Below are 72,089 nucleotides of genomic sequence, written 5' to 3' on the forward strand. Positions count from 1 at the left end.
GTTTAACAAATTAAAAATATAGTTAATCAAATGTTGCAGAAGAGTTTATTTTTAATACAACAAAACTCAAGTATAACAACTTTTTACAGAAAATAAAAACGAAGAATTATTTACACAAGAAAATGATTAAGTTTTCTCCAAGCATATGAAGGCCATAACGTTCTCGCTTCCGTGATGTAATTAACAAACGCTTCTTTAATTTTGCTATCGTTTTTGTGATATTTTGTTTGCATATTTTGAAGAACGCACCGCAACTCTTGCCAAGGAGTTTTCTCGTCCAACCGGTTCATATTTTCTCGGTCTAAAAATTCCACCTCGCAAGTTTTCCACTCGGCATTAGTCACGCTTGAACTTCTAACTGTGGGTCTTTTCCTGATAAGTGCAATCGTCAAAAACGTTGTTCTCTGGTACTTATTTGATCTTGAGGTGTGTACCACTCACCAAATAGGGATGTTGAAATCTAATAAAAAGAAGTAAATTTATGTTTTAAAAGCTGAATATATATGGCATATTTATTATGTATTTGCTCATAATTCTAAATCTCAATGATAGCTCTCATTAATTTTTCTTTTTCTTCTTATGACACTCTGGGTTATAATATTTATTTTTTGTCTGGTGAAAAAACTTCTGAAGATGCTTCTATTAAAAGTAATATGTAATATAGTTATCAAGCTTTAGTTTTATACATTGTTCACAGATGATTTCAAACAAGTGTGTTATTAACAAGTTTGTTTCAAACAAATCGTCAACATGTGTGTTATTCTGTTTTATTCATTTCTAATTAATGGACCTGAGTTAAAAGCCTTATCAAACACATTTGCTGAGGAAACTTTTTTCGTGTTTAATATCTCTGAACCTAATTAGTATCAGCAGAAATTTTTAAAAATGTGACTATTGTTAACATTAATAGGACAAAACATTTGTAAAAATAAATACTAAAATTTTTGATATGTACGAAATACTTTTAAATTCTATATAAAAAACTGTGAAAACAAAAGTGCCTTACCCGTAATCTCTACCCTTATCTTTGCGGCAGAAGCTACTGCTTTAGAAGATGGTTAAACGTTAAAATCTACTTCTAAATGTAACAAAACAATAAATAAAGAAGAAAATATTCTAAGATATATAATATTTTAAAAGACAGAAAAAATGACATACCATCGTCGGACAACGTTTCAGAATCAACATCTTGGTTGCTAGGAAACTGATTTGATTCTTTATAACAGAATTGCTCATGAAAAACGTCCTTAATTTTCATAGCATTTTCGTCCAAGTCTTTACCTTTGTAACTGATGGAGTAGTTGTTGAGTTCAACAATGAAAATTGCGTTCCCACTACTAAGCTAATTGCAGTTGCGACTCTATGTGCCTAATGGGCAATAAAGAATTTATTTGTGGTGGAAGGCTTGTTCTTCATGAATGTTTTTAATGGAGTATCAACATCAAATATTACAGAACCATAGCACAAAAATATCTCAACAAAACAAACAGAATACATACTTACACTTACAAACTCTTTCAACTTTTCTTCTCTAATACTACGCATTTCAGTGCCAATCGATGTTCGAATTCGAGTGGGACACACTCTTGAGAATGTACTTTTGCACTAATGCACTCAAACTTAAATACATCAGCAGTTTATGAGTAGTTGTAAAGAGATACTGAGCGCTACAATCAGTTCCACAGGAGGTAGCACAGACAAGTAAGTTTTCATAAATCGAGTAATGGGTTAGATCATTATATTTCAACCAATTTCAAAAAAACTTTGTGGGGAACCATCTCTGATTTTCCTGATTTTTTCATATCATTATCTACATTATGTAAATAGGTTGAATTTGCAATTTCAGAGTTCCAAGTGCAGCGGTTTAGAAATTATAGCCTTATAAACACTCTTGAGTGGCCCCCCTCGGTTTCTCGAATGGTAAAAATAGACAACTTTAAAGGCTTTTAACTTTTTTCTAACTTTCAACAAGTAACTTATTTTTTCAAGAACTTTTTTTCTGGATATTTCTGTCTTAAAAATAGTGATTTTTGTTAACTTGTATCATATTAGAAAAAAACTATAACCTCCTCAACTTTGGAAAAATTCTGAAAAATGCTAAAAAATGAAGTTAACCGTAGCATTTTTCTACTCATCAACAAGTCCTTACATGTTAGTTTTCTGATTAGCTTTTATTGTCTGCAACAAATGGGTAAAATATAAGCAGCTTGTTACATTTTATATATAATATAGTTAGGCCTATTGGTCTTAATTGCTGTTAACATTAGATCAATTCAAAGTGTTAGAAAAATTTACTAGCTATCCCCAAATGGCTGAAAATTGGACTTTTTAGTCAAGTGGACTTTATATTTTTAGATATATTTGATTTCTAAAATTTCTGCGGTTAACTAATTTTAAAGTACATTAAATACTTAGGTAATGTAAAATTTACTGGAATTCTTCTCCGAAAAACTTTTTCAACTCGAAAACAGCAATTTGCGTCATTACCCAAATAATTGCTTTTTTAGGGCCTGTTTATATGGACAAGGGCTAGCCCGTTTGCCGAGCTAGCCCGGAAAACTTTTAAAATTGCATTTATATGAATTTTTGCCAAAAAAAAAAAATGACATCAAGGTCAGCCTGGCTTTTTTTAGCAGGGCTGGCCTCTTTATCGGTAAAATAATAGCTTTAAAGATGGCGGCTAGCGACAAAAAAAAAATTGCATTTTAAGAATATGTTTAACTGGTATTATAGCACAAATAATGCTTCTTAAAAGCCTAATTGTGTTATATAAGCCTTATAAATTTAAATTTGATAGTTTTTTAAACATTATTCTTTAACAAAAACGATCACAATTAATTCAAAAGATGAAACAAGCAAGAGATGAAAATCGATCACAATCAATTCAAAAGATGAAACAAGCAAAAGATGAAACCTTAAAAGAAAAAATCGTAGTTGCTGGTTTAAAACTGGCGGAACTGAGGCGCTTATTGCGCAATCCAACAGTAATTAATTTTTGTTTAAACTGAAAGCGTTTTGAAAAAGATTTTTAAAAAATGGCGAATATTAGGGTTTTTAGTGGGATTTTTTACACCTTTGACTTCAAATTAGAGCACTTTCCGATTATTTTCAGGTCCATGTTTTTATATTTCTCTGAATCAGCATAAAATTCTCTATCAGAATCAATCATAAAATTAGGGGGGTTGGGGGGATTGGGGGGAGAAAGACGAGTAGCGCCCAGAACTGATTTATGGTGGCATAATATAATAACTGGTGTAGCTCCCATTGATGTATGGAAAACAAATTTTAGGCTTTTACGGTTTCTTTTCATGAATTTGGTTTCAGAGTTAAGCCCTTATTTATCTCCTTACCCTTTTTCGCCTAACTCTAGAGCCCTATCAGCAGATAAAAAAGTAGCTATTACTTTATATTACTTAAAAGATACTGGATCTTTGGTAAATGATAAAAGCAAAACAACTAAAATTTTAAGGTGGCTCATATAGAAAAAAAACTCATTTTTTTAGAAAAATTTGATTTTTTTTTTAATGTAAAAATATATCATTCAATGCAAAATTTATCATTCTTCTAGAAAATATATACATTTTACATAAAATACTTACTACTATTAGTTTAATATAACATTTTTCATAGGTAAGTTTAATTTTTTATGATTAAAATCTCTTTTTAGCGGAAAATTTTTAAATTAATATTATTTATTTTTTTTTTTAAAATTATGTATTTTTATTTTAAAATATGAAATAAATATCTAAATAAATTCTGTATATTGTACAATATATGCAACTAAATAAAACGGCTTTTGATTTGTCATGTATTGTAAAATATGAAATAAATATCTAAATAAATTCTGTATATTGTACAATATATGCAACTAAATAAAACGGCTTTTGATTTGTCATGTATTGTAGAGTGTGCTGTACAGCTTGATTCAAGTTTTAGTAGCTATTGATATCTCAAAACATTTTACTTGTATTTTTTATCAGATTATTGATAATGTCCAGTAAACAGAATTTTGGAAGAAAGAAAAAATCTAAGTTTAAAGGAAATCGGTATACCAAGTCAAGCAAGGTGACAGAAACTTTAAAATCTTCTTCACTTCGTTATCAAAAAATATCAAAAACTTCGAATGAGACTTCTAAAAAAGATGATGATAATTATTCTTTGTTCGTAAATTTTAAAATTCTTAAAGATCTTATAAGTAGCTTAACATGCTCTGATAATGCAAACAGCAAAAATGTTGCTGAAGCTTATGTTTCTGGTGGTTTTTAAGTTGATTTAATTGTTTCAAGTATTTTTTTGTTTGTTTCTGTCTTTGTTTTTCGTTTTCACAAGCTTTTCGTTTTTCCTTTTTTTTGCAACTTTAAAACTGGATATCTCATGATTGAGAAATGCTTTTTGGCTGAAGTTTTCAGTACATGTTCCTTGATCATAAAGATTTCAGATGTACTAAAATAATTAACTAAAAATAATTTTATAACTTTTAGAACCCCAAACACCTGTTTTTTTAATGCATAGTTTTTTGTTTTTTTTATTATTGTGTCCAGCTTGAGATTTTTTAAATATTTTTCTTTTGCTTTAGTAGAAATGAATGATAATAAAATAAAGAAGCTATAAACAAAAAATTATTGAGTTTCGAAAAAAATTGATCAAGAAACAGTGTTTTGAATTTTTTCAGATTTTCCCCCTTTTAACACTGATTTTGATAAAATTTGTCTTAAATATAATTTACTTAAATTTTTTTTTCAAATTTTTAGTTTTCTATATTATCAAAAGCAAACTTAAATATATATGAACCACTGGAATTGCTTTTTTTCAAAAAAATTTTTTTTCTATATGAGCCACCTTAAGTACACGGAAGTTGTCAGTTTTATTATTAAATTTATTATTTTACGAGGAAGCTTTCAATTTAAAAAATGTAAGAGTTTACACGCATGCGTACAAATTTATATAAGAAATTAACCAGCCCGTTTGCCGAGATCTCGGCAAAAAACAGTGAGATCTCGTTATCCGGACTAGCTCGTTTATTCATATAAACGCAAAATAAAATGAAGTTAAAATATTGATGACGTCGATATCTCGGCAAATGGGCTGGCTCGGCAAACGAGTCAGCCCGTTTGCCGAGATATCGTCGTCATCAATATTTTAACTTCATTTTATTTTGCGTTTACATAAATAAACAAGCTGGCCCGGATAGCGATCCGGGCTAGTTCGTTTATTCATGTAAACGCAAAATAAAGTTAAGTTGCAATAAGGACGACGTCGAGATCTCGGCAAACGGGCTGGCTCAGCAAACGAGCCAGCCCGTTTTCCATATAAGCAGGCCCTAATACCAAATTCTAAGGGCCTGTTTATATGGAAAGCGGGCTGGCTCGGCAAACGAGCCAGCCCGTTTACCGAGATATCGACGTCATCAATATTTTAACTTCATTTTATTTTGCGTATATATGAATAAACGAGCTAGCCCGGATAGCGAGATCTCACTGTTTTTTGCCGAGATCTAGGCAAACGGGCTGGTTAATTTCTTATATAAATTTGTACGCATGCGTATAAACTCTTACATTTTTTAAATTGAAAGCTTCCGCGTAAAATAATAAATTTCATTTCGCATTTCAGTTTGATTTCTTGGAAGAAATAGATACTTTGGCCCAAGATACTTTGATATTGCCTTACAAACTGAAATTATAACGGCAGAAGCAGTGCATACTGCAACTCCAAAAGTATTTGCAGTCATTCCCAAAGATCCAGTATCTTTTAAGTAATAAAAAGTAATAGCAACTTTTTTATCTGCTGATAGAGCTTCAGAGTTAGGCGAAAAAGGGTCAGGAGATAAATAAGGGCTTAACTCTGAAACCAAATTCATGAAAAGAAACCGTGAAAGCCTAAAACTTTTTTTCCATAAATCAATGGGAGCTACACCAGTTATTATATTATGCCACCATAAATCAGTTCTGCCAGTTTTAAACCAGCAACTACAATTTTTTCTTTAAGGCGCCTCTCTCTTGCTTGTTTCATCTTTTGAAGTGATTGTGATCGTTTTCGTAAAAGAATAATATTTAAAAAACTATCAAATTTAAATTTGTGAAGCTTATATTATACAATTGGGCTTTTAAGAAGCATTGTTTGTGTTATAATACTAGTTAAACATATTGTTAAAATGCATTGTGTTTTTTTGTCTCTAGCCGCCATCTTTAAAGTTATTATTTTACCGGTACAGAGGCCAGCCCTGCTAAAAAAAGCCAGGCTGACCTTGATATCTTTTTTTTTTTTTGGCAAAAATTCATATAAATGCAATTTTAAAACTGGCTCGTTTTCCGGGCTAGCTCGGCAAACGGGCTAGCCCTTGCCCATATAAACAGGCCCTAAGGAGTCTGTCGGATTCTTTGAAAATCTTTTGGTCTAGTCTAACCAGTCACATTAATTTCCTTTTAGTTATTAAAGATAACAACAATAGAATCAAGTTTTAAGTTTATCTTATATAGCTAGACATTTTTTATATTTTAAGAAATAACGCAGATGGATGATATAGAAATTGAGATCATCAACTTAACTACTTTAGTACATGTATAGCTAGAGATATAATAAATAATACAAAATATCAACTAGTTTTGTAACTACCTAAAGCACAATGGTTTCATGTCCACGGAACTACTCCATCTACGATGTTACTCTAAACTTCCACTTTATGAATATTATAGAATTTTCCATTTTTATGTTTAACAACAGAAATATATACAGTTAAGGATAAATAACTTATACATAAAATGACTATAAATACAATAAAGAAAAAAATTTGTCACAGTTATGAAGAATTTAGCAAAGCCAATTTATGGCAAAGAATAACTAAGTATTTGATGTTAAGATAACATGATTTACCAGCTATATATAAAGTAAATTTTATTTGACAAAAAAAAAAGGGTTATTATGTGCTTTTTATGACAAATGAAATAATAATAGAGATGTAAAAAACAAAAACATGAAATATCTGGCCGCATTTTGAAAGATAATTTCAAATTTAAAAAACTTTTTAAAAGGTTTTGCTTTATCAAATGAATTGTAAAAAAGCCCATGAGAAAATGCACCAACTAAAAAAATAATGCATAAGAGAATATATATTATGGAGCTTATAGAGTAGTCGAGGCAAAAAATAGTGACTTATCGGAAAAAATACTAAAAAAATACACAAAGTGAAACCTGGTGACCAAGGAGTTGAATGAAACCAGATCTTGACAAAAAATTTTATTTAAGCTTTTTTATATTTCGCTTTTTTATATTTTTTTTTTATATACACTTTTTTAGTCATTTTAAAATTAACCTTACAGGTCTATTTTATCCTTAACGGGCTTTAAGAAAAACGAAAAAAGTTTAAAAAATTTACAAATGTTCGTCTTGAAAAAATGATAAATCCTGAACAGTCTTTTTAAACAAATGCTATAAAAGTTTAAACTAACACCACGTGATCAGAGTTTCTGTTTTAAAACTGTGGGCAGCGATTTTAGTAGTTTTTGATGTTGACGGGTGAAAATTTAGTTTATCGGAAACTCGCATGGCTAACTGATTTCTGCAGCCTCTTTGATGTAAAACAATCAGTTGCACGTTCATCTCTTATACGTCCATGGTATTAGACAGTGAAATGAGAGACGGCAAAACCTGCATCAATCTTCTGCTAATCTCATTATTAAAATTATACTTTAGCTGTTTAAACGCCGGAGTTATAGCTGGAGTTTTCTCACCGATTGCTGTAGTTTTTTTTTGAACCACATTAATTATCTCATTACCACAGTTTAATAAAGAGTTTATCAAAAGTTATTAAAGTTCAAGTTGCAATTCAGGTACTGGGACTAATTCTTCTTTAACAGTACTTGGAAACAACTTTTTTTAAATTTCTTCTTATGGTTCAATGAAAGTTAGGTATATTAACTGTATGTTTTTGTTTTTAAAAAAAATTTGTTTCTACAGATAAAATTATTAAAAAGAAGTTGAAAAGGAATGGACAAAAAAAAAAGTTAAAATAATGATCAATGATTAATTATATTTTCAATCCCCATGAACTGTTTTATGTTATTGTTATAAATATAAAAAAAGTCATAGAATGGCATTTAGTACAACTAAGTTTCCTTCTACAAAACTGTTAGGTGTTAAAACGAATGATCGGATCATATAACAACGAATAATGGAGAAGTGTGTGTCTGCCCAAAGCCTATTGGTTTTAATATACAGAGACTTTGACCATTTTTTCGGAGACTTTTATGTAAGTATATGCCTAAATACTTGTATCAACACATTTTTAAATACATGTTAACATGCTAGCATACATGCATGCAGGTCATGACTAGAGATCAACATCTAAAATTTTAATTTAAAATGCTCATAGAAAAAGTTTGAAATTTTCTCAATTTAGTGTAAAAGTACCTGATTTAAAAATTTCATTAGATTTTTTCTAAATAGCACAAATAGAACCATAATTAGTATTTTAAAGCATCACGGTAGATAAAATGTTCAAGCCATGTATAAATTTGCACTTCCTAATGTATACTTTTGGATCAACGGCTTATTTTATGTCAAAAATCTGGCCAATCAAACCACTCGCTTGGTTCATCGAGAAGATTCATCAGCACAACAGGGTTCTCGTTACCTTTTTTGAAGCATCTCTCTATGTTCTTGGTGCTTTCTGACTGACAATAGAGATGTTACGTTTATTAAGTACAAGATCACAGGTAATTATGGGAATAATAAAGGAGCATAGTCTAGCTTTTTGTTTTAATTAAGATGCAAAAAGAAGTTGTCTTAAAATATATCTATGTGCAATAGCACAAGATTTTATACTTCTTGTTAGTTTCTACCTTCTATTCTATCTACATCCGATTCTAAACACAAGGGTTATGCAGCAAGCAACATAACATAATTTGCATGCCTTTTTTTTTTTTTTTTTAAATGTATTAATTATCCTAATGGTGAATTTTTAGGAAATTTTGTGTGTTGTGTAATTGCTTGTTTTTAGAGCTAAGTTTTGTTCTTTAAAAACTATTAGTATTTTTTAATTTTTTCAAGAGAGTTTTCAAGGAGCTTCAAAATGTCAAAATACTGGCAAGAGGAGCCTCTCAAAAGGTTTGTAGAGTATTTAAATTTTGAATTTTAATTTATAAACATTCTTTTTTTACTTTGGAGTTCCAAAACGTTTAAGTATATTTAAACAAAGTTGATTTGAAATCTTAAAAAAACACTAGAATAGTTTATAATATTAATAGCTATTAGAAAATAGTAAATGGCTTTTTTTATATTTATTTATAAGGTTCCTATCAGTAAGTTTGATGCAGATATCTACTTGCCTTATGAGAAGCTTAACAACAACCTTAAAATAGTGAAGGACAGGTTGGTTTTTACTTTATTTGGTCTATTTTCATTAAAGATGTAAGAAATGCAAGTTATAGAGCTTGTGCTTTGTCAACTCTGGAGCTAATTTTGATCACATAAATTTACTGAAGTGTTATTTAAATTTACAGTAAATTTAAAATAAAAAAAATATTACAGTAAAATTATAATTTGCTTAAAAGATTTTAAAAATTCTTTTATTCCAAATAAATAAATAAATAAATAAAAATAGAAAAAGACAAAGTGTTTCTATGATACATGGAAAAGAAACATTGGTGGTATCCATTACATTTGAGAGTTTACATTCAATGCTTTCTAGAAACTTCTAAACTGATGTGATTTAACCATGATTAAAAAGTTTATAATTTACACATAGAAATATAACACCAATATTATTGACAAAACTTGCTTTTGTGATCAAATCTTTATATCAAACATTGTTTTATAAAAACTGTTAGCTATGTCTCAAGCTTTTGATAATTTTACTAACTTTTTTCTGAAGTTGAATTACTTTCTTTTGAAATTTCTCTTCGTTTGTATTTTTTAAAAAATGGCAACTCTATCTTTTGATATGCTAAGATGGTTTAGGCTTATGATTTTAGTTTCAATATAAGTGAGAAAATACTTACCCCCTAATCTTCTTTTAATATCAACCTAATTTTTAAGTTTTTGTTTTATGGCAGCTTTCACTGGATTATCTTTCAAAATGCGGCCAGATATTTCATGTTTTCCTTTTTTATATCTCTATTATTATTTCATTTGTCATAAAAAGCACATAATAACCCTTTTTTTTTGTCAAATAAAATTCTATGGTTTGCTTTAGTTTGAGTATAAAAATGAAAATATTAAAATCTTTATTTTTTTTATCTTAGAATATTTATTTATGTTGAAAACTAAAAAACAAACCCTTTTACTCAAAATATTTTAGTATATGCCAGTGATCTTTTCAAATAACCAGAAGGATGTTTTGTGTTCCAAAGTTGTGTACTTTAAGATAATTTAATTGTGTACTGTAAGATAATTGAATTTCATTTTTAACCAATTTCAAATTTAATTTTTCTAAGTATTTTATCTGACTTTAACAATTAAAAAATCTAAATGCAGTTTCTAAGTTTATGATTAATTAAGTTTATGATTAATCTCTTATTAAAAACATAAATATATTAAGTTCTGATTAATTAATAAAGAAATAAAGTGATGCTAAAACTTCTTTAAATATACAGAAATTCACCCAATAAGTCAGCTTAAAATTCATGTCATGAAACATTTCAAGTAGTTTATTCTAAAGAAACGATAAAATCTGGTTTGAAGCTATTTTTATGAATTTTAATTTAACAAAAATGAATAGGTTTAATATATTTTACTATTATTTTTTAAAAAAAAAAGTTTATAATTACTGTTCTATTGGCTTACTTATACAACTATACTGTTTTATACTGTCTTCCACTAAACTATAAGGGGTGCCAAATCTAACTATATTCTCCATAAATTTTGTGGTAGAGATATATTTTCACCTATGTAGTCTGCATGGTGAGTTTTTGTTTTACATATTTGTCCATTTTCTGTTCATTCATTATTGTTTTTTAAAATTTTATATAAAAATTTTTTGGACATATAAGGATTTTAGATTTTGAAAAAGGGGCACATATTTTTGTGTTAAATGTTTGAGGGATTGAAACCTAGTATAGAAAGAAATTTTTTTTAAGATAAGGTTTTGACCTGGGAGGATACTAGGTGTACATAGAGGTTTACAAAATCCACTTATAACTAATAGTAGTAGGTTGAGTTAATTTTGCTATTGACACATTGCTTTTATCCCTACTATTTTTAGATTAAAAAGGCCACTCACTACAGCTGAAAAGGTTCTTTACAGTCATCTGGATGACCCTAAAAATCAAGTGTGTAAAATTATTTGTTTAGATATTTAGTAAGGTATCTGTTTAAATATATGTGTGTAAGGTAATGAAATATTGCAGCATATTTATTATTTATTTAATTTCTAAAAAGAAACTTAATTAATTTCTAAAGATGTATTACACAAGGAAATTTTGTTCAAGTAAGCTTTTTAAGAATTGGTAAAAATCTTTTATATAAACAAACTATCCTTCCAGGATCATGTTATATTAAATCAGCGTAAATTTATAAAAATATTTTAAGCATGAAGTTAGGGCAATTTTGAAATGAATTTTTTTTTTTTTAAGTTCTTTTAAATTGTATACTTAAAAAGTATTTAAGAAAGGTATTAGAATTTTAATGTAAATTAAAAGTCTACAAATTGAACTAAGTTAAAAAATAACATCTATGTTATTATCATCTTTTAATTATGAAACCTGTTTTCTTTTATGTACATCATGCCAAGGGAAAAGTTTCTGATAACTTAACTATCAAACTTTTTAACTCATGAACTCATAGAAAAATATATTTAAAAGCATTTAATAACTTATATATTTCTCAATTAAACTTAAACTTACTTAATTAGTCAATTATTGACATGTAAAAACCTGTTTTTTTTTTTTTAAAGAATAATAAATTAGGTGTTACTTTATTGCAAAAATTTTAATGGATTGCTACATTTACGTCAAATCCAGTGTGAAACTTTAATAATATGTTTTCTACTGATATATTAATTCCTATATGAAAGTAATCTATATGTAACCTAAAATGAGAAAGATTTTCTTTGTTCCAATTAGTTATAATCATAATTTTTTTCTTAGTCACTAAGTTGAGATTTCTATATAAACACATTTTTAAAAATCACTTGTGTCTCAAAGGATGTTAAACGTGGAGTGTCATATTTGAAGTTGCGACCTGACCGTGTAGCTATGCAAGATGCCACTGCACAAATGGCTATGTTACAGTTTATCTCAAGTGGTTTACCAAAAGTAGCAGTTCCTTCTACCATTCATTGTGATCATTTAATTGAAGCTCAACTGGGAGGAGACAAAGATTTAGCTCGAGCTAAGGTTCTTAATTTTTTATTAATTTTTTGCTTAGTTATTATATATCAAAGTTTAATCATGATTACAGGAAGGAGTTCTTTTGAATTAAATTATTCTAAAGTAACTAGCCTTTCTTTTTTTTTTTTAAAAAAAAAAACAAAAAAAAAAAAAACAAGATCTTAAAAAGCTACTTAAATTTTCAAATTAATGCCGTGTTTCAAAGAACTTGAAAACAGTTTAACGTTTTTACAAATGAAAAAAAAAGCTTATTTTGTAAGAAGAATTTTAAAATTTGTCCTGTCATAAAGAGATCAGTTTGTGCAAATAGCAGCTATATACAAGCTCTTAAAAAGTACTATTTCTTTAACTTGTTTTGAACAAACAATTGTTTTCAGTATAATTAAGTATATTAAATATTCATAGTTAAATGTTTTTCATCCAGAGTTCAAATTAATTTAAAATAATATCCCAGTTTTTAATATAAATTATGTTGATGTTGAGTTTTCTGGTAAAACAAAATAGTGAAAAATAGTATTTTTTCCCCCAGTTTTCATTATACTAAAACAAAAGTACATAAGTTGCAATTGTTTAAGTCTTTCTATTGAAGTGTTTTAAAAAATGAGTGTAATTTCTACAATCAAGCAATCTCAATATGCAAAAAAAAAGTGATAGCGCATATTTTACATATGGTAAATATCTTACATGATATTTATTTTAATAAAAAAATGCCCAAAAATTGTCTATGATTCATATTTTGAGTTTTTCCCATTAGATATTTAATATACTCATACATAATAATACATTTAAGGACCTCAATCAAGAAGTATTTTTATATATTTAAGGACATCAATAAAGAAGTATATGATTTTCTATCATCAGCAAGTAAAAAGTATGGTGTTGGCTTCTGGAAACCTGGATCTGGCATTATTCATCAAGTATGTTTGTGTAATATATCATACTCCTCTCTCTCTCTCTCTTATTATTATTTTTTCATTCTTTTATTTTGTTAAATGAAATGAAATCATTATTAATAGATTATCCTTGAAAATTATGCTTTTCCCGGTATCCTACTGATTGGTACAGATAGTCATACTGTGAATGGTGGTGGTTTGGGAGGTGTAACTATTGGTGTTGGTGGTGCTGATGCTGTAGATGTTATGGCTGGAATTCCTTGGGAATTAAAATGTCCAAAAGTAATATAAAACTACAAAAGTATCTTTTTTTTTTCAAGTGAACTTTTTTTTTCTTTTTTTTTTAATTCATGTAGATGTGTTTTAGATAATTGGTGTTAAGTTAACTGGTAAATTAAGTGGTTGGACTTCTCCTAAAGATGTTATTCTAAAAGTAGCTGATATTCTTACAGTCAAAGGTGGTACAGGAGCTATTATTGAATATCATGGCCCTGGTGTAAACTCAATATCATGCACAGGTATGCTATTTGCAAATTTTGAAAAAAATTTTACTTTAAGTTTTTTTTATTGCATTCATTATTATTTTTATTACTAGGAATGGGAACTATTTGTAATATGGGTGCAGAAATAGGAGCAACAACTTCTATTTTCCCTTTTAATGAACGCATGACGCATTACTTAAATGCTACTGGTCGTAAAGAAATAGCATCGCTTGCCCAAAAATACCAAGGGTTGTTGCAGGCTGATGCTGGAGCTGAGTATGACCAATATCTTGAAATTGACTTATCAACAGTAAGACAAAATTTATATTAAGCTCATTTAGCTGCTATTTAATTTTTCCAAGTTTCCAAAATGACAGATCTACATAGGCTGCTATTTAGGTGGTACATAGGTGGTGCATTAAAATGAAGTTACAGCATTGCATACTACTGTGAATGTTAAAGTTATGTTTAAACACTAAATTACTTTTGTTGAGCAAAAGTCTTTTGTGTGAGAAAATTAATTTAAAGTTTATCAAATTATTAAGCGTAAAGTTTTTAAAATCATTTGGTTTAGTTAGAGCCTCATGTCAATGGACCATTTACACCTGATCTTGCACATCCTATCTCTAAGCTTGCTCAACATGCAAAAACTAATGGATGGCCAACAGAAATTAAAGTTGGTGAGTTTAATACCAAAATAATTTTACTTATAGTTTATCCGCTTAATGTTGTTCACATGTAAGTACTATTCATTTTAAAGTGTCTAAGAATGAAATAGCTTGAAACAAAAAATTATGCTTTTTAGCAAGTGCATAAAATATTTAAATCTTAGTTTCAAATCTAAATTAGTTTCAAATAAAAAATAAATCTAAAATGGACTGTATTTCATTATACAGTTGCTTTTCGTTATAAGGGTCTGCAAATCCATTTTTTAAAAGGTTCAATCCAAAAATTTGCACATACCTGATGGTTAAAACATTTATTTTACCTTGTTATAAAATTGATTTAGGTTTAATTGGCAGTTGCACAAATAGTAGTTATGAAGATATGGGAAGATCTGCCAGTATTGCTAAACAAGCTCTTAGTCATGGACTGAAAGCTAAGTAATGACTGCTGTATTTTGTATGTTCTGTTTAACATGTTTTTGAATTTACCTTTTTTTTTATACCTTCTTTGTCCTTTCTCAGGTCTATATTTACCATTACTCCTGGATCTGAGCAAATTCGTGCTACAATTGAGCGTGATGGAATTGCACAAACACTAAGAGAATTAGGTGGTGTTGTTTTAGCAAATGCATGTGGTCCTTGTATTGGTCAATGGGACAGGTAGTAGAGTAGCTAGTTCTTATGTTTTGATATTTTTAATATCTCTATATGCAATTATCTTTTCATGATGTTTTACAATTCATGTTTTGTGTATGTTTTTATGGAAATATATGATTTACAAGAAAAGTATCTAAATTTGTTTTTCAAATCTACAGGAAAGATGTACCTAAAGGCTCTAAGAACACTATTGTATCATCATACAATCGCAACTTCACTGGAAGGAATGATGCTAACATTAATACACATGCATTTGTTACATCACCAGAATTAGTCACTGCACTTGCGATTGCAGGTGATCTCACCTTTAATCCACTTACTGATGAGCTCACAGGCTCAGATGGTAAAAAGTTCAAATTAAAAAGTCCTTTTGGAGAAGAACTACCTGTAAAAGGTTTTGATCCTGGTCAGGACACATATCAATCTCCTCCAAATAATGCTTCAAATCTTACAGTTGTGGTTGACCCAAAAAGTGATAGATTACAACTTTTATCACCATTTCAACCCTTTGATGGCAAAGACTTAATTGATGTACCAATTTTAATAAAGGTATTTGTTAGAATTATTTACATACTGATTTATATGGTATATTATTTTAACTTTTTGGAGTTGAAAAAAAAGTCAACTTTCAATTTTTAACTGAACAAAGTAATTTAATGTTTTGTAACTGATGTACAGGGTGGGAACTAGAAGTTTTAAATTTTTTTAACAAATATCTAGACATTGCTTTGAAATATTATTTAAAATGTTTTATCTATGACATTAAATTTTGATCTATAGTACTAAATGTTCTATGACATCAATAAATGTTTGATCTATGACACTTAACTGTTTGATCTGCAATAATAAACAAATTATTAGAATCAGCCATAAAAATCAACAAAATCTCACTTAATTGTGGATTCTTATTAACAGACAACACCAAAATCTAATAAATCTTCCCTTAGCAAGTATGATTGATGAAACATAGTCTGGCATATTTTGGACTACTGTACTGTGGAACCATATGTTAATGATGGATTCAAGCAGCTTTGTTTTTTGCATAGTCACAATTTTGCAACCTAGTGTTAATAATAGACCACAAATTCAATTGGATTTATGTTTGGTGATTCCCTGGCCATGACATTAGAACCTTTATTTGGAGTGATATTCATCTTTGTTTACCATAAAGTTTTAATTGTACTTAGAGCAATTAATAAAAACAGAGCTATAAAACATCCCAGTGTTTCAATTAAGGCTAAGACAATAGAACATTTTTAAATGTTTGAGCTATAAGATTGTTAGAGTTCTTTTTTTTTTTTTTTTTTTTTTTTTTTTTTTTTATATTATAAGGCTAAAGGAAAGTGCACAACAGATCATATAAGTATGGCTGGCCCATGGTTAAAATACAGAGGACATCTGGACAATATTTCAAACAACATGCTTATTGGGTAAACATAAAGTTCAAAATTTCTTTAGAGAAAACTGGTTTACTTTAAAATATCCAATTTGTAGTTGTTTTCTTTGTTAGGGCTATTAATGAAGAAAATGGTGAGCCAAATAAAGTTAAAAATCAATTGACTGGAAAATATGGCACTGTGCCAGATACTGCACGAAGTTATAAGGTAAAAAGCTCTTAAAGAAAGTTTTTTTTTAGCATATTTATTTTTAGCATGTCAATTTATTTTTTAAATAATATTTTAAGGATTTTTCATGATTCATTCAATAAAGTGATCCTCTTTTAAATTTAGAGTTTTGTGTATTTTAAACATCAACACAAAAAATATTTTAAGCTGTTTCTGTTAAGGCTGCTGGGATAAGTTGGGTTGTTATTGGAGATGAAAACTATGGTGAGGGCAGCAGTAGAGAGCATGCTGCCCTTGAACCTAGACATTTGGGTGGAAAAGCAATTATTGTTAAAAGTTTTGCCCGCATTCATGGTAAGACTGATGAAAAAAAATTTTATATATTTTTTATATATTTATAAACTTTATGTTATTAAATGAAGTGTATGATAAATCTGTTTTCATTGTTTAGAGACTAATCTCAAGAAGCAAGGTATTTTCTTTTTTCTTTTTTTTTTATTTACTTGTGCTGTTTAAGTTTAACTCTGTGTGTGTTTAACAAGTTTAACTCTGTGTGAGTGATGTGTTCAATTTTAATTTTAAGAAGTGCAATCATTATGAATGTGATTTTCTTGTAGGAATGCTTCCATTGACCTTCGAAAATGCCTCAGATTATGATAAAATAAAACCGAGTGATAGAATATCGCTGATTGGTTTATCTGATATAACACCTGGAAAAGTGAGTTCAATATTTTCTCAACTCTTTATTGATGATAAGTTTGCTATAAGACTGTTTCTAGGTATAAGTGTAATAGAGCACAAGGAATTTTTCTGTCATTCTACAGAAAAATTCCTCATGCTCTAATACACTTATACCTAGAAACCCTTTTTAGATGTATTAACATATTCTTTAGACAAACTCTATTCAAATTTTGATATTATTTTATATATTACTTCTTATATTACTTTATATATATTATATATATTTTTTATATATCGCGAGGTTAGAATTATTTTGTTCTATCTCCAATTTTAAAAGTTGGGAGAAAATGAGTTATTAATTTTAGTTAGTAATAATAACTTTTAAAATACGCATTATTGTTTAATTTTTTTTCTAAATAATTTGCTTAAACATGAATTAATTAAAGCATAAGTTATTATTTCTTTAAAAATAAAAGCTAAAACTTTAAACAATTTTTTCTTTTAGAAAAAATCAAAAACTTTCTCCCAACATTTAAACTTGGAGATAGAACAAAATAATTCTAACCTCGCGATATTACAATAACAAAGTTGTGATATTTTCTTATTCAAAATTTTGTGTTTCGTTCAAACTTCTAATGGTCATAAAGGTTTTCATTTTCAATAGTATTGGATTGGGTATTATTCTTACAGACAAACTTTGTATAATTTGATTTTTAGCCTGTCAAATGTGTTGTGAAACACTCTGATGGTTCTCGCGAAACAATCAATCTTTTACATACATTAAACCAGGGGCAAATTGAATGGTTCAAGGCTGGCAGTGCCCTTAATAAAATGGCAAATGATGCAAAATAAATTCTTTGTTATTTTTGTATTTATATCTTATATACTTCTATTATATTGTAAAACTAATGAATTATCCAGTTTTATTTCTTAACATCATTTCAATATTATGCAATAATCCGTGCAGTGTTTTTGCTTCAATTGTTTGACGTCACATTTCTACTACAAATGTTTGGTTTTATTTTTTTTTTTATTTGGATTTACTTTTTGTTCGTCAAAATCTGAAACTTGAATCTTTCCTTCTCAAACTGACTCATTTAAGTTTCGAAGGAGTTCTCTGAAATTTTGTTTTTATAACCATTCGTTATATAAAAATTACTTAAGTATGCCTAAAAACGGGGCTACTTTGACCCACATCACACCTTAATGTTAAAAAATTAAAAGACCAAAAGATATTCCCTGAAATTACGAATTTTTATGTGCACACTAATGATAATTAGCACTATCAACGACACCTTTCAAATCTTGCACTTTTAGATGATAACTATTATGTTTAAATTTTGAACTAAAGTTACCATGCTTTTTGGGTTTTTTTTTTATCCATCATATCAGATTAAAAATAAAGATAAATCTATTGATGAATTTGATCTATAAAAACAGCAAATTGTAAATACTAACCAAACGAAAAACGAACAATTATAAAATGTTTATTTTTATATCGTTTAATAATTTCTGTTCCAGCGAAATTATTTATAACTGCTTTTAGTTATTATTTTAACATCATCATATAAACTTTATCTTCAAAAATTTATCTTCATTGATTTTAAAGAATGATTAAAATAAATATTTTTGTGACTAGCAATTCGCTAACTAAAGTTTTAAGTAGATGATTGAAAGAAAAAAATTGCACACTTTACTTGTGAAAAGAAAATCCTCGCCCAAAATTTATCATTTAATTTAACCGAACCATTATAACCTTTTTTTGAGTTGTAATCTTCACCGAATATTTATTTCAAATAAAACAAATAACAATGATGATGTTTGACACTTAATTTTTTTTTCTTGCATGTTGTTTAAAGACAAAATATCACTTTTCACATTGTAATTGATATAACTCAAACAAACAAACTGGCAATTAAATGTCTTAGAATCAAATATTTCTGCTCTCCTTAATTAAATCAGCGTTGCCAATTGGCAATTATAGGATTCCAAATTTTGACCTTTTTTTGACCCAATGGCACTTTATGGCATTTTGGCAACTCATGATTTTTTAAGATGAAAAACACCTTTTAACTTCCAATACAAAGGTTTGTATTGGAATTTGTTTATCCAATTTTGAAATAAACTCCAAGCACAATATGTTTAAATAGCATTTGTTTCTTTAGAAGTAAAAAAGTTCTACTCGTAGTGTTTGAGGAAGTTTGTTCAAAATAAAATAACGAAATCATTCTGAAACAGCCACACTTTGAAAAATGACATTATATTGGTATTTTACGTGTAAAAAAATAGAGATTTGAATTTTTGCACAAATATAAAGTAGTATGTGACGCTTCTAATGAAATACTTTTTGTAAGAATTTTTTTGTAATACAATATTAAAAATAAATAAAAATCAAAAACTTCAAAATTGGCAGTTTGTTAATTTACACTTTAACATAATTCTTTGCAAATGTATGAAAATACCTTAAAGTTATTAGAAACGACGAAAAATACATAAAATGCTTACCTACTAATTATAGGAATATATAAAACAGTTTCTAAACAACAATTTTTAAATAGTTGTTTTTTATGAAATAATGTGCAGGTATGGTAAAGGTACTATATCACAACTACATAAGGACTTTCAGTTCCTGAAATCAGTTCGTTGACTTTCAAAAGCTGCAGAGTATCTTCATCAAGTTCTTGCACATTTTTGTTATAGGTCTTCTAATGCTGGTGATGTACGGATCGGAAGTGTACAGGAGGGTATGAAATACATCCTCATTTGTAACTGATCGAGAACATTTTCTGGCATGATGAAGGCGAAATTTTTTATAATCGTTATTACGGGATTCTTGTGCATCTTCTGAAAGTTGACCGATAGGAAGTACTGCAAAATGCTTTATGATATTTTCTCCGTGAAGTAAGATTTTGTGTACTGAAGATGGCATATAGTACCATTCATAGTTGGTCACATAGATTCTGGCAGTTTCTACTGCATAACTACCAAAACTTTCAGCATTTATCATAACAACAGAGGAGAGAGCTTGCAGAATTATGTAAAATCGCTAAATCAAATTTTCATCCACTCCAGTGATTCTAGCAGAGCAGCTTGTATTGTAAAAAAATCTTCTAGCAGTATTACCGTCATTGGTATTACCACTTACTTGTCTTGGTTTGTTGATGATCAATCCTAGCTCCTCACGAAAACGTTTCTGCACCAAGATCTTCTTCTCTTGCTTTAGCCGTTTCTTTTCTTCACTTGTGGCTGCCCATATTTGGAAAGAAAGGTTGTAAGAAATATGTAATATCATTTCTATACAACAAATCCAGGCATGTAATGTAGACAATCCGTATTGATACGAATTTTCATTTTCAGGCCTAGAAGCCACTTTAGTCAAATCGTTCATTTGCCGTGGAGTAGCTCCACATATTGTACATGTAGATCCAGAAGGCGTATCCGTTAATGCCTGAGCCACTTTTCCATCTATCATTGTTAGAAAAAGCTCATGTTGTACCTGTACACTTTTACCATTTTTATTAATTATAGACGGCCGCAAAAAGTTTATTTGGCTCTTTATTTTATCTACAACGGCTTTAGTTTTCTCGGGAGTCTCTTTGCAAAATTCTATGCATATAGGTTGACAAAAACGAACAGATGAAGGTGCCGGATTTTACCAAACAACTGCGCCAGTTCGTAATTTCTATTGCAGAAGATGGTGAATAGCAGATCTGTTTAATTTCTTGAATTTTATAATATGGTGGGAATATGGAACAGTTTCGTTCATTTGTCACCTTCCTCATGTAAAAATATTGTGCTTTTGTTAAATCTAAATCAATAAACACGCTGAGTGCTTCTTCATCCGTTAGCATATTTTTCTGGCTTGCGTATTCCATAAAACTCGATATTAATTTTTTTTTGTCTTTATCAGCCATCCTTAATGGTTCCACAAGTTTTGCTTCTGCTTCTTCTCCTATTGAACGCAACGCCTGAAGATATGTATTAAAGATGTGATCAAATCCATATTCCTTAAGTAACATCGTAATTTTTCTTTTTTTGGTGGATTCTGACGAATCTCCATAAGACACGCACGGTCTTCCGCGTTTTTCAAAAGAAGTAGATGGCGTGGAGTCGGTAATTGCCTCTTCTAAGTTAGGTAAAGGTACACAATATTCAGAATCCAACCAATCACTGTTCTTAGATAAAAAGCATCCTTTTTCCGTGACGCCTGTATCCATCGTTTATTAAACGACGAAATAATGTGCCTTTGAATATCACTAATGATGAAACACAAGTTGTCCTCAGAAAGTTGATAATTTTCTTTTAAAATTGTTGACAGTGCCTCAACTGTCCTTCCTCCATCAATATAGGAAAACAATAATTTACGTTTCGAACACTTAAAAGTTGTCATTTTAACAAGTCATAAAAGTAACGTAATATTCAATAGTCAAACGTGTCGGTTTAATTTCCACTGTGAATTTATTATACTGATATAAATGTTTCAACACTTTATATATTGGCAGTGTACATTCACCACAAAATGTGTGCAAAAATACAAGAATGCCATGGTATCAAAAAAAACTTCATAATAAGTTAAAGAACATAACCAAGCTATTGTTATAAATGAACAAAGTTTAAAACCACGATAAAAAGCGGTTTTCTGTTTTTTTTACTTTTATCACTTTTTTTTCGATAATTTCGGAAACCGCCCGTTTCTGCAACTCATTCTTATACATGGTTTTAATAAACACCTAGGCTACAATACTATATTAAATGTAAAGCGTGGGGAAGCGTGGGTAACTGCCAAAAGTCTCAGTGAACTTGAAGAATATTAATTTTTTCATTTATTTTATTGTTCAAATAATTACTCCTAAACTGAACCATATAAGTAAAAATGTATAATTTTTTTAAAATCTCCATAAGATGAGCTTTTCAAAAATGTATAATGCTTTATATTTATTCCTAGAAAGTTTTTTAGAAAATTAACTTTTAAAATGAACATCCGCAAAAGTAATAAACAATAGGGCATCAAAACTTTTATTTTTACATAAAATTATCTGAAATTCCTGCATTATAGTGATGATTGACTATTAAACTATTAAATAAAATTGAAATATAATGACAGTAGCGACATTAGTAAAAAACATTTATGATATGCTATTGCTCTACAATTTTCCACTCTGCGTCGTTTTCGCAAGCAAACCACTTAAGTTAAAAAATTTCGAAATTTATTTTATCACGTCCGAAATTTACAAAACAACGTCTAAATTTTAAAAAAAATTGCTTAATTATATTTCAAGTATTGTTACAAGATTATTGAATTCACAAAGATTTATAGCTGATTACATGATTATTACATGATAATTAAACAGTTTTTTTATGTCCTGTAAAATTTATTTTTTTGGACGCGTTTTACTTACGACAACGACGAAATGTTGACAACACCAAATTTTATTGTCAACTAAAACGATTAAAATATGATGCCTTGGAATGCCCACTTTCATGTTTCAAATATTAAAATGATTCTTCTCGTTTTATTAAAAACGATTATTAATCGAATTTTTCGTTTTTCGCGGTTAAAACAGATGGGGCACCGATTGCCTTGAGAGGTTGGTGTTAAAAACATTACCTAAAATTCCTAAATTTTGATGTTTTTTTAATGATTTTTTATCGAACAAAATCAGAAATCATACTAAATAGGCGCAAAAATTATATTTTTGTTTTGATTTTCAATTTCATTTTAGTTTAATGGAAACTTTTTAACGAAGATGTTTCTGACGACGTTTTTCGAGAGCAGTATCGAGTCCCAAGAGCTGTATTAGATTTTTAGAAACTTGGCTTAAAGATGATTTACAACATTATACTAAACGAAATAAAAGCATTTCAGTACGTTTCCAGATAATGGTATTTCTTCGTTTTATTGACACAAATGTTTTTTTTCATGTTCTAAGAGACTGTCATGGAATCTCTACCAACACAATTTATCGTATTATACACAGTGTAGGAGAAGCTATTTTCAATGTTAGTGTATTAAGTTAATAAAACTATTGCAAGTATATATATACATATTAACTTAATACACTAACATTGAAAATAGCTTCTCCTACACTGTGTATAATACGATAAATTGTGTATATATATATATATATATATATATACACATTAATATTATATTATAACATTATATATATATATATATATATAATATATATATATATATTACATATATAAAAAATTGATATATACTATAAATTACATCATTTTATCATTGTTAATTTTATATATTGTAATATATCTCTGCTGTTGCTACTGTTTTTGAATATAATGATTAAATTGCCATTATTATTACCCTTGTTATATATCATTAGCACTATTAGTAGTTTACTTCACATTAGTTTATAACTATTTGTGTGTAAACTTGAATGTAAAATCTTTATTTAGAAATATATGATTGATTGATTACATACTTATATTACGTTAATATATAATATATATTACATACTTATACTATAACATTTGTAAATATATATATATATATATATATATATATATATATATATATATATATATATATATATATATATATATATATATATATATACGTACATGTACATACATATTTTTATCTAAATAGTTTGCTAATTAAAACATACTAAGCTTCCCAAGAAGAACCTCTTTGTTTTCTCTGATCTTTATTGCAAGTAACCTTTTAAGTTCTTTAGACAGCATTTTATTTTGTTGTGTATTTGTGCATTATGGCATATTTTATTTTGTTATGTATTTGTGTATTATATGGCATATTTTTATCGACTATTTATACTTTTCTTTAGTCAAACACTATGAAAAATTTGTTTAACCAAAATAGCTATCGAAAACCTACATAAATAAGCATGGAATGTTAAATTCATGCATGCATTCTTAGCGAAACAAGGAACTGTATAATCGATTAAATGCAGATTTTAAGTAATTAGTTTATTATAGAGTTACCAAAATCCTTTTCAGTTTTATCTATAAAATATCTAGATAAAAAAACAAACAAAGAATGTTCAATGATTTTGAAGCGCTAACGTTGTTCCAAGAATGGCCGCTAAAAATCACGAAGAAAATATCTAAAATTGTGATCAAAAATTTACCTTAAGTTTTTTTTCGAAAAAACGCATTTTTTTTATCTGAAAAGGCGATTACCCGGTTCATTTATAGCATTGGATTTAATAGCGAAGTTTTTATCTTAAAAACGGAATTTTTTGAATGTTTATAGCAATGGACTTTTTTTTTTTTCGCGTTTTACGGTAAAAACTTCGTGTTTTACGGAAAAAACTTCGTTTTTTATGCTTATAGCATTGGGCCCCAGTACTCAACGATTGTCCAGCGGTTAATTTTTCGTAATTACAAAGGTTTTATAACACAGAACTTTTATTGCTCCGACAAATGCTCGTGCTACAAGATATTTTAATTGCCTATACAAATGTTTGTCCGGGTTACAAATTTTTTGCCAGTATTTTGATATACGGTTTTATTTGAATATCTATGCTTTCAACTTTGACCATCTAGCGTTTCCCATAAGTGTTCTACTGGGTTTAAGTCAGGTGATAGGGGTGGACAGCTTAAAACTCTCACATTTGAAGTAGAAAACCATTGTTTTAACAACTTGTATGTGTGTTAGAGAGTCATTATTTAGCTGAAATCTCCATTTCTGCGGCATTGTTTCTTCAGCATAAGATAACAAATTGTTTTCTGAAACATCCTTGTAAATAACAGCGCCGTGTTAATGCTCTCAAATATAAACATTTAACGCGCTATTATTCGTAAAATGCGTCTTTGATTGTCTTACCACGTCAAAATATATAATGTGGTCGGAAGCTTTTGCATATGTAAATATGACAATGGCAATAATAAATACATTTACAAACATAAGTAAAATTCTTTGGCTATAATCTTTTGCTTCCTAGATTTCATACTATCATCTCATTAACTTTATAGATTGTTAGTCATTTTTTAAAAATAACCTATAGCGCCACTGTATGCTTTCCTTGTATTCCGTAATTTATTCTACTTAGTAAACTGCTAATGGTTGTTTACAAAGCAAAATCAACTCTCCCTTAGCTTAGCCAAAAAACATCACACACACTGATACTTTGGTTGAATTTTACGACACGTTTAGCTAAGCTGTTAAAAATGTATAACTAATTTTTGTTATACATTTTTAACATAAAATCGTAAAAAAAAAAAAAAAAATAGTAGAACCCATTTCAAAAATAAGTGTTCATACTGAATTTTATTGTTTCAACAATAGGAAATCTTTAATCATGCCTTATTTAACATTTATTAACTGGTACTCTGTTATCTGAAAAAGCCTTTATTTATTTCTCTTAAACAAATCTTTCAATCATTTCAAAAAAGTTTGAATAACATTTGGTCATCACTTTAGTAATACCAACGGCACAAGCAGTTGTAGAGCTTTGCGGTAACTTGCTGGCAAATTTTCCAATCCACTTGATACACAAATTAGGATTATATGATAGTTAGATTAACTTTAAAATTAGTTCTTTGTTTACTGCTGTAACTTCGATGAATGCATTTTCATTTGATAAAAAGCTCTTTCAGTTCGTGATCCTCCGCATTTCAAGTCAACAGCAAGTCAAAAATTTTTGTCGAGATGCTTTTTGTAGACTGATTTTTGGTTGTTCAGCTTTTTTGTTCAGATCTTTCTCTGCGTCTCCTCTTGTTTGCCGTTTTTCAATCGGCAACTTGTGTGAAATATGAAGAAAATTTATTCATGATTGAAATGTAGATAATCCCTATCGCAGTTCATCCAGTGAGTAAAAAAGTTTCATAAATTTGTCTATGTTGTTCATGTCTTTTGGTGATCACATGTACCACAACATATACCACATGTACCACAACATTAAGCTGAATCTGTTACAGTGGATAAAAGAGCCTAGACTTCGTCATCTATCATAAAGACTTAAATAGTATGTCTCACTGAAATGAAGCTAGCATTAGATATCTCAACACAAGTTTCTACAATATTGGAGATCTGATCTTTCAAAGTGGCTTCTTCGATGAGTACTAAATTAGTTAATTGTTTTTCAATTTAAATCTTAATGGTTGAAAATTTGAAGTAGATGACTCCTCAAAAAAAAAAGATTTTTTCAAGGCAAGTTAGAAAAAAGAATTAATCACTAGTCTTTTCTTAAATCACTATCAGCAGACATTTTCTGTTTGAACATGTTTTCGCCAGTAGAGGCGTCAAAGCCTGCTCAATAATGAAAAGATATCAAGTCATATTGCTCAATCACACGTATAGCATTTTTTTGAAATTGACAAAGTCTATAGGCAAAACGGTTGTGTAATTGTTAAAGTAATATATTTGCAGAGCAGTTTGTAAAAATCATGTCAGTAGGATAGCACAAACATTTTGATGATTATATATTGTTTTATGAACGATACAGGACACGATGTTTCGCATTTAGAGCATTTCTGTGAACCTGAAATGCAGTCTCGGCATTATATTGAATCTAGTATCAACGACAAAGCTTCCAGAAAAAATGGACTCTAGATTCTAAACATTCTTTGTTGATTGTACCTTTTCTGTTTTGGTTTCTTTATTCAATGAAGGCTAAAAAATGATCAAAAACTTTCTGCTACATAAATACTAACGGTTAAACTTGTATTGTTTCAGTCCCAACTAAAAAATCGATACCAATAAGATTTAAAATGGCAATCAGTAAAATTAATTCAAAATAAAATGTAACTTAAGAAAGTTAGTAGTGAAAAATTAATGAATGAAACCAAATCGTTATGAAACACTCATCAAATCTGCGTATCAATAACATTTGAAGACTCCACGGGAAGAAACGGCAGGGTCACGTTTTGAAAGTTTCTACTTTTTACACTTTCTAGCTTTACTAACCATGATACCATATTTTGTATTTGAATTCAAATCAAATAAACGATTTGATGCATATTTAAAGTTTTTCTAAATTTTCCTAAAACTTCGAAACTTATAAAGGTTCAAAAGTTTAATAATGATTTATCTCAAAATGAAAAAATGTGACCCTGCCGTTTCTTCCCCTGGAGTCTTCATTTTAGTTGAAATAACATTTTAATTAATAGATGTTTATTTTAATAAATATTTCAGCTAATAAACATATGTTGGTCATTAAACAATTTTCAGCATGTAATATTAAAAATTTTTGGGTATTTTGGCACACTTTGTTCTTCTCTGTATTGTAGCGACTTAGAAAATGTTAAAACCTTTAAACAGTTAAGGAATATCCGCAAGTTTGCCACAAAACAAGAAAACACAGACCAAACGAAATGGAATGTTGGTTGAGTTCAAAGAAAAATTCCTGTGTTGCTCAAAGGCACCCAAGCTTTCGGTAAATTCTTAGTTTCGTAAACTAACTGCCATTGATAATTTATTCTCAGATGCAATCCGACTGGTGCTCTTGATTGCTTACTAATGTGGTTTATCATTTTCATGATCACCTCATATATTGGTGCTATTCTCTCGTCGTTTCTATTGCTTTGATTGTTGAACTATGTTCATATCTTCGTTATGATTTAATATTCTACAATTTTTATGCAAATATAAAAAATAGATCATCCTTAATCTCCCATTAAGATTGATTCTAAAAATACGTCATTTGTGGTTAACGGTTTAAAGATGTTTTTTTTTTTAAAAAAAAAGCAGAAAACAGAAGTCTAAAACATTCCCAATATTTCTTATTTACAAAAAGTCTGTGGTAAACATTTATACAGAATTATCTATAAATGCTGGTTAGAAAACACTGAGAGCCTGTGGTACTCAGGAAACTGGTCAAGATTTATTTTTATTTAAGTTTTACATTCAAGTTGAAGAGATAGCAAGTTGCGGAAATGGCAAGGAAATTTAGTGAAACTTGTTTGTCGACCAAGAGGGTATTTAACTTTTTCCAAATCAAATACATTTTACAAGCAATACAGCTGTGCTCACGAGATTTCAATAAGTAATAACCATTTTGACACAATTATGGTTTTCCGCAAATGCACAGAATGATTTCGACACCATCAAGAACTTTATTTCTATTATTCAAAAAGAGGCACTTGAGGTTTCACATTGAACTGTCAACAGTCTCGATTCTGCTGCATTACATGTGACAAGACCTGACTATTAATGAATATTATCATTGGAATATCATTGCAGTAAACAAATAGCTTGTGTTCTAAAAAAAAGTATGAAAATTATCAAGCTTACACTCTGGAATTCTGTCCTTGACAAAACAGAACTTTTTATTACTTTAATAAATTTTCTTTTATTTAAAAGTAATTTTTGTTAGCTTCATTTCATTTTCGAAGGAACAACAAAGTTTAAAAAAATAACAAATACAAATTTTTTGTTGTTGTTTTATTGTGACGATGAAAATTGAATATAGATTAAATTTTGTACTGATGTACACAAGGTTAGGGTGCTTCTAAAAAGATAAAAAGAAAGTTTGCAAATTATTCATGAGCTGTGCAGTTTTCATTACGGAGTATTGCATTATGGGCTGAACAGAATAGCCTTTGATTGACCGACAGACGATGTAGAGAAGACTGGGGATAGTCGTAACAGGGGGAAATTGTAACAGTGCCGTTTAAAGAATGGCTTTTTTAAATTCCTAAATATTTTTACATTATGTAACTATAATGACATCATGTCAGCTATTAAAAACTTATAACTATGAAGTAAAAGTTGTACAAGATATTTATGATTTTTATTTTCGATATAAGTTTTCCGACGTTTTCAAAGTTTTCTTTAGTTTTACTGTAAACTGAAAAAAGCTAAAAAAAATTATTTTAAGATAAGTAATTACATACATTAGTAAGAGTAATCACAATGCTTGTAAGATAAGTTGCAACAATTTTTTTGTTTTACACACTTGTTGTTCTTAACAACAATGGATGTTTATACAAAAGTAATGGACAAAATTGTTTACAAAAAAAGTTGATTGAATAATTAAGTTTTAATAAGACTTTTGTTTCATTATCTTCAATTAAATGTTTGTGGAAATATATAGCGAAGATGCCATTTTACTTCCAAAGTTGCCCAATTAGACACATCAGAGCTCACATTTGCAGACTTAAAAACTTACAAGAAGAACGACTTCATAAGTTGCGAGACCTTGAAAAACGTCTTAATCGACAACATTTAAATAAAGAAGCAATTTTATTAAAGACGTTCGGAGCTCCACAACAAAGTTTGCAATTAATAAGAGGTTTAAAACCACAATATAACCAATTCACCTGCTGGCTTACATGACAAATCACTGCTACCTTGATGAGTGGAAGGCGTCAATAGATCTAGTACACAAGAACTCAACTAAAGAGTGACCGACGGAAAGAGACGCGAAAGTCATTAGCTTACTGTCTAAGTTCTAAACTCTAAAAGATCAAAAAATTTTGCTTAAAGCTAAGTTCTTCCTCTTTTTTTATGTAATAAAAATATTTTAGGAGAACAACATTTTATTTTGAATAGGTTTTTGGGTGGGTGTTTTAATGGCTATGCAAAAAATGGGTTGAATAGTATTTTTACTTTAAAATTCCCTCTGTCTCTTATTTCCCCTCTATTTTAGATTAAATCTTAGGTGCGACACTATTTTTAACATTTTTTTATGAATGATAAGTTTAAAATTTTGATTTGATAAATTTAAAATCAAGTGTAATAGCTTACATATTACAATCCTTAGGGACATGTGTTTCCGTCTTCAGGTAGTTTTCATAACTTTTTATCATTTTTAAACAAACAAAAAAAGTTGGCTTCGTTTTGTAAGCTTTTTTTATTTTAATTGTAAAGTAACAGTATACAGTTCCCGTGACTATGTATGACGTATTGCTCATTAATTTCATGCGTAGCAGCTTTTTTGGTATTAAGTCCTTTGCACAACCTTTAAACTTAATGAAAAATAGATTTAACAAAAAATGTTTTTATATTTGTTTTATAACGTATAATTTTAAAAAATAACGTACAAGTTTCTGGCGCTTGTCGAGTATCGCAACCTTCCCCCCCCCCCTCCCCCTTCCTCTCTCAATTTTTGTTTTTCAGAATTAGAAGAGTCTTTGTCTGAAACGATATAAAATGTTATTTTATTTTTAGAAAGCACTCCAATTTTTATTTGAATCTTTTGTTATTACTATAAGAACTGCGCTACTTTTGTCACTGCTGTTACGATTTTGTGAGAAATGTTATAACCTTAATACAAGAAAAAAGTTGATAACCTTGATGCTTGATAACCTAAGTTATAAGTTAATAACCTAGATTTTCTTAAAAAGTTCTTAAAAATGATATAAAATTAACAAGTAAGTTAATTTACAATAAATATTAGTTTTTGGCCTTTATTTGTATAAATTTATTTTGAAATTTCAAGATGTAGTTAGAAAGAAGCGTAGTTTTTAAAGGCAAAATGGAAAAATCAAATGTAAATTAGACCACTTTCTATTTGCCAAAAGAGAATGTATAAATTTTTATTTTGTTTTAGACAAAGATCTTTCCGAACCTGCAAAACAAAAATAGGGTAGTGAGAGTATGAATACGGAACCAGACAAACGCCCTGTCTCTATTAGATGTGCTTATAACATGTCAAAATCATGTTTTCAAATACTAGTAATTATTATTTATTAGATGAGCGTACCAACTCTTTTCAATATGAAATGGCCATAGTTGTTACGACCATCTACTTCACATTCAAATAATTAAGCACTCTGGACTCTAAAAACTGTTTAATTATACCATCGAAAATTTCATGAAATGTTTTTATGATGTCTTGCAGTGTAAATAGTGTGTGTGTGTGTGTGTGTGTGTGTGTGTGTGTGTGTGTGTGTGTGTGTGTGTGTGTGTGTGTGTGTGTATAAAGTAGATGAACGTAGCAACTATAGAAATAACTTTACTTAAAAATATTTCAATGTACTTTGACTCTAAAAAACAGACAAACATGTCTAAAATGAAATATAAGTGCAAACTATGCATCAAGTCTTAAATACTCATTTGGGGCTCTTGTGTGTATATTATCTAATAGCATAACTATTTTGTATTGCTTATAAAATAGAAATGTAATGCCCAAAATTAACTTAATGCAGTTCATTTATTTCCGTCTTTTTAAATAAAAAAGAATGCTCAAAATTTACATGGAAATGAAGAAGAAAAGTTTTTGACATCTATTTCCAAACAAAAAAATCCTGTTAAGACACGACAAAGTGATAATTAATTGTGTGTGGGTAGGGAACAAAGTAAAAAAAATCTTATTCAGTATCTCAGTTTAAATCTTTCGTGGAAATATTAATAAATACAGGAAATTTTGATTTATTAAACAAAACTTTCTCTTTATAGGAATATGGCACATGGGAATTGTACGAGAGTATGAGATCGAGTGCTCATTAAGTTCTGAGTATTCTAAATTTTTAGGCATTCTGAGATTTTCAGTATCATTAGACCTAAGATTAAATTTTTCGCTTTAGAAAATCAAAAAGTTAATAAGTTTTAAATATTGTACTTTCTGGTTGATAAGTTTTACATATTTTCTTTTTGAAGTTTTTTCAACCATGAAACATGAGTTAATTACGACGAATAAAAATGTCTTCTCTTTACAATTTGAAAATAATCTAGTTTTACATTTTAATATTTTTAAAGATTACTCAATTAATTGTAAAGCAGTTTATTGAGAATAAAGAAATCTTGAAATTGTCCTTCTTGATCCCCTTCGGCGTCTCAGGAAAGCGTCATCTAGTTATCGCGGGTTTGCAAATTTATCGCGTTAACTCCTCTCACTTCCGCAGAAATGATAAAAACAAACCCCATAGTGCTTTGCGAGAGTTCTTGTTTTGCAAACAGAAAATATGGAGAAATGGCGGCCGAGAAAGACGATTTTTCGAACGTAAATTTAGTATCGAAGAAAAGTTCAGCAGAATTAAATCAACCTCAAACTGAAAAACCCTTACATTATACGTATGTACTTTGATTATATTTATTTTTGAGTGAGTTACTGTTAACTAAAATTTTGTATCTTATAAATTTTGATTTTATGCATGAATGGGTACCTGCTAAAATCAAAATTTATAACTTTCTGTATAGGATATGGCTAGTTACTTACCTTTTGCTATAGATACGATTAAATGGAATAGATTTTTTATTTTGTCTAAAAATATGGTAGAGCTTTATTTTTTGTTATTACTCTTTTGTTTGTGTTAACTACCTATACTTATTATAGTAAAAACAATATAGAAAATATATATGTAATCACACACACGCACACACACACACACACACACACACACACACACACACACACACACACACACACACACACACACAGATTTTACACAAAATATTCAGGTTATTATAGTTTATATTGTGTTACTCTTATTGCAAAATAAAAATTATTAGCATTTACATGTTTGTAAACATATACTATTTATACTATACACAACTATGTATATGTATAAATGACACTAATAATAATAATAATAATAATAATAATAATAATAATAATAATAATAATAATGATAATAATAATAATAATAATAATAATAATAATAATAATAATAATAATAATAATAATAATAATAATAATAATAATAATAGTAATAATAATAATAATAATAATAATAATAATAATAATAATAATAATAGTAATAATAATAATAATAATAATAATAATAATAATAATAATAATAATAATAATAATGATAATAGTAATAGTAATAGTAATAATAATAATAATAATAATAATAATAATAATAATAATAATAATAATAATAATAATAATAATAATAATAATAATAATAATAATAATAATAATAATAATAATAAATAATAAATAATAAATAATAATGATAAAAGTAACAATAGCAGCAACAGGAATAACAACAATAACAGCAATAATAATACCAATAATAATTACAATGATAATGATAATGACAATCATAATAGTATATTGTATAAAATTGAAAATGTATGTGGTTTATTATTTTTAACTATAAAGAGTAGTGTATTTCATATAAATACTGTTTTCCTGAACTTAGATGATGTTAACTAGAAACTTCTTAGTAAAGTTATCATCATTGATAGAAATTGTAGTTTATAAAAAGTTTCAATATTCTCTAAAAATATCTTATTTATTTTCAACAAAAGGGATTGTGTGAATTCTAAATTAGTTCTACTAATAATATGTAACATTGTTTTCTTTATATCTTATGATTTTTGTGATATGGTTTTAAAAAGGTGTTTTTTGAATCATGTTTTCAAAATTTTCATCTTTTCATGTCAAAGAGCTCATAGCAAAATTAATAATTCTTTTTCAATGTTGCTTTAAAAAGTAGTCTTTACTTTAGCAAGTTTTATAGTAATTTTACACCAATAAATGTGAAAAGAAACAAAATAAACATAATTTCCTGTTTTTTATTTGGCAGCCTACTTGTTATAATTAAACTATGATAAGTATAATTAAGAGTTATGTGTAAGTTTTTTGTGCCTATAAAAATAAACCAAGTTTTTAACTTATTGCTTTTTTTTTTTTTTATCAAAACATTTACATTTCTCTAAATGGAAGCAGTAATAAGGTTATATTTTTATAATTTTTAATATGTACCTAAATTGATACCTTTTTGCTATATAACAATCTCTGGCATTTTTAATATTTTGTAGCCACTGTAAAATATATCCAGATTTATAGCTCTTAAAAGTCTTTTATTTTTAAGATAAAGTCTTTAGGTTTGAGTTAATTTGAATATCTAATAAAACTGTTGTTATTTTATTAAACTTGAAATGAAGTATTAGCATTTTAAGTGTATACATATCTTGCATATTGAGCTAAAAAATAACTCATATACTAAAATAAAATAAAAATTACAATCTTATGATTGTTTTTTTTTTTTTCTTTTTTTTTTTTTCAAGTATTCTTTTTTTCTTTAAGTTTATGGTAATGTAAATAAGAAAGTGTTAAAGTTTATTAAAAAGAAAATAAATCAACAGTTATTGAAGAGTAATTAAATCTTAAAACAATAAAAACCACAGAATTTGATTTTTGATTTGTGGTTAGTATAAGAACCCAACATTAAAACATGTGACTCATTAGTGTGGTAAAAATTCTTGTTGCTTATACTGATGTAAAATACAAATGAAATTGTTTAAGGGAATAAGGTATGGTGGGACAAAATTTAAGAAATATCATGTATGTTTGATTACACATCTTGATCTTAGTTTTGTAAAAAAATCTTTTTTAATGCTGTAACAAAGGGCTCTTTTAGTGTTTTTGGTTAGCAACTATGAAATATGGTTGACACAGATGGAGCTGCTTTATTATTTAGATACTTGAAAGAGTTTCGAGTAGAACAGTGCTCACTTTTTTTACAGCACAAGTGTACTCAACATCGTCCATTTTCTTGTTTCTGTTGGCATTTTCTGAACCAAAAGCGTAGAAGACCACGTAAAAAAAAGGACGGCACATTCACATACAGTCCAGATGTTTATTGTCAGCAGTATAACGAAACTACTGGTGAATGTGTAAACGGTGACGAGTAAGTAGTGTTCTGGCTTAAGTTTATGCTCTGTACTAGAAATAGTGTCTCATTGAAAATGAGGCATAATTACCAGCTTACAGTCTTTGAGTATCTTAAACAAATGTTTTATCATAATCCATACACAAATCTTTCATGGTTGAAAAAGTTTCAAAAAGAAAGTATGCAAAACTTATCAACCAGAAAGTACTATATTCAAAAGTTTGAAAAATTTTTGATTTACTAAAGCTATTAACTTCTATTAATTCAATTTAAGTTTGAAAATGTATTAAAACATATAAAATTGTTAAAGATGTGGTTTTGGTTATTTAACTTCATCTCAATTTAATCTGAATCAAAATATCTATTTTAGTTGTCCTTTCCTACATCGTGTTGCTGGTGACGTTGAACGAAGATATCATTTGCGATATTACAAAACTTCCCCGTGTGTTTACGAGACAGACACCCGAGGTTATTGTGTAAAAAACGGTCCACATTGTGCATTTGCACATGGTCCTCACGACTTAAGACAGCCAGTATATGATATTAGAGAGTTGCAGATAATGGATCAAGAAGAGAAAGAAGATACTAGTAAACAGATTGTTCCAGAAGATCCCAGATGGAATGGTAAAATGGGTTTTATATATATAGTTTAAAGATGAAAGTATTACATATATTAAAAGGTTACAGTAATTAAGTTTTGAAGTTTAGTTAAAAAGTTGAAAAATACTAATAATCTCACTAATAATCTCACTAATAATCTTTAAAACTTTTTCTTTTTTCTTTCAGACACAAATTATGTTTTATCCACTTATAAAACTGAACCATGCAAAAAACCACCAAGATTATGTCGCCAAGGTTATGCATGTCCACAGTATCATAACAATAGAGATAGAAGACGCAGCCCAAGAAAATATAAATATAGGTTGTTGTTTTTTTAGATTTTTCTTTAGGATTTAAAAAAAAAAAAAAGGAATTAAAATTTTAAAGGTAAATTACTCTACATTGTTTGCTAGGTCAACTCCTTGTCCTAATGTAAAACATGCTGATGAATGGGGAGATCCTTCAACATGTGAGAATGGGGATAGTTGTGCGTACTGTCATACTCGCACAGAACAGCAATTCCATCCTGAAGTAAAGTTATTTTGTAATTTATGTTAAATTTGCCATATATTATTCAAATGTGTTATTGCAAACAAATTCCTTGTCTTCACTAAAACAAAGAAACTTAAGTTTTTAAATTCTATTTTTTTTTTTTTTTTTTTAGATTTATAAGTCAACTAAATGTAATGACATGCAACAAACAGCACAATGTCCAAGAGGACCTTTTTGTGCTTTTGCTCATATTGAACGTAAGAAAAGTTTTTTGTTTTTTGCTAGAATCAAGTTTTAATAAACATATTCATTTTATGGCAATGGTTTTTTTTCTATAGAAGATCAAATCAATGCCATGGAAGCTGCAAAAGGTTCCATATCAATAATTCTTGATAAAGAGGTACTTTGATGATGATGATGATGATGATGATGATGATGATGATGATGATGATGATGATGATGATGATGATGATGATGATGATGATGATGATGATGATGATGATGATGATGATGATGATGATGATGATGATGATGATGATGATGATGATGATGATGATGATGATGATGATGATGATGATGATGATGATGATGATGATGATGATGATTGAATGAATGAATGAATGAATGAATGAATGAATAAATAATGATGATGATGCTGTTGCTGCAGATGGACTGCTTATTGTTGCAAATATTAAAATTTTTGAAATATACTTTTCTTTATTTTGTATCAGTTGAGAAATGTTTAACTAACTTAAAATATTTTAAATCTTAAAATGTTATTACCTTATTTTGCAAATAAATTCTAAATGCAGGTATTAAAGTTGCATTTTTTTTTAGCTGATGCAGCAAAACCAACAGACAGCATACTCAAGTACACAAAATTCTCCTTTGCCTTCTCCTGCTGGATTACCAAATAATCGACCAAAGCGATCTGCTTCTTTATCTGGTCCTTATGCAAAAATTGTAGAGGGTACAATTTCCAGCATGCATAATGTGGTTTTAAGCAGCAGTGCTCCAACATATGAAAAAGCTCCAGGTTCTGGGAGGAGAAGTAACAGTCGTGACAGTGACCAATGTCAAGTAAGATATTTTAATTTTTTTTTTTTTGCCATACGCATTTAAAATTTTTAGAAATTCAACATATATGCATTATATAATATACATTACACTTAAAAATGTAATTTAATTTTATAGTGTGAACATAATAAAAATTTCCAACTTTTAAAAATAATTTATGTAGATCAATTTCTTTTTTCTTTAAATCAAGAAATTTTAAAATGATTACAAAAAACTATAATTTTTCCAACTTTTTTCTTTCAGTCATTTTTTGGCCCCACTATGTCTCAAGGATCTCAAGGATCTGAGCCTCGAACACCATCTAAAGGGATGTCTGCTGCTGCACAGTCTTTTTATCCTGAAGTTGCTTTCACTGATGAAACTGCTCTGGATAATGCACTTTTAGATGCTATTTCTAATATAGATAATACTTTTGATTTTGATTTTCCTGATAATGCATCCATTGGATCTTCATTGGGTGGAGCTGGTAGTACTGGAGGTATAGGCTTCAATACTAGCGGTTTTTTAGAGCAATTTTCAAATGGAACAAATCCTGTTTCAATACCAGGAACAGAAATGCAGCATTCGTTTACTTCACAGCAGTCTCAGTCTCCTACATCTCCAAATATAATTTCTGGAACAAACAGCAGTTTCTATTCAAATCAGGTACTATTAAATCTCCAGTGTTATTTTATTTTCTTGATCTCATTTGCATTCAACATTCCTTTAAAGCAGTCAATAGATTACTTAATGTTTTATAGCATGTTTTATATTAAAAATGTTGATATATTATAAGGATGTTTCTTCATTGAAAGGTTTTTTTGTGCTAAATTTGTTTTCTCAAAACTTGGTTTTAGTTTTGTTATTGAGAATAATAAAACACTTCTCTTTTATGATCAATTATAAAGTTTTTTCTCGTAGTTACAAATTCATTTACTTTATTCTTTTAGAAAAAAAACTTTGTTTTTGAAAAAATATTAGTTACAGTTTCTGTATCTTTTTTTAAAGGCTGCTTCTCGTGGAAGCTACTTGCGTAGCCCTAAAAACTCACAACTGGGAATATATGAAATGCTCCAATCTCCAAAGTTTAACTCGCCGTCTTTGGCTTCTCCTCTAGCTCTCAGTAACAGTTTTGATATTCAAAGGTCATCTGATGAAATTATTAGTTTGCGTTCCAGGCTTGCATCATGGGAAGAGTCATGGAACCAAGCAAAAATAGCATGTGATGCATGGAAAAGAGAAGCATCAGAGCAAAGTGATAAGGCTCAAGCAGCAGAAAGAGAAAAAATGCAGACACTTATAAAGTTAGGAGAGGTATGTTTTCTATTGAGTTATAAAATTACTATTTTTATATATCTAAAGAAACCAACGTTTTATAATGTCTCAATTATGAGAATAATTTTTTTTTTTTTTCAGGTTGAAGCAGAAGTGAGATACCTTAAGCAAGAACTAGAGAGAAATAATGGTGGGTCAAGTGTTCATCTGCTTAAGCAAGTTGCAGACTTAGAGAATTTGTCCATTTTAGATTTGAAACAGATATATATTCAATTAAAAAATGATATTGATAAGCTGGAAAAGGTATTCTTTTTCTTTTTTTTTATTTTATTTTATTAAATGAAAGCTGAAAACAAGACAAAATTGTTTTTATCTCCATGTTTTTTAAACTAGAATTTCATCATATACTTCTATGATAGTATTTAACAGCTGGATTAAAATTTTTTTTTGTAAGCAATATTTTGCTTGATGAGCAATTACATTATTAAATGAAACATTAGGTTCCATTTAATTATCCTGAGATTCTTATATTTATTGACTTTTTTTCAATACTATCATATTCCATAAGTTTCAACACTGTCATATTTCATGAGTTTTGAAACGTTATGCAAGTTTGTTAATTCTTTTGTCTCTTGTATTATCATTTTTTACATTTCTTTTCAAAACATTGCTTGCTATTTTTCTTTTAAAAGTTTTTAATTTTGTCATGTCTTTTTTTAGATTATAAGTAAGCGAGAATCTATGAAATGTATATTGTGTGAAGAAACACCTCGATGTGTGGTGACATACCCATGTACTCATTGTGTGATGTGTGGTACATGTGCTGTTCATCAGGCTGAATGTCCGTTTTGTCACAAAGCTATTTCACAAAAGACCACAATATTTATCCCAGTGTAATAGCCAATTGAGATAAAGACCACAATATTTATCCCAGTGTAATAACCAATTGAGATAAACCCATTTTTATGGATGCTTAGGAATCTTTTTAAATTTATAATATTATTAAAATGGTGGCTGAAATAAATAGTCTTATTTTCGTTTTATTTTGGTTTTTAGAATTCAGTGAAATTAAAAAAAAAAACTTAATTCAGTTTGTGAGTTTTCTGTATACAACCGGTCTTAAGTCATAAAAAACATTTAATATTAGAAATTTTGTGCTGTGTTTTATGTTTGTGTTCTTATGATTCTTAGGATTTTTTTGTTCTAGAATTTCATTTTGCCAGTTTCTTCCTCATTTTCTAAGCTTAAAAATAAAATCTCTTTTCACCTGAAAAATAAGTTTCAAATTTAAGACCAATCTTAGTATTGGGAAAGATGAAGTTTTATTGAAGAAATTTTAGCAAATAATCCTTTTAATTTGAATATTTAAAACGAAAACTTTACATTTATCCACTCGGTTTTACTTGTATATTTCCTATGGCTTAAAGAGCTTCTACATTTGATTTTTTTAAAGTGCCTTTAGTGCGTTGGTGGCACATTTATTTTTTTATAATTTTTATTTCGTCTTTTCTTCTAATTTTTTTCTTTGTTATTTTCCTCTTTTTTTAAAATTTATTTATAGTTTTGTTTTGTAACTTTGTTGTAATCCTTAAAAACAAAACAATTGAAAAAGAAAAATTGCGGCTTAAGAAATAAGCTGACAGTGCGAGAAAAACTATTTAGAGTTCAAATGATTTGTTAATTTATTTTCTTATGTTGCTGTTTGTAAAACTAAATTCAAGCTTATGTATACTTTTGTCCATAGTACTTGTACAGTATTCTTTTTCTTATAAATAGTTTATTGTTTTGGTAAATTGCTTTGAAGCTTTCAGATATCTTTTATCTCAAAAAGTCTTTTGTCGCACGTTTCTTTGCTTTTCGTAAAACTTTAATCGCGTCGAGTTTTCTCATCGTTTGAAAGTTTTTGCTTTCTCATTTTAAAGCTCTATAGAAATATTTTTGTTTGCTTTTCTCTTAATTCGGCGATCTTTAATAATCTGGGTAATAAACTGAAAAAAATATTGCATGTTTTGTCTTAGCTAACATGTATATTAGGAATTTTCAAATTTTATGAAATTGACGAGCTGTGGTTTATCTAGTTTTTTTTTTTTATATTAAGCGCTTTTTCAAGGAAACAATAAGACGTTAAAATGTGAATTTTGCGCCAAACACCTCACATTAAACGGTCTTATGTCTCCTGAAAATACGAGTGTATAGTTCATTATGTTTTAAAAGGTTCGTATAGAAATAGGTATATAATAAATAGAAAAACTATGTACACGAATTTTTGTTATTCTTGTTTTGCATTATTTTCCGGTTTTTGATTTCATCAAGTACGAGTTGCAAGTCTAGAGATTTTTATTTATATTTTAAAGACTGGACAAAAAATCTCTAAGGAGTTGCAACCCAATTTTCTAGATATTTTAAGTTCGAGTTAACTAAAATGCGATGTTTTAAAGTATTTATTTTCATAGTTTGTAGTGAAGAAATGTTTTATACTGGGTTTTACATCTTAAAAGATTATCGTCAGAGAGGCAGGACAAGCAAATGTAATGGTACTTAATGTAATAATAAAAGCTATTTAAAGATTTCACATTTAACATCAATAATTTTAAGTCCTTTAACCAAATGATAAAAAAACAAACTTAAAAAATACACTTAGATAAAATGATATATTTAAATATATTTGATTTTACTTAAATTGTTGGGGGACTCCGTCAATAAGAAACATAGTAATGATTTCTCTACGAAAGGTTTTTTTTAATATAAAATTAGATAAAATGAGTGCAATTGTTTTAACACTTTAATTGAACGATCCATCAAATTGTCGATTTAAAAAGTTCATTTAAAAAGCTACTCAAATTTACATCTATGTGTAACGTAAACACTATAAATATAGAAATAAAAAATGATTTAGAGCACACCCCACGGGATTTTTTTTTCTTTTGTTTTGAAACGCTTAACAAGATTATCCCAATTTTCAAGTGTTTCTCAACTGGAAGCTCTAAATTAGTCCCTTGAGAAGATTTAGTCTTTTCTAGATTAAATTTTATGATATAAAATTTTATGAAAAGTAACAAGTTTCATTCTGACACTTTTTGCCCAATGTATCTTTGGGTTATTACTTTCATCCATACACCGATTTAGTATCTTGATGAAGAAAATACCCTATTATGTCTACATAAAGGAAAGCTAAATATCAATTGGTTTTTTCGGATTTTTTAAAAATTTAAGACTTTCTTTAAAAAGAAAAAAGAAAAGTGGTGTGTCCATCAAAATACTTTAAGGGATATCAATTTTTGGGGATTGTTTTGACAAAATGAGAAATATCATGTAAATGCGACATCATGTAGTCAGACAAAATGGATACAGCTTCTAGAAAAATATTAACGACCTAATAAGGTTTTTTCCTATTTCTGCTGTGATATTAGCAGCAGTAGTATTAATAAATTTGCCGGAATTATTCAGTCTTTCTGCGTAAAACTAAACTGGCTAATTTTGTTGATGATGCGCAAACATATTATTCACAATCACACTATGGTAAATGTGATAAGAAAATGTCTCACAGGGACATTCTAAAACAAGTGAATGTTAACAAATTGGATAATGTGCTTTAGTTACACAAGAATACACAAGAATACACTCTAATAGGATCCATATTCTAGCGAAAAGCACTTAGTTCTTGCAAAAAAACGTTGAGGGTTCTTTATTTTGATAAAAACATTTCCAGTTTCTGGTTTCATTTATCTGTAGCATGCAATAAATCACATTTCATGGTCACACTGCTCACATTGCAGATGACACTTATAATGTGGACGAGCGAGTTCAGAATGGGGTCCAGAAAATTAACGAAGTTTCTTGGTGTTAGATTTATTTTTTAAAAATTTATCTGCTTTGTGTACAGAGAGGGAAATCAAAGCATCTTCTTATGAAGAGCATCAAGGAGTTGATCACAAAACCTTCCAATGAAGACCATCAAGGAGTTAATCAAAAAATCTTCTAATGAAGATCATTGACAATATTTTACTGGTTTCAAAAACCGAATATAAGTTTTCATAACTGATCTTTTATTCAGTGACGTTTTTTAAAAAGTTTTATTTCTAAAACATTTGAGAAGAGTTAATCGAGTTATTCGATTTCGACATTAAAATCGAAAATATTTTGAAATTTTACATTAAGCAAAGTTATATTACTCTGAACGTAGAGTATTCCAAACTTTCGACCATTTTTGGGAAGCCCTATATGCTTCTGAAAATTGATTTTTTCTTTTGCGAACGTTTTTCATGATAAAAACACTCATTAAAAGCCTTCTTCTACTTCTTCTACTACTTCTACTTCTCTTACTTCTTCTTTTAAATCTGTGGCAATTTCTACTGCAAATGATGATTTTGCAAAACTGTAAAATTTTCGCCATTTCACCTTATCTATTGTGACAAATTTAGTATCTTTTTATTTATAAGTGCGTATATCAGTTTGTCATGTTTACAAAGACAATTGTGCTGCTTCTAAAGAAAATATTTTTTTAATCAGGGAACACATTCTTTAATTAATGAAAAATTAATAAAAAAAAACGCACAAAAAAAACATATTTTGGATTTGTTTTTACTTGTAATTATTTTAATTTTAATATGAGAACAAAACAATTGGAGTGTAAAAAATGTTTTTTAAATTGAATTTTTTTATTACAAAAAACATAACCGCAATTCGCGGTTTCCATGTTTTTCATTGGGATTTAATTCGGGTAGTTAAAGTGGAACACTTCAAGAAACTGATTTTTTTGTCGGGAAAAAAGATTTAATTAAATTGACTGCATACTTGAGATCATACAAGTTCTCAAAAAAAATTTACCAGGATTTTTAATACATTCTTAAAATTACTATTTTTCAAAGAAACTCCCTTAATAATCTTTATTTTTGGCTTCTAATGCTTCTTCTTATAAACATCCGATTAGGGAAATTTTACTTAACGAACTCTGCCTCTTTAAACCAATTAAAAACAAAGAAATCAATTACTTAACAACTTCAGGCAGTTTTTTGCTAAAAATGCGAAAAAAATCGCAATTTTAAAACAGTTGCAAACATGTAAAAACCTCTTGAAAGATTATTGTTTCAAGTCTTTAAGTTTCTAAGGAAAAAACCAACTGAATATTTGAATCTGATTAAGTTAATTAGGATTTGTTAAAGCACAAAAAAATAAGAGTTTATCTTTTTAAATAAAGTAATATCTAAATAAATAAGTAAAATAATAAATCTAAATAAATATAGTAATATCTAGTTCATATGGATATTTTACTAACTAATAATATAGTAATATCTAGTTCATATGGATATCTAGTTAAATAATCTAGTAATTTTACTAACTAATAATATAGTAATATTAATAGTTCATATGGATATTTTACTAACTAATAAAAAAACAAAAAATTATGGAAGTATGGGTTTTATATTTTTAATAAAGTTTAGACTTCAAAATTTATTAATATTTGAAAAACCATCAAATTCTTCAACAATCATCAACAATAAATAAATAATCAACAATAAGCATAAAAGTCATAAAACTTGCTTTTTGTTATTTTTCGTAGTAGAACTTTTTAACAAGATCAAAAACTTAACTAAAACAAATTTCTTACATATCAACTTTGTCTACTGCCCTAATATGAAAGCCTCAAACCCAATGACAAATACAGTAGCCTCAAACCCTTGTTATTAGAATGTATTAGTGGCCTCCAGACCCTTATTATTAGAAAGTATTTATTTAAACCACGATTAACGAATCCTTTGATTAGTGGTTCTTTTTCTGCTAAGAACTTCAGCCACAATAGCCTGTTTCACAAGAAATTTGAGAATCGATGTTACACCGATTTTGAAGATCAGGGGAGAAATTCTGATTACAAAGAAGAAAATTTTTTTGGTTTGTGAAGAGTTTAATAAAGGTTAGAAAAATATTTCGCATCAACTTTTCAATTTCACCAAAAGGATTTTTAAATAAACAAAAAGAAATTTATTTCGTGAAATTTTGTGAAATGAATTTTTTTTTTTTTATGTAAATAAAATTCAATTATTTATTAGTCACAAATTAGAAATTCCAACGGTTGTGTGCAATCATTTTGCAGTTATGTGCAACCATCTATTTTGAGAATAATTTTGTTAGATCGATTTGTTTATAACGTTATTTATTGGGCTTTATGACGTAGAACAAAATAAAATATTATAGGGGAGAGGGGGGAGCTCTGGTACGTTTCGACAAGAAATTAAAAAGCAAAAAGAGTTTCAGAAAAAATCGTAAGTAAATAATTTTCGCTATTTTTTTAATGTATTAGGAACATTTTAATATAATTTGTTTTCAGAATTATTAATGGTTAATTATAACACTTTTAAATTTTCTAAACATAGTTTTTTGTACAAATGCTTCCTTACAGGTGGAGGAAATTACAGTAAGAAATTTCATCAAAAAAAGTTTAATTTAAATGAAAAATACATCAGATTTTAAAACCAACAAAATATTTTATAACATGTTAAGAAACATATGGATAATTTATTTAAATACCTAGTGTTTAAACAATTATACTTAAATTGCATAGGTGCATAGTGCATAGTATATGAAAGCACAACATAAAAAAGTACATAAAAAAATATTTCACTTTGAAGCACTCACACGTAAAGGGTGAGGATTTGTACATTGAAATCGGGAAGTATTGGTATAGAAATTTTAATATCTGTCCTATAGACTACATATATACTAGTTACAGTGTGGTAAAATATAATTTTTACAATCTGGTTCTTATTCTCAAATGCATTTGAAGCATTTGAGAATAAGAACCAGATTGTAAAAATTATATTTTACCACACTGTACCTAGTATATATGTAGTCTATAGGACAGATATTAAAATTTCTATACCAATACTTCCCGATTTCAATGTACAAATCCTCACCCTTTACGTGTGAGTGCTTCAAAGTGAAATATTTTTTTATGTACTCTAAAAAATTTTTAAGCCAAAGGTAAATTTCCCGGTAACAAATGCTTAAAACCTAACAATATTTTCTGTGGAAGAAGTGGTTATAAAAAAAATTTAGTATCTGCATTCAAAATTTGAAATTGATTGAAAACGGTGGAATATTTGCCTGTGTACCAATGCTCACCCTGCACCAATGCTCCCCCCTCTCCCCTACCCTCGAGTGATTTCTAAGGTTTTCCTTATGGGGAAAAATGTAAGAAAACAAACTTTGCAAATAATGATTATTAAGGGTAACTGTAGCAGTTTTTTAGTGATAAGCTAAGGCTTAGGGCAATAAAACCTGATGGCTGATAATGAAAAGAGATTTCTAAATTATCTTTTTCTTTTTTTTTTTTTTTTTACTGAAAAAGAATGATTTAATGATAAAGTTACTGAGAAGAAAAGACTAGAAAAGATTATATTCAGGAATTAGACAACTTACTATAGTAAATAGAAGACACAAAGCCATGGTTTATTAGTCTTATTTCCAAAAATAGTCAGGGGAAAATATCTGAAGACATTGATTGTTGAATATTTATCAAAAATGCTGATAAATTGCTATGCCCAAGAGGCACTAAATCTAGCATTGCTGCAGCAAATAAAAAACTCATCTGCTCCTTTTAACCAAGATTTGTGGACTGCTCGCTAAACTAATGTAAAACCTAAAGTAAGTAGCGAAAGGTATAATCCAAAAGTCTCAAAATGCATACTTTACTACTCCAGCTTGAGCATGATATAAGTTATCTTAATGGTGATAAAATCCAATATGCAAACAGTTTGAAACAGAGAAACAAAAAGTAATCAATTCACGAAAAATCTTTTTGGTAATCTTTAGAAGAGAATTCTTGTGAATTTTTATTTTTAGATTTTAGTAAACTTTTACATCCTTTTCTTTTGTAAAAACAGTTTTTTTCTTAAACTACTTTATATACATGCTATCTGAAATCGATTCTGAAGTTCCATCAGTCCTTGTTGGAAATGATATATTTGCACTTAAACCATGGTTAATGAAACCATGCCCAGGTAAAAACCTTACCGTTCAGCAAAGAGTTTTTAGTTATCACCTATCAAGAGCACGGAGAACAATTGAAAAAAAAGCTTTGTAATTTTAGCTGCTAGATGGAGAATTTACCAATCTTCATTTAAAGCAAAACCATCGAAAGTGGAAAATATAGTAAAGGGTATCTTTGTCTTCACAACAATTTTTATTTAACAGATGGAGCACATTATATACCTACTGGTTTTGTTGAAAGTGAAAGTAATTCAGGAATTGTTATTCAAGGAGATTGGAGAAAAGAATTATAAGATCAAGCATGTTTTCATATGCCAATTGGTTAAACAAAATAGTAAGCTAGACTGTAATATTTTTATTATTTATTCACATTAAAAGGTTAAACATAGAGGCTAGATTGTTTCATCTATATCTGGAAACTCTAATTTGAGAAGAAGTGCTTGTATTTGAAATTTAGCCAAAGCTTTGGAATTTTTGTTTAATCGCTTTAGCTGTGGAATTAATGATTTCATAAATAAATAATCTTCATTCTTCAGTCGGATTTTCAATATTGGAGTTAATTATTTCTGATGTTTTCACTAAAGTTTTGTCAAGTAAATCATCAGAATTTAATATTTTTCTTTTTCTTTTAGTTTTGTTATTAGTATGAATTGTCGATTCACTTGACTTTACTTGCTTACAAGAATTTACATAATTGTTTTTTTCAGTCACATCTTCAGATAAATGATTATTTAGATCCTTGCTCAATTGATGATAATTTTTTTTTACTTGCTCACAAACCATCTCAACGTTTTCCTCCAAATTCGTTGTTTCTAATCTGGAATCAGAAGGTGAACAAATATTCGATGTTGTTTTACGATGTTCTATAAAAGTATTTAGCCAATCGAGCTGAAGAAACTGAGGTGGAACTGAATTCCTTCCAGAACCTGATGGGATATTTCATTTTGATTTCAGCCATCTTCCATAACTACTTCGAATGCTTTTATACTTTTCTTCCACTTGATTAGCAGAGAAGTTTGACAGACGACTAATTTCTTCCCATGCATTTTTCTTTTTCCACTTGTCTTTAAATTCCTTATCAAACTTGTCATACGATGCTGGAAGTTTTTGAACTTCGTTCATAAAATCTGCCTTAGAGATTTTTTCTAACACACAAGATGGAGCCGTCGCACAGTGGAGTATTTCACTTGAAAAGTTGAACAAAATTATTTTATGTTTACTATCGATGTGATATGTAGTAAAAAGAAGTTTAGGGTCATTATATTGTATTAAAAACGATTGGTCACACATAAAATGTAAAAGGTTTGTATATTAAAACAAAAAAATACATATTTTTATACATCTAACATACTTTACAAATATCCACAACTTTAAAACTATTTAACATAATAGCAAATAACTAAATTTGTAATACTAAAAAGGATAATTACACTTGAAAGATGCATCTAAACCTTTACTGGTATTTTTAATTACTGAACTTAATCCTTGGGTACCTGTTGTTATGAATGATTTTTCGTTAAAGGATTAAATCCTATGGTTAATCCGCTACAAGGGGCTAATGATTTGACAACCAAAAAGTTTGAAATTAATAATTTAAATTTATTATAGTCCTATTTTTAATCCAAAATAAAATAAAATATTTTTGTACATGTTAATGCAACCATTTTTAATCAAAATCAATATCTGATATGACGTTAATCGTCATCGTGAGTCTTCTCATGTTTCCGGCATCAAGAGTCCTATTGTCTTACTGGAGATCGGTTTTCATTTTTTCTGGGGTCTTCTTCTCATGCTGCTTAGCAAAGGATCCGAAGTTAGCAGAAGTCTGTTTAAATATCTCTATTACAGTTTTCTCGCGAAGATCTCGCATAATACTGCCGATAAAGACGGAAATGTTTGTTTCTGGTTTCGGCTACTTCTTCTGATAGCTGGCCAATAGGCAGTATAGCCTGTTCAATTATGGTGGTGCCATGTCTCAAAATTTTATGAATAGTCGGCGTCATTGGGTGCCACCCATATAAATCGACATAAAGTTCGGCCGTCTCATATGTAAAATTTTCAATTTTATATACATTAAATTAATGCCCACTCGAGATGCTTCCAAAATGACATTATATTTTTTATAAGAATTATGTCAACCCCTGTGTGCAGGAAGCCGTTAGGGGATCGGCAAAAAATCTTCTTGATGTATTCCCGTCATTAGTGTTCCTAAATCCAGCCTTAGGAATATCAACCAACAGCCCTAATTCATCTTTATAGGCATTTTGAATTTTTTGTTTTGTTTCCGCTACTATTTTGTTATCTTCTTTTGTTCTTGCTTGCCATTTTTTTATTGGTATTTTATATGATATATACAGCAAGGATTCAAAAAATCTGATTCTTGCGTGCAGTATTGATGGTCCAAATTTCAGTGTTTCACGGCTTTCTGTCGTTTTTTTATTCAAGACATTAAAATCTTTTTAAGTTTGCTCACATATATAGCATCTCATTGTTGTTGTCGTATTTGTAGCAGCGTTTCAAACTTTTCCATCAATCATAGTAAAAAGAAATATATGCTTTACTTGCAAATTACCACCAAAACCGTTTATTATTTCACTTTTTTTCAAACCTTTTATTTGCTTCTCTACGTATTCAGTTTCATTATTCGTTACGTCCTTGCTCTCCCTAATAAAACGTATTCATGTTGGTTGGCAATAACTTGTAGATAATGATGCTGGGTTTTGTCAAAGCACCTTCTTTTGGTTACCAATATGGCATATCAGCCTCAGGGGCAAAAAAGAAGTTCGAAATTTGTTAGCGTCGCTATCGTCGCTGTTTTGAAACTTTTGTTCTCTGCAGCACTTTGACTCATTTGAGCAGCATACATCAAGTGCTCATAAGGTATATGTTCCCTAAAAACCTTTGTTTTTCGCCTTCTCGTTGGTGAACTCGATTCACAAAATTCTTTTGATGGTCGGCCGGGCTTTGCTACCGTCCATGCTGGTAGAGCTATGGTGAAATTGAGCCATTGTTCGTTATTTTTTTAAAAATCGCTCACTTTTACGGCTAGCGTCTTCCCATTTTTGTTTAAGTTGGAACTTAAAAGATGAAAAAATGTTTTTTAGTGCACTTTCTTCATTTGCAGGGTATTTGGTTATGTTTTTAAGGTGTTCTAACAAAAACAAGAATTTGTCGTCAATTTTTTTCTCGGAACTTTGCTCAAAGACTTCATGAAGTGATTGTCTTGTAATCTCTATTGTGATAGCTTGAGATTCTATAATAAAAATATGAATTAAATAAAATAATATTTTTAATAACAAAAAAAAAATGTTTTTGCCTTATTGACTTAAAAAAGTAAAAAAAACTTAGGGCGCGTACATGCGCAACTTTTTTTTTTTTTTAATGGTAAATAGAATATCTAAGCTTTACGTGAAGCACAAGCTCGTTGCTTAATAAGGCTTTATTGACATTCAAAAACACTTTTTAATATCGTGTATACCAAAAAAAAAAAGTTAAATTTTTTACATCAAATATAAGTGATGAGAAATGTGATAGTAACATATAAAACAGAGAAAATAAATATACCAAAAGTATGAGCTTAGCTTCTTTTTCAACATCCATTATGATTATTAAAATTTGTCACTAACCAAAAACTCAAAAAACGATTTGTAATAATGCTTATCAACAGGAATGTTGAAAAACAATAGAATTCATTATCACGATTACTCGATTTTTAAAGTTGCCCCTATAAGGTGGAGGGGAGAGGGGTAACCGAAATGACCATTTAGGGATGCAACCTTTATTAAGCTTTAACAATGTACCAATAAAAATAGATTTTGACAAAATTTTGAAAATCGACTTTTGATCAACTTTTTCGTATGAATACTCCATTGTGCGTCGTCATGCTTTCTAAAAAAAGGCAATATTTTGTAAACTTTATTGTTATACAACAGTTATCGTGTGGTTTCCAATAAAAAAATTAGCTGCGCGTTTTGCACCAAAAACAAAATACTGTTGCTGAAATAGATTTTTTTCAAAACACACAACCGTAGTTTCACAACATAAAATTTGTTGTACAACCGACGTTAAGTTGTGCAACTTACACTAGAAAATGTTTCCATTATAAAACAAAGTTGTTGTGCAACTGTTGTACGACATTTCTACAACTATTGGAAACCAGCCTATACATAAACCATACACAAATAATACACGAACCATACACAAACTACATGCCTCCATAAAACACTAAAGGCAATCCAACAACCCATCATAAATAACAAACATCATAAGTACCAAAACACCCAAAATATGACAAAACAACGCAAACACACTCTCTAAAGACTGAACAAATATTTGCCCTCATAAAATATTTCCAAAGACAATTGGTTTGACATATTTTCAGGTCAAACTTTTAAGTTAGAAAATAATTTTTATTTTGCTTGAAACAGCTACAAAATATTTAAAAATCTGAATGTGGCAACTTGAGGTGAACATTGTTGAAGTAAGACATGTACCAGAAAAAATCTGCGCACAAAATCTGATGTGGTGTTTACGGAAACCGTGCATCATTTTAAATAGCTCTTTTGCCGTTTTTAAGAACATACACGGGTAACCTGTTATTTTGGACCGATTCAGCATCATCTTACTACTCTGGGACAACTAAAATGGCTTAGAGAACATAAAGTAGATTTCATTGAAAAACACTGCAATCCACCAAATTGTCCCGAACTACGTCCTATCGAAAAATATTAGGCTCTTGTCAAAAGAAAACTATGGTTCAATGTAAAAGAAGCCAAAAACATTAAAGACTTCAAAAATCCAGCCGAAAGCTGTGCAAAAGCTGATGTCGAGTGTAAAACGCAAAGTGCGTGCGTTCTCACGTACAAAACTTCACTGACTTTCTTAAGTGAGATTTAATAATATTAATATATGTACTTTCAAAATATACGAGGTGTGTTCAAAAAATACCCGGAATTTTCGTTTTTTCGAAAAAGTATTTATTTATTCGTCTACATTAATGTTGTCTCCTTCAAAGTAGTCCCCATTAGATACTATGCACTTGTGCCAGCGCTTCTGCCAATCCTTGAAGCACTTCTCAAACTCGATCTTTGGGATAGCCTTTAGTTCACTCAGCGATGCGCTTTTAACGTCATCTATGCTTATGAAACGACGGCCTTTTAAGTTTTTCTTCATTTTTGGGAATAAGAAAAAGTCACACGGAGCCATATCTGGTGAATATGGAGGTTGGGGCATGACCACGGTATTGTTTTTGGCCAAAAAATTACGAACAAGCAACGACGAGTGAGCAGGTGCATTATCGTGGTGCAAAAGCCATGAATTGTTTTGCCATAAATCGGGGCTTTTTTTTCGGATTGCTTCACGTAAACGTCGCATAACTTCAAGGTAATACTCCTTATTAACCGTACGACCTTGTGGTAAGAACTCATGATGAACTACGCCATTATAATCGAAGAAAACAGTAAGCAAAACCTTAACATTTGATCGAACTTGACGTGCTTTTTTCGGTCTTGGTGATTCAGGGTGCTTCCATTGTGACGATTGTACTTTGGTTTCGACGTCATAAACGTACACCCATGTTTCATCACCAGTTATGACCCTTTCAAGCAAACTTGGATTGTCATTGACGTCATTTAGTAGCTCCTGAGCGATGTTCATGCGATTGTTTTTTTGGTCGAAATTCAGCAGTTTTGGAATGAATTTTGCTGCCACTCGTTTCATGCCCAAAACATTTAAAAAAATGTTATGACATGAGCCAATTGATATGCCAACTTCATCAGCAACTTCTCTTATTGTGATTCGGCGATCATTCATAACCATTTTTTCCACTTTTTTCACGTTTTCATCGATTATTGACGTGCTGGGTCGACCGGAGCGTTTTTCATCTTCAACGTCTTCGCGGCCATCTTGGAAACGCTTAAACCACTCGTAAACACTTGTTTTTTTCATAGCAGACTCACCATAGACTTTTTGTAACATTTCACACACTTTGTTACACTTTATTTCATTTTTAACGCAAAATTTAATACAAATTCTTTGACTCTTCAATTCTTCCATTTTTTAAACAAGCAAAAATCGCCGAGCTCATAAAAACACGTCGAACCTTAGCGACTACTACAGACAAAGTAAAGAATGAATATAGCTGAGCTTTTTATCATACTTTAGGGGCATGTATACCAACACAAAAAAAGAAAAATGCTGACAATCGGACTCTTTAAACCCGGGAAAATTAAAAATTCCGGGTATTTTTTGAACACACCTCGTATATAACATTCAATATCGAAATACAATAATTAAATAAATATCCTTTATAATGTCCCCCCAGATTTTTTCTGGTACATGTCTTACCTATAAGTGTGACAACAGAAGTGAACTTGAGGTGAATATTGTTGAAGTACTTATAAATGGGAGGGATATGTTTATAAATGAATAGATAGTTGTTTCTGATGCTAATAATGTATTTCCTATAGAAAGATATCATTTATTATCTGAAATCTACTGATTATTTCAGAGAAACAGATGCTGGAACTTATACAAATCCTACCTAAAATGATTATATGTGTGCTCTTGGAGAGAACCCTTCATTTAATATATAGAAAGCATCTTTTCTCCAGGTGTTACAGAATGGGCATCGTCATCAAGTAACTTGGACACAGATGTCCATATTACTTGATGGCAATGCTCATTAGTTTAAAATTAGCACTTTTTGATGCTTTTTTCTTTTAGACAATATGTTTTTGGCAAAAAGAAAAATCATCATCATCATCATCATCATCATCATCATCATCATCATCATCATCATCATCATCATCATTTGTTAACAGTGATTAAGTCTCTTCATCTCACTTACAAAAATTTTTTACATTTCTTCATAATCAACTTTTATAAAAAATTGACTATTAACAAATTAGCAATTTTTTTGAATAAAAAGTTTGCTCTTTAAAGAGTTACTAAGAATTTTTGACTGCAAAAGAACTTAACGTTATGAGACAAGAAAAATTGAAGAAAATATTGTTGGTATTCTCTACACTGTTACCTGTGGTTTGAACAAGCCACAGTCAGATATTTTAATTTCAGGATAACACAATATGTGAATAATTCCCTTTACAAAAGGGAAATATTTGAAATTGGTTAAGCAGTGAAAAAAATTTTTTAGTCATAAGCTTTCATAGTTGTACCGTTGCTTCCTGTGAAAGTCTTTTGTAAACTAAATAAAAAAGAACAGAGCTGATGTTAACTCTTCACAAACCAACAATGCCATCGGAAAATGTTGCTTAATTATGAAAGCATTCATTCTTGACATACTATTTCTTTTAAATGCCAATACTATGAATTTTTGTCGATACTTTTTTTAGTCAGCAGTTTTAAAAACTTCAAACCTATTAAGAATGTTGACAAATACAGTGAACGCTTTTCACTGATTCACAAACATTTAATCGCAAAATGAAAAGGTAAGTTTATAAACAGAAACTTAAAATGAAAAGGTAAGTTTATAAACAAAAACTTAAAATGAAAAGGTAAGTTTATAAACAGAAACTTAAAATGAAAAGCTAAGTTTATAAACAGAAACTTAAAATGAAAAGGTAAGTTTATAAACAGAAACTTAAAATGAAAAGGTAAGTTTATAAACAGAAACTTAAAATGAAAAGGTAAGTTTATAAACAGAAACTTAAAATGAAAAGCTAAGTTTATAAACAGAAACTTAAAATGAAAAGCTAAGTTTATAAACAGAAACTTAAAATTAAATTCCAAAATTGTTTTTTGATTTCATAACTTAACGAATATTTTACATTATTTTTAAAAAGTTAATATTTTTTAATTACCTTTTTTAAACACTTTTTATATGGATTTATTAACATATTTCATCTTAGTTTGAATTAAACACATCATGACAATTAAATCTTTTTATACATAAAATAATGTAAGGAGTGGCGCACAACTTACTAGAATTATGTTAACGTATTTTCCAGGTGTTTGCCTGCATGTTTGTGACTTGTGACGTGTATGACTCAAAAACAATAGTGTACGAGTAAACTAAGAATCAAGCTAACAAATTCATTTGATAAAACATAGTGTAAATATAAATACACAATTTTTTGATAAATTTTTTTTTTTTTTAATTTAAACTAAAATATTATTAGTGAACTTATTAGTTATCTTCTGGTACTTTTTTTTGACCAATGAGACTTGTTTGTTAATTGCTTTGAAAAAATGTTTTAATTGTAAATTATATACACTTTTCAACCTTAAAGTGTTTTGAATTTGAAAGGGCAGTAAATTGAAGAGTACAATGAATAAAGAACAAACTAATTTCCTCCTGCCTGAGATGCAAATCTAGATCAAATATTTTAAATTGAGTAAAATAAAATGAAACATAATTTTTTACTCATAACAAAATGAAAATCTCATTAAAGTAATTAACTGATCATAAAGAAACTGATCATAACGAAGAAAAAAAGAAGAGAATAAAACTTTTTATCTGATGCAACTAAAGATATCTTCAACATCTAACACCTGATTATCTGATGTAACTAAAGATATCTTCATCATCTAACACCTGATTAGAGCTGAAAACTTAAAAAATGGGTCAACAAAATTATGTAATATATTTACAGTATACATACTATGTAATATATTTACAGTACTTTACTGGAGTCTTGATGGTGAACATGAAGTGAAATTTAAAATTATTTGGCCAACTTGGATAAAAATGTAAAATGCAACAAATGTTTATTTATTTCTAAAACTTGTTGAAACATTTGGTTTATTTTGAGATCTGAGTATCAGATTATTGGTAGATATCAGGATATTGGTTTATTTTGAAAAATAAACTAATATTCTGTTTTAAATATGAAATCAAAAATAAATATGAAACTTAAATATGAAGTCATTCTTTAATATTCTTCTATTTATTGCAACGAAGTTACGCGTTAATTATATTTAATTAGCAATTGCATTAAATTGATCGCCTTTTGAGTAAAACTTCCGTCTGCTAACCATGTGTAATACTTTTGTCTGCTAATAAAAAAAAAACATGACTGAACATTACTAAAAGGCTGAACATTACTAAAAAAGTTGTGCATGAATATTTTTTATCTTTTTACTTTAAAAAGTATTCTCATTTTTCAGATACACATTTTTTTTAAAATAAGAAACCAAGGAAATGGGCGAGAACTAGAAAGTTATTTTAAGGGTCTTTTTTTTACAACTCTAGTACTAAAAGTTTCTTAACAGTTTCTTAAGTTTCAGATTATCAAAAGAATTGGGGCTTCTTGTACTTGTTTCTTATAAAAAAAATATGGCATAAGTCCGTCATACACCATAACATCGTAACTAGGTTTTATTCATTTTAGTGAATTACTTACCAAATATTTAGTGGTGTAATCAAACACTTACTAAAATCAGACATGCCTCAAATCACCCGAGTATGTTTTAATTTCTTACTGCACTGGAGCACAAAATAAAAAAAATTTATAAAATGGTAAAATGTGGCAAATAGGAAAAAAAGGATCATAAGCTTGTGACCGGCCACGGCAACTTTTCGTTGTTTTATTCTTTCACAAAAACAAAAATTGGCTTTCTGAATGTCAGACGTGTGTACAATTTATCCCTACAAGTTGCTTTCTTAGCAAAAGATTCTAATTAAAGCTATAACTTTGTTAAGTTAGTTCATAAGGTACTTTCTATGATTATGAGAAAAAGGTAGTTGTATGTTCTAGAAGTTGCCATTTCTAGTTTTTTAGAAAAAGGTAGCTGTATGTTCTAAAAGTTGCCATTGTTATTTTTATTGTTGATTTGTATACACCTTTAAAAGATTAAACTTGTCATTGCCGCTCTAATTTTAAGCTTCAAGTTTTAAAATGTTGAGACCCAAAGTATTTGCTGAAATACTTTCACAAACAAACACTGGAGGGGTAATGAGCAGCATGCTACTGAACACAGAGGGCTCTTTACTTGCTTATTCTGGGTCTGATGTTCATAAAGATAAAATGATTACTGCAGCTGTTTCATCTAACATCTGGTCAGCATATGAAAAAGGCGGGAAAATGGCATTTCACAATGAAGGCTTGCAATACATGTTCATGGATTGTCAGGTATATAAATCTAGCAAACTTAAGCTTATAAAACATAATTTCAAATTCTCATTTATTTGTTTGAAAGTTGTCAAAGAAAGATTTAACTGTTTAAATTTTTGTCAAATCTTTATCTATATAACCAACTCATGTTATCATGTATCTCAGCTTTTGTTGATTTTGCTTCTAATGGAAAAACTTTTTAAAAGCAGATGCCTCTAAAAAATTATGTATTGTTAACAAATCATTTATTATTAGCAAATCATATATTATTAACAAATCATATATCATTAACAAATCATATATTATTAACTTATATTTTATTAAATATGCAAAAGTGGTTAAGGTACCCAATTTTCTTGAATCCAATTTTCTTGAATCCAATTTTCTTGAATCCAATTTTCTTGAACTTATTTTTAAAAAAACTAGAAAAAACACCTTTGCAGTAGATCTCAAAATTATGAATAGAATAATTTTCAAATAAATTATTGCTGATAACTCCTGTATTAACAATAATTTTTAGATTAATTTAACTTTGATGATAATGTTTTAGAATTATGAAAAAAGCTGTTTTTTCAACAGAGTTTGTCTTTTTTGCCAACAGTAAAAGATTTTAAAATGGAGAATAAAATGGTTTTAAATTTAAAGACTTTAAATGGAAGATCTTGGATTTTCATTCTCAATTTACCACATTACTGATCGTCACTGTTTTTTTTCTTATACTTTGCAACATTTATTTTAACTTGATTTTTTTTTTATCAGGAAGGAAAGGTTGCTGTAACTAAAGTGTCAGCAGCATTGATTTGTATCTATGCAGAAGAAAATGTTGGATTCGGACTTCTCAAACTTAAAGTATGTTTTGTTAAATTTTCAACCCTCTAGCTTTTTTTATTTATTTTTTTTTGTTTGAATTCAAAGAGTTTTTTTACAAAAGATCACTTAAAATGAATAAACATATGCAATACTATTTATTTTAGGTTGTATTGTATTTATGACTTTGGATTATTTCAATATTACAAAATAGTTAGAAATGGAAAAAAAAAAGATAATTTTGAATTTTAGTTAGATACTCTTGCTGAGCACCTTCAGGAACCTTTAACAGCTTCAATGAATCAGTGATAATTGGAAAGTAAATAGTTACTTTTTGTGTTGAGAAATTTTCTACAAAGAAGTATTTTAATTTAAACACTGTCTTTTTATGAGGTAGAGAAATATTTCTAAAACTTTTTACAATATTAACTTTAATTTTTTTATTTTTTATTGAAGTTTGAGAATCTTAAGCTCTTTCTTGAAATTAATTTTTTTTTTAACTTAACTTTTATATATAACTGTAGATAATTTACAAATTTCAGTTCTTGTTTCATTTTCTTGCTGTATTCATAAAAAAAGATTTCCAAAATTTTGACACTTTAATTTCACAAGATTTGTTTAAATTCTAAATTAAAAAACAAAAGGTTAGTAATTAAATAGTATGCTGCAGAAAAGTTATTGAAATAATAAAGTTTTTATTGCCATTGAAATTGATTGTATTTAATTTAAAGTTTTTAATTTATGAAGATTCTATATTTAAAAAAAAAAGTGCTTTTCTTTTTTGAAAATATTCTTTATCAAAATTTATTACATATTTGTGTGTGTGTGTACATGTAAAGTTTTTCTTTTAAGTAGTTTTTGTGAATGTCTCTGAGTATTTGGCTTTAAATATTTTAACTTTGACATTAAAACATGAAAAATATTGAACATCATCAAAAGGCCTGTAACATTTGATAGTAATTTTTAATAGTTATATTTTTAAAGATTCTTATTTCACTATCTTCTGCCAAGTTTTACATCAAAATTGATTTATAGTCAGAAATATTTTTTTATCTTCAAAATTCTGGTAAATGTTTGAGAGATCAACATCTATGAAGTATACTGCAGGTGTGATACCCTTCTGGCATGATGATGTTTTCTTCAAAGCTTTATAATCATCTTTAGGTTGCTTTGATTTTATTTTTTCCTTCCTTCATTTTAAGGAATGTATCTGCCTTCATTTTAAGGAATGAATTTTCAAGATCTTGGCACCTATTTGATATTTTCTAAGTAGTCTTTTTTGAAACAATCAATTCTTGTGGAAGCCTAGATATTCAAGATTGATATTAGATATGGTTTATTTCTGAAACCAAGTTCCATAATGTTCCAGGATGAACTAAGGATCAGTTCTAAAAGATGATGATGACATTCCAGTTAAACTAAAGTTTTCATTGACTCACATTCCAGCTCATTTCTTACCCTTGTGTTACTACTAGTTGTGTAAAAAACTTAGGCAGCAATTTTGGGTTTTCATTCTTCAAAATCTACTAAAACCTCCTTAAAATTAGTAAATCCCTTACCTGTCTGCATAGGTTTAATTTACAAAAGCTTTTGTTCAATACAATTAGAAAAACCACAGAACTTACTAGAACAGCTAAATATTCAAACTTTCGATTAGAAATATGTTTCAAAAGTTTCTATTCAAGTGAAAAGTCATTTAGTCTCTAATTTTATTTTTATATGTTCTGCTATCTTTTGTCTGTTTTTATTTCTAGCTCTTATCATATTAAGATAATAGTTTCCTTTCCTTTCATAAAATAATAGAAAAAGGTAAAGTGAAGAGTTTTTGATTTAAAATGTAGAACAAGAATTTGATACCTTAGTCCTATGCGTTTTTGTAAAAGCTGAATCACAATATATGGTCTTGTAGTTGCTTTTTATACTATTGAACTTAGGTCAGTCAGTCTTAAGAGATTTCTAATCTGAAAGACTGAGATTTTACATATTTAGAAATAAGAAACTTGCTTTCATATTTGTATTTGATAGTGACTATTATATTTGTTAAACAGTTTTTTCAATTATTTTTCTTTATTCTTTTGTTTATCATTCCTTAGTTGTTCCTTATTCATTTTTTCAGAACTGTAAAGTAGTCTGATTTTTCTAATGTCATTCTTTCAGGGGGAGGTAGTATCAGAAATTCAATCCAGGTTTTAAATGAAACTATACAAGTAAATCCTGCTGTTTATAATTCTTTCTTTTTGATTTTGTAAGCCACTTCCATTTGCCATCTGAATATGATCAATCCTTGTTTATATGGATTAGAAGGTTTGTTTTACAAGGTTTGTACATGATGTATTCTGCATCATTTATTTATAAATCATAATTGCTGAACTATGATGAAACTTTTATGTACACAGTAAATATTATATAAATGAAAAAGAAAAAACTGGCAAAAAACAAAGAAGATGCTGTGAGTTGTGATCAAGATGAAGTCAACGAACTTTTAAAATTAAAAAGTCCTGCTTTGCACAAAGTAAAAAAAATTCCTAAAAGGAAAAAAAATGTTTTTTTGAACTGTGAAAAAGTATCAGAAACCGTCGTTCAGCCAGCAATAACATATTTGCTTCAATGGAAGGAGAATAGAGCAAAATGGAAGTTTCAAAAAGTTCGCCAAGTGTGGTTATTGCAAAATATGTATGATAAATCTCAGGTAAAAGCTTTGTGTTGCCTTCAATATTTAAATAATTGAAAGCAAATAGCTTGAACCAGTAGAAAATTTGAATATAAAAATTATTGAAAAAAAAAAAAATTTCATTTTAATATTGTTTTTATAGGTAAATAAAGCTCAATTTAAAGTTTTGCTTTCATATCTGAGCGATATAAAAGGTATATCACGTGAGAAGACTATTGAAAATGCACAAAAGATAGTAGAAACAGAACAAGGTTTATTCTTTTTCATTTCATCAATAGTTAGGAGTAAAAAGTAATGCGTAAGTTTTGGTGTGAGTTAAAAAACCTGAAACTAAGTTTGTGATTTTGTCTTTAAATTTTATGTAATATTTTTATGCCGCATGCTAATTCGAATGCTTATAGTGTGTTCAAGAAACTTTTGCTTTGTTTAGAAGCCGCCAGTTTTAAAGTTAAACGTGCTACCAAAGTTTTGAAAATACTGTCATAGTCCAATTGTGATCGAATCCTCAGTGATACCCTTAATGTGGCACGTTCGATGTTCGAACTGAATCTGGCGTTTTACTCATGTGATGTAAAATTAAATTGAGGCATTGAAAGTTGAAATACGTAATTATAGATCAAACATTTCAAATAATTATAAACTAAACAGTTTTTTAGTAAAAAATTTCTTTTACAAATTAAATTTTAAACTTCATAAAAGTCTATTTATAATTACATTAATTGTATTTATTATAAAAACCAATTATTAGTCAAGGTAAAAGTTTTTTCCTTTTACAGGCGACACCCATCTCGCTTTTAATATCAGGATGTTATTTGAAAATGATTTGAAAATGATTGCAACATAATTTTCTCAACATTGGCAAAAACACAGCAGGATAAAAAGCATAACAATTTAGAATTAAAAAAAAATTTCTTGTTTTTGAATTAATGGTTTTTTTTGTCATTAAAGAGATACTAATCGAGACAGCCTCATGTATGTAGCTTAAGGGTTTTCTCTCCTAAACAGAACCTTAATGTTAATCTAGCTGAATATTTTCTGATAAGCAGAACCTTTATTTTAATTCACCCTTAAAGTCATAAAACTTGAAATATTTTCAATTCAGGAAGTAGTTGAGGATTTTTCTTAATCTTTCTCAAGATAAGCTTTTTAAACTCATACATACACTAAAGTGTTGCAGTTGCCACTTAGTTTTTAAATTTTTGAATAAACGAACCTGACGTTTTCTAGGTGATGAGGTTGCTAAGTAAGAGTTAGGGGAAAAGTTTTCTCTTAATCGGACAAAGTTTTTTTGGCATCTCCTTGACAACTTATGATGTATTTTTTACTATTTTAAACTATTTTAAAGAAGCCTTTTGATATACAGTGAGTAGATTTTTAAAAACTTCCGGTAATATTTAGTGCCAACAGTTAATTTTTTTGGTATTTATAAAAGATTCTTTCATAATTTTTCCCTTTTCTTAACATATCATTAGACCAATGCGCTATGATCCATTCAAAACATTAACAACGTTAAATTGAAATTCAATTATGTTGTATGTACTTTATAATTCAAAAACAGAAATCATAAGTAAAAGTAGCAAGTTCAAAAAACCTCTCGAAACCAAAAAATATTTACATTTATGTAGCATATTAGAAAATTTACTCTTTTAAATCTAAAGAAATAGAAAATCTATTCAAAATTTAATGCGCCATCTGATTGGGTAATCTGTTGACGAAGTCACTATAAAACGTTACTCCACGTTCAAAGTGTTATACATCGCATAAGACATTATTTTCTTTTTAAACAGTTCTGACGAAGTCACTATAAAACGTTACTCCACGTTCAAAGTGTTATACATCGCATAAGTTAGAAACCATATTTTTTGCAGCAAATAAACTCTTTATTTTTTTTGCTATGCTTTAACTGGTGCATTGAGAAAACTACTTTTTATGCTTAATATGGTAAAAAAATACTGGGAGAGGGGAATTCAAATCGTTTATAACATTAACCATTAGAAACAGGTTTACCAAAACCCAAACCTTTTCTCTTTGAACTTATTCTATGATATGATAGTATATTATCATTATTATTATCAGTGTTACATTACAACATGGTATCATTTCCTAACATTAACAAAACAACTTTTCTGTTTTTACTTACGATCTTACGAATCCTTTAGGATATCCTAAAGGATAATATAAGAATATTGCCATCCTACAAGACTTATAAGTTTTCTGTAAGATAGTCAACTAGGGTTTTGTTAATGTTAATTCTGTAAAATATACTTTTTTTCACTAATGAAAAAAAGCGCGTTTCTTAACTTCACTCAGATAATTAAAGGAGAAATTAAGAAACGCGCTTTTTTAACAATTTCGTTATAAAAATTTCATTTTCATTTGTTATAACAAGGTATATCCTGTTTAATCTATAAAAACGTTTACATTTTGTTTGGTACATGTACATGTTTAGTACATGTACTAAAAAAAAACAATATCTGCTATACTATTTATTTAGTTTTTAATGTGCAAAATTTATTTTACACAGAATGAAATTTTATTTCAATAAGAAAACATTAATTCCAACTTAAACTTACCTATTACGAATCTAAAACTAAATAGCCTACAGCATCCTATGAGAATCCTATTTTGATCCTTCAAGATCTTTTAAAATATTCTTTTAGATCTTACCTTATCCTGTAAGAATTCCTTTAAATCCTACAAGATCCTTCAAAAGGATGCTTATAGGTCTTGCAGGGACTTGTGCAACTCAACCCATAGGATTCTTGTAGGATCTGTAAGATAAGTCAACTAGGGTAAAATCAAAACAAAGAATAACTTTAAATATCAAAATAATGACCATTTATCACAGGCCATAATCATTCTTGATTGTAAATTTAAAGTGTATCATGCATCTCAGAGTATCACGCCCACCTGGTTTCCCTACCACATTCCAAAAAAGGCAGATAAAAATGAAATTTAAATTTGCGAAAACCTTTTTTACCTGACAACATAGAAAAAAATGATGCTCGGATTTGATATTAGCTTATAAAACTCTATTAGAAATAGCGCTCAGATTCCAGGAAACAAAAAATTTTTCGGACAGTATAAATCGTAAAAGGTTAGAATACGTATAATTAAAATTCGCTAAAGATTCTAATTTCTCTCATCAACTCCTTGCACATCAATTTTAAACTTAAATAAAACGAGTTTATTTACCCGTTTAGGTAACGATCAATTAATACTACTCAGTGTTACTATAATTTTATGCAGAGGATGAATTTATTCAACATTAATAAATTTTAACATTTCAAAAAACTTTAAATATTCCAGAGAAAATCATCCCAAAAACATTATAAATACGAAACAGACAAAGACTATACAAATTATATAAAAAAATTATATATATTACAACATTTAAAAAAATAATTCAAAAACCGATGAAAAAAATTAGGGTTTCCTTTCTCCAGAAATTCAAATTTTTTAAAACTTTGTTCTCAAAAAAAAAAAAAAAAAAAAAAAAAAAAAAAAAAAAAAACCTAAAAAACTTGATGTTAAACATTTCATTAACTTGATACGAACTTTTAAAACTACAATGCTTTAGTGAATTATTTAGTAATAATTGCTTTGTGAACTATTAGTTTAACGAATCATGAACTAACGGGAGGCATTTGTGGAGCGACAGGGGCATCGGTAGAAGCGAATGGTTGTCTGAACATATTTTCTCGCATAAGTCGATCCATCAAAAAACGCTTATCTCGACCCTCCTAAGAAAAGCATAAATGCAAATAAATTAATAAAAAGTCAAACGTTTTTAAGATGAAAAAATTTAAGACGACAACTTTACCATAATAAGCCGATCTTTTAGAACGAGGATCATTTTTTCGTGAGATTTTGTCATCGCATAATAATAATAAAGAAGTAAACTAAAGGAAAAGAAAATCCCTTAGTTTAGTTTAAGAATAGTAACAAACTCACAAAATTATGAGGAACAGGGAAACTCACAAAATAATGATGAACAGAGGAAAGATAAAAACTGTAGTTCGTAAAAAGTAGAAAATTTTTGAAATAGTTTCGGGCCATTTATCGATCCTTTCGCCGATGATATCCAACATTTTTTTATTTGGGTTGTTTTCTTTATTCCTGAAAAAGACGAAAAAAGAATAAGATTAAACTTAAATAAAACTACAGGTCATACATTTATGACGTAATGCACACAAGGTGGAAGGAAGTTCACTTCAAATTGCTTATGTAGAAATGTCCCACACGGAACTACTTCTTCCAATTGATTAGAAACAATCTATTGCTATGTGGTCATATCCATCCAACATGAAAACTCAACTCAAAGAAAACCTAACTAATTTTTTGGTTCTATTTTTAAAACTTTGATCAGCAAAACACTTATTTAAATGACATTGAAATACTGAGTGTTACAAAGCTTCTTTGAGATTCATGCAGATTATTCTTTAAGATTTTTCGGACTGTTTATGTTCAAAAACGATTAATCATAGTTTAACAACTTACGCAAATGGTCCACAACAAGAAGTAGTGATTCTAAAATAAAAGAAAGTTCAATATAAGTAACTTCATAGTATGTAGTAAAGTACCTTTAAAGCGCAAACCTTTTTCCTGAGTCCTGTTTTTTTAAAACAATTTATCGTCTTATTACATTTCCATATACGAGTAGGGGACAAATTCAGATGTTAAATAGTTCATACTATGTAGAATGAGCGAAACAAATATGAAAATTATCAAAGCTCAGTTATATTTTGGAAGACAATATAATTTTCTGGAATATTTCGCTTTAGTAAATTTTTTTTTTTAAATTCTTTAGTAAAAAAAAACATCAGCGATTAACAGGATGTTCAAAGATATTTACTTTTTGCCTTGTCAATTTTTTTTAATGATACTCCAAATCGTTTTCAAACGTTTTTACATACAATGCAATTTCGAGAATGACTCACTAAAGCACACGACTAATTTTTTCTTTTGACAATTTGGCACTCCACATTTCCACAACAATGATAAGAGAAACTTTTAATCCTACTGAAGGAATTTTGCATCAAACTTGTAAAGACTTTCAAAGATGAGTTTAATACTTTTATGGTAAATACGTAAATAAACTTTTCTATTTGATTTTTTAAAAACATTTCACATCTACTGAAGTGCTTGGAAAGTATTATGCAAAGTTCTTTCTGCTCTTTAAAAGTTCTTTCTAGAATAAAACCTTGTTTTATTAGTTTATGACTAATTAGACAAAAAGCATGAAATTAAAAATGATCAGCTTCTCATTTTTAAAGATGGCTTATGATAAAAAGTATTTAAGTTGGGTAAACCATTTACAGTCACTTTAAATAAATTTAAATGATTTGAATTAAATAAGGGGTATAAAAACGCATGCTCATTTTGCACTAAAAAAGACATGGTTGCCATAAAATAAACAGTTGCATAGTAAACAACTTCAAAAATATTTTTCTTTGTAATTTGTTGTTTTCATACTTTTAACAACAAAAACATATTTTTCTTTTTTCCATTACTGGAATTACTTGTTTCTTATCCAAAAACTTCATTTAAAAAATCTTAATAATCCTTCATAAATGTTAATAAAAAAAGAAAAAAAATAAGATAAAATAATACCTTGTTAAACCCCACCCAACAGCAACAGTACACAGCAAGAAAGTGAGCAGAAGAAGTAAAGTAAAAAAGTAGTTTGATCTTGCACCCTGGTATGAAGTGGTAGATGGTTTGCAGTTGTACATCAAACTTATCTAAAGTTTCACAAGAGAAATGAAACCTATATTTCAATCCTACACAATCTCCTGACCTAAATCCAACTAAGAATTTAAGAAACAACTTGATGATAAAGTGCATATACATACATACATACATACATACATACATACATACATACATACATACAAACATACATACATACATACATACATACATACATACATACATACATACATACATACATACATACATACATACATACATACAAACATACATACATACATACATACATACATACAAACATACATACATACATACATACATACATACATACATACATACATACATACATACATACATACATACATACATACATACATACATACATACATACATATGCATTTATTATTATAGAAAATGGACTCCCCTGAATTCAAAGACATTTCACAGTCCTTTTAAAGACTTCATAGTGTTTTTGAATTGAGAAGGGTCCATTCTTTATAATCATAAATTAAATTCTTATTCTTTGTTTGTCCAAGTATAAAAATTTTAAATTCAACAATAATCATGTTAACATATTGAAAAAGAAACTTTTAAATCATAGAAAATTTTTTAGAATATAAAAAAAATCATTTTTTAGAAAACATCAATATTTAGCTTACCTTTTTAACATAAAACATGACTACTAACTTAAGAATACCAATTACAGGAATAATAGGTGCAAAATATGACCCAATCCTAAACCATTCAAATTACTTTTATAAAAGTTAACTTTAAAAGATTTTTACTTTAGAAAGTAGAAAAAATATAAATTACCATAATAGAGATTGTCCGTAGACTAGATCAAGAACATTTTTTGGTATTTGAAACTCTTGCATTCCAATTTTTTCACCAATACGACAACCACAATTAAAATAACGGGATACATATCTAAGTAAAGTGAAATTCATTATAATTTAAAAGAAGACAAGAAAATAAAAAGGATCTTTTTTAAATCTTTACAAATTTACTTTCTTCCAGTTTCAGTAATAATTGTCAAACCAACGCTAATGAAGAAATCAATCAGGATTAAGTTGAACATTTGAGCAGCAATTTCATTTTCCCAACACTAAATTGAAAACAACAATAGCTTTAAATCACTTTTTCTTTATCTTTTAGAAAATATTTATTTATTGGATACCAAAACAAAAAGTAAAACAAGAATACAAATTGTTTCCTTTGTTTCGCTAACATAATGAAGAATCATTTTTTATTACTGTTACTTATTAATGTTATTTTCATTGACATTAATTAAAATAAAACCTTAATAAATTACAGAGTAAAAAAATGTTTACAAACAAAAATCTGGAAATTCAAAAGTAAGACATTTACTTAAAAAGTTTATACTAAAAATGATTACCTGTTGCCCATCGCTATAACCTGAATAAGAGATAAATAGTGTAATTACCAACACTGCCACAGATGCTAATTTCAGTAAAACTGCTCTGTAAAAAAAGAGATGGAATATGTAGTTTTACTTCTTCTTGATTTAGTGATTTTATACCTTTTTTCATCAGTAAAAAGTGACAACCTCCAAAGTGACATTGCAAGCTCTACTCGAGGGCTCCATTGCTCAACTGATGCAAGAAACTCAAACACAAATGGGAGAAAAATATTCAATACACTGATTGTTAATGAAGATGCCCATCGCTTGATGATAGTGACAAAAGAATTACCACCTTGAACTAAAGCCTGAAGGAAAGTTTTTATTAATACTTTTTTTCAAGTTTCCAACCAAAAAAATCTTCAAAAAACTTTAAATCATAAGAATGGAGATAATATCCTTACTCATAAAAATTAACAAAAAAATAAAATAAACAACAATGGCTGAAATAGGATTTCAAATATACTTTTATGATTGGTCATACCTAACATTGCACAGCACAAAGATCTTTACTAAACACGATTATTGAGTGTTTAGACCTTTGAAGCAAGTAAAAAAATTGTGAAGTAAAACCTTTTTTCCCAAGGTATCTTACCCCAAAATGTTTTGGTGAGAACTTTTTCTTATCTTTTTAGTATTAGTATACAATAAAAATGTATAAAAAAACTTTACCTTAACAGGGGTTTTTATGTAAATAAATTAATAAAAGGTTCAGACTCTGTAGAAAGTATAATGAGAGGTAAGGATGATGAGAGGTAAGGATGATGAAAGTTAAGCATGGTTTTCAAAGTCATTTAATTGCAATGAAGTAATCACTCAGTTAATGTTTTATATCATACCTGAATAATGAAGTTAGACAAATGGACACTAATTCAAGCCTTGCTATGAGATTTATAAAAAACTGAAAAAAACTAATGACATACCGAGTTTTGTGACACTTCAACAGACCTAACAATGACATATATTGATCCAGCAAGTAACAACATAACAAAAAGAGAGACCAGTAATCTCAAAAAGTAAATTTTTAATATATCCCAGTGTGTTCGATTTTTCATTGCTTCTAATCGCTTTTCTTCAGATAACTCTGCCTAAAAAAACAGAGAACATAATTTACTAAAAACGTAGAACGAATGACTTAAGCAAAAATTTAAAACAATCAACACTTTATGGAATAAAATAATTTTCACTTAGTTACAACATGTGCTATAGACATAATGTCAGTTACAATGTTTGTAATAAACATAAAGTATGTTTTATTGTTTTATTATATTTTCAGTATTTCTTAAGAGGTATTTATCATCCAAAAAACTTAATTTATTTTTCTTACTGCTTTTAAAATCCCAAACAGTTTTAATTTATAAAACAAAGTTTGGTAATTTTGACAAAAAATTTGGGAATTAGGACAAAAAAAAGGAAGGTAATAAAAAATTATAAAAAAACATCAGATAAGAATATACTTCAAAGTCATTGAAAATGCAATTACTCTTAAGACCAGCAGCCTTCTCATTTGTAATACAGTAGTCCCAGCCTGCAAATACTTTGTTGCAGTATGAGTAAAAGAACCCACCACTCTCTATGACACTTTCTGTAAACCCTTGAGCCAGACTGAATTTAAAAAAAATCAGAAAAAAACTCTTGAATGTTTTCATATTGAAATACATATGCTATATATGACACCTTTAAAGAGGTTAGTAGTAAAATCTAATAAAATATTAAAAAAAAATTGAACAGATTCTGAGGATTTTGTAGCTATTAAAAACATTACTTTTTTTGCTTAAAAGTATTTTATAGATTATTTATACTTTCAATATTATTACAAAATTTCAATAATAAAATTTAGTTAAATGCCCTTTTGGAAAGATTATTTAAAACTACAGTTAGTTAAGACAACTTATAACACTATATTCAAACAAGATAATTTATGACAATATATTTAAGTAAGATCTCAAATTATTTAGATTAACTAAGAAGAGTATACTTTTCTTGTAAAAACGATACAGTAGGTACCAGCTCTCTAGGTAGTAGTTGTGCCAGAGATTGATTAATATAGATTTAGGACAAAAATGTTTCATTACATAAAAAAACAATATTTAAAATTAATAAATTATTTACTTTTTGACCATCATAAAGAGACTAAGAAGAAAATAAGATCCACCAACCAAAATATATGCAAGAGGAATGTCATATGAGTGTCCACTTTTGCTATAGACAATTTGGTCTTGATAGTTACTGTAGAACATCAGGGTTGTATTTATGTAACCCTGTTATAAATAAATGATAAGATAATATTAACTTGATACTATAAATATTTCTATTAGTTGTATATTAAATATTTATATTATCTTTATTGCTAACTTTTATACAAAATAAATATTTTTATTTATGAATGAACGGATAACAAAACAAAGATGATATTAAAAATAATGAAAATCTTATTACCATTCCAATTAAAATATATTTTATTTAAAAAAACAAGAATATATTGCAAACTATCATTAACATGGGTTGTTTCTTTTTAAGAACTTATTGAAAATTTCACTAAATTCAATATACAATACTGACCAAAAGTTTGGAATTTTCATATTAATTTTCAAATATTCTATGATATATTTTTTCTGTGATATATTTTTATAGGCATTTTTTTATTTATTGTAGTTTAAAAACTTTTTAAATAATATCTGAAATTTTTTAAAAACTTACATGCTGAAGTTAAGTAAGTGTTGTATAATAATATAAAACAAATAGTCTTTATTGTACATACATAACATATTATATTTTATGAACTTTAGTATAAATTTTTGATATTGATTTTTTCATTTTTTGTCTTGTTTCTTTATCTGAATGATTAACTTTTTTAGGTTGATTTTTCTTAAAAAAATTTCAAATTTTCAAACCATTTAGCATATTATTGAATATATTTTTAGAAATATGATAAAATCAAAGGAGATCAGCATTTCAAACAGAAGTGCAGTAATCACTTTGCACAAAGAACATTATTTCATTAGAGAAATTGCAAAAAAATTTAAAATATCCTACAGAGGAGTTCAAGGGACAATAAAGAGATTTTATACTCATGATACTTTAAGTGACCTACCAAGATCAGTAAGGTTATCATTAAGCCATCCAAGGTAGATGAATTATGGATAAAATTTATTTCTAAGTAAAATAAACATTTAACCGCTCCTCAGATACAAACTGAATTTAATAACAACCCAAAATAAAGAAGCCTCTTTAGTGATATTGAGATGACAATTGTTAGATGCTGGTCTAAAAGGATGCATTATTGTAAAAAAAAGCCTCTGCTAAAAAAAGTAAACTTTATAAAGAGATTAAATGGGCAATAATAGATTGGGATTGGAGTCTATTTGAATGGTCTAAAGTTCTTTGGACAGATGAATCTAAATTTCTAGTTTTCGACACAAATAGGCATGATATATGTACAGCATACATATGAAGAGATGATATCGACTGCATTGCTCTAACATTGAAACACAGTGGTGGCTCAGTTATGGCCTAGGGATAATTTTTATCAAGTGGAACATGTGATCTTAAAAGGATCTATGATACATCAAAGAAGGAGAGTTATGATATCATTGATTTTCTGAAGAAAATTTTTATTGAACTTCTGAAGAATAATTCAAACTCTTCAGGGGCTTAATTGAGAAATGCTTTGTTCTGTTATAAGATGATTACCCAAAATATACTGCAATAATATGTAAAGAATATATATAAAAAAAGCAAGAACTTGCTAGAAATTACAGTATGGCTGCCTCAAACCCCAGATTTGAATTCCATTAAGTTGCTATGAAAATAATTAAACCATGACATAAAATCATAGTCTAATATCCAAAAATAATCTTTGGAACCTTCTCTAAGATGCATAGAATTGTAAGATTGTATGAGGCAGTTATTAAAAGAAACAGGGGTTCTTTGATGAAAATGTGATTTAATGGTGACTATCCAATTATACATTTTTATACAAATGGAAATATGTTTTAAATTCTAGTGTATTCATTACATCTTGTTATCTGCAATTTACTCACAAAATTTCATGAAAATTCAAAGCATTTTATTAAAAAATATAAGGAAAAGCATTACTTTTAAGTGAATTCTAAACTTTGGTATGACAAGTTTTAAGAATATTTGAAATATTTTTAAAAGAAAAAGATGATTTTTTTCAATCTTTTACATCAAGGAAAAATTAACAAGTTATAATTTCTGAACTCTTTTATTTTTAACAAAAAACATCTCATAAAGTTGAAATGAAAAAGATTAAAAATAAAATGAAATAGTACCTGACCAGTGAAGAAATCCAATACTTGATCAGCTTTGGAGTGACTACCATAAAAGTTATCTTGTTTTGCACAACTGATTGTAGCATTATGTGGTGCCAATTGTTTATAATTTACAAATATTTGAGGTATTACAACAAAGCTGAACTCAACTATGAAGATAGCAATATTCAGGAAGAGCAATGACTTTAAGAATACAAAATAAGACAGAACACCATTTCCAAAATGACCTGAGAAAAAAATTCATTTAGTTTTAAAATTAGACCTGTAACTTCTCTTTTAAACCATTAATTGGTATACCAAATGTTTGCCAACTAATCATCTATTATCTTGACAACCTGTAAAAAACTGTCATCACCTGATTAATCATCACTTAGTCAATATTACTGTTTATAGAAAATCATTAATAATAGTCACACAATATTTGATTAATCATTTTTATATAATATTACTACTTATACAATATTAAGAGTAACAATTAAACAATATTTATTGCTGAAATTCAAAGTATTTATAAGCATCTTACTTAGACATCCTACACATTCTTACTTAGACATTGTGCATAGGAACATGCTCTAAAACCTTGCACACATCCCCAGAGATTTTTTTTTTATTATCATCAGAAAACATTTCCTCATTCAAAAAATGTAAAAGAAAACTTTTTTTAGTGGGGGCATGGGGAGAAATCACATATTTTAGATGAGTGCCCAGGAATTTTGTTGTTCAAGATAGATTACTAAGAGGCATGGGGAATGCTCAAAATTCTAGTATGTTGTTACTGGTGTCGAATGATTACTTGCAAAAAATAAGGGTGGTTGCAGCTACACTAATCCAGCCCCATCCCTTAACTGTCCGCTTGATTAAATTTTTTTTGTTCTATTAAATACTAGATCAAAATTCATCGACAGATTTCAAATTTCATCAAAAAATCTCTTTTCTTTTAAGA

The 72,089-nt window shown here is 28.4% G+C and overlaps 5 protein-coding genes and 1 pseudogene across 6 annotated transcripts in view; 4 read left to right on the forward strand and 2 right to left on the reverse strand.

Moving 5' to 3' along the window:
• The first annotated feature begins 8,553 nt into the window (after window positions 1–8,553).
• Window positions 8,554–18,221, forward strand: LOC145193598 (putative aconitate hydratase, mitochondrial). Its single transcript, XM_090071062.1, has 19 exons — window positions 8,554–8,711; window positions 9,046–9,102; window positions 9,287–9,366; window positions 11,198–11,264; window positions 12,138–12,329; window positions 13,148–13,240; window positions 13,340–13,498; window positions 13,584–13,734; window positions 13,812–14,008; window positions 14,273–14,378; window positions 14,708–14,801; window positions 14,886–15,023; window positions 15,179–15,569; window positions 16,353–16,450; window positions 16,531–16,624; window positions 16,807–16,939; window positions 17,037–17,057; window positions 17,203–17,303; window positions 17,984–18,221. The coding sequence occupies exons 1-19, from the start codon at window positions 8,682–8,684 to the stop codon at window positions 18,116–18,118; spliced, it is 2,337 nt and encodes a 778-aa protein (XP_089927188.1). The 5' UTR covers window positions 8,554–8,681; the 3' UTR covers window positions 18,119–18,221.
• Window positions 18,222–32,050: 13,829 nt separating this feature from the next.
• On the forward strand, window positions 32,051–40,259 carry LOC145193428 (RING finger protein unkempt-like). Of its 2 annotated transcripts, XM_090071755.1 has the most exons (13): window positions 32,051–32,207; window positions 34,568–34,777; window positions 35,130–35,383; window positions 35,546–35,681; window positions 35,773–35,890; window positions 36,024–36,108; window positions 36,190–36,251; window positions 36,689–36,931; window positions 37,172–37,573; window positions 37,916–38,221; window positions 38,324–38,485; window positions 38,903–39,094; window positions 39,136–39,223. In XM_090071755.1, the coding sequence occupies exons 1-12, from the start codon at window positions 32,107–32,109 to the stop codon at window positions 39,077–39,079; spliced, it is 2,256 nt and encodes a 751-aa protein (XP_089927881.1). In that variant the 5' UTR covers window positions 32,051–32,106; the 3' UTR covers window positions 39,080–39,094; window positions 39,136–39,223. The 2 variants fall into 2 exon arrangements, with proteins under 2 accessions (XP_089927881.1, XP_089927880.1); XM_090071754.1 differs by having other exon boundaries at window positions 38,903–40,259.
• Window positions 40,260–46,560: 6,301 nt separating this feature from the next.
• On the reverse strand, window positions 46,561–47,458 carry LOC149878936 (uncharacterized; annotated as a pseudogene).
• An 8,255-nt stretch (window positions 47,459–55,713) lies between these two features.
• LOC145193604 (ragulator complex protein LAMTOR2-like) lies at window positions 55,714–57,424 on the forward strand. Its single transcript, XM_090071071.1, has 4 exons — window positions 55,714–55,841; window positions 56,012–56,259; window positions 57,001–57,090; window positions 57,301–57,424. Exons 2-4 carry the CDS (start codon window positions 56,026–56,028, stop codon window positions 57,355–57,357), a joined length of 381 nt encoding a protein of 126 aa, XP_089927197.1. The 5' UTR covers window positions 55,714–55,841; window positions 56,012–56,025; the 3' UTR covers window positions 57,358–57,424.
• A 195-nt stretch (window positions 57,425–57,619) lies between these two features.
• Window positions 57,620–60,478, forward strand: LOC149878937 (cholesin-like). The gene is made up of 3 exons (XM_090071070.1): window positions 57,620–59,737; window positions 59,862–59,970; window positions 60,150–60,478. Exons 1-3 carry the CDS (start codon window positions 59,459–59,461, stop codon window positions 60,203–60,205), a joined length of 444 nt encoding a protein of 147 aa, XP_089927196.1. The 5' UTR covers window positions 57,620–59,458; the 3' UTR covers window positions 60,206–60,478.
• A 2,739-nt stretch (window positions 60,479–63,217) lies between these two features.
• Window positions 63,218–72,089, reverse strand: part of LOC145192739 (transmembrane channel-like protein 7) — a 13,905-nt gene continuing 5,033 nt past the window's right edge. Inside the window, exons 6-19 of the mRNA XM_090071890.1 lie at window positions 71,147–71,373; window positions 68,964–69,112; window positions 68,309–68,456; window positions 67,775–67,939; window positions 66,999–67,159; window positions 66,828–66,912; window positions 66,439–66,536; window positions 66,245–66,358; window positions 66,091–66,166; window positions 65,333–65,463; window positions 64,220–64,249; window positions 63,701–63,838; window positions 63,543–63,621; window positions 63,218–63,462 (exon numbers count right to left, since the gene is read on the reverse strand). Coding sequence (XP_089928016.1) covers window positions 63,346–63,462; window positions 63,543–63,621; window positions 63,701–63,838; window positions 64,220–64,249; window positions 65,333–65,463; window positions 66,091–66,166; window positions 66,245–66,358; window positions 66,439–66,536; window positions 66,828–66,912; window positions 66,999–67,159; window positions 67,775–67,939; window positions 68,309–68,456; window positions 68,964–69,112; window positions 71,147–71,373 — 1,718 coding nt within the window. The 3' untranslated portion in view covers window positions 63,218–63,345. The remainder of the gene's footprint in view (window positions 63,463–63,542; window positions 63,622–63,700; window positions 63,839–64,219; window positions 64,250–65,332; window positions 65,464–66,090; window positions 66,167–66,244; window positions 66,359–66,438; window positions 66,537–66,827; window positions 66,913–66,998; window positions 67,160–67,774; window positions 67,940–68,308; window positions 68,457–68,963; window positions 69,113–71,146; window positions 71,374–72,089) is intronic.

Source organism: Hydra viridissima, unplaced genomic scaffold (genome assembly GCF_058129835.1).
Source record: "Hydra viridissima isolate aposymbiotic clone 2 unplaced genomic scaffold, HvirCarnegie_v1 scaffold_14, whole genome shotgun sequence".
Classification (NCBI taxonomy): Eukaryota; Metazoa; Cnidaria; class Hydrozoa; order Anthoathecata; family Hydridae; genus Hydra; species Hydra viridissima.

Excerpts from the sequence above, each read along its gene's own strand:
- LOC145193598 (XM_090071062.1), top strand. The coding sequence starts at position 8,682 with ATGTTACGTTTATTAAGTACAAGATCACAG. Across the intron at positions 16,625-16,806 it reads ATACTGCACGAAGTTATAAG|GCTGCTGGGATAAGTTGGGT; the intron begins GTAAAAAGCTCT and ends GTTTCTGTTAAG. Across the intron at positions 16,940-17,036 it reads AAGTTTTGCCCGCATTCATG|AGACTAATCTCAAGAAGCAA; the intron begins GTAAGACTGATG and ends TTCATTGTTTAG.
- LOC145193428 (XM_090071754.1), top strand. The coding sequence starts at position 32,107 with ATGGCGGCCGAGAAAGACGATTTTTCGAACGTAAATTTAGTATCGAAG. Across the intron at positions 35,384-35,545 it reads AGAAGATCCCAGATGGAATG|ACACAAATTATGTTTTATCC; the intron begins GTAAAATGGGTT and ends TTTTTCTTTCAG. Across the intron at positions 35,891-36,023 it reads AACAGCAATTCCATCCTGAA|ATTTATAAGTCAACTAAATG; the intron begins GTAAAGTTATTT and ends TTTTTTTTTTAG.
- LOC145193604 (XM_090071071.1), top strand. The coding sequence starts at position 56,026 with ATGTTGAGACCCAAAGTATTTGCTGAAATACTTTCACAAACAAACACT. Across the intron at positions 56,260-57,000 it reads ACATGTTCATGGATTGTCAG|GAAGGAAAGGTTGCTGTAAC; the intron begins GTATATAAATCT and ends TTTTTTTATCAG. Across the intron at positions 57,091-57,300 it reads TCGGACTTCTCAAACTTAAA|TTAGATACTCTTGCTGAGCA; the intron begins GTATGTTTTGTT and ends TTTGAATTTTAG.
- LOC149878937 (XM_090071070.1), top strand. The coding sequence starts at position 59,459 with ATGAAAAAGAAAAAACTGGCAAAAAACAAAGAAGATGCTGTGAGTTGT. Across the intron at positions 59,738-59,861 it reads ATATGTATGATAAATCTCAG|GTAAATAAAGCTCAATTTAA; the intron begins GTAAAAGCTTTG and ends TTGTTTTTATAG. Across the intron at positions 59,971-60,149 it reads GATAGTAGAAACAGAACAAG|AAGCCGCCAGTTTTAAAGTT; the intron begins GTTTATTCTTTT and ends TGCTTTGTTTAG.